General features: G+C 40.0%; 3 protein-coding genes across 3 annotated transcripts; 1 reads left to right on the top strand and 2 right to left on the bottom strand.

Moving 5' to 3' along the window:
- Nucleotides 1–30,770: 30,770 nt before the first annotated feature.
- On the top strand, nt 30,771–34,387 carry LOC135595893 (probable mediator of RNA polymerase II transcription subunit 26b). Its single transcript, XM_065087369.1, has 9 exons — nt 30,771–31,926; nt 32,071–32,139; nt 32,271–32,353; nt 32,723–32,775; nt 32,857–32,975; nt 33,104–33,131; nt 33,236–33,690; nt 33,760–33,850; nt 33,952–34,387. The coding sequence occupies exons 1-9, from the start codon at nt 31,513–31,515 to the stop codon at nt 34,071–34,073; spliced, it is 1,434 nt and encodes a 477-aa protein (XP_064943441.1). The 5' UTR covers nt 30,771–31,512; the 3' UTR covers nt 34,074–34,387.
- A 2,618-nt stretch (nt 34,388–37,005) lies between these two features.
- On the bottom strand, nt 37,006–45,804 carry LOC135595886 (gamma carbonic anhydrase 1, mitochondrial-like). Its single transcript, XM_065087360.1, has 5 exons — nt 45,580–45,804; nt 45,188–45,331; nt 38,571–38,696; nt 38,086–38,237; nt 37,006–37,447 (listed from the first exon to the last, which is right to left on the bottom strand). The coding sequence occupies exons 1-5, from the start codon at nt 45,692–45,694 to the stop codon at nt 37,166–37,168; spliced, it is 819 nt and encodes a 272-aa protein (XP_064943432.1). The 5' UTR covers nt 45,695–45,804; the 3' UTR covers nt 37,006–37,165.
- A 1,467-nt stretch (nt 45,805–47,271) lies between these two features.
- LOC135595884 (cysteine proteinase inhibitor 6-like) lies at nt 47,272–50,640 on the bottom strand. The gene is made up of 3 exons (XM_065087348.1): nt 50,442–50,640; nt 49,889–50,097; nt 47,272–47,470 (listed from the first exon to the last, which is right to left on the bottom strand). The coding sequence occupies exons 1-2, from the start codon at nt 50,541–50,543 to the stop codon at nt 49,909–49,911; spliced, it is 291 nt and encodes a 96-aa protein (XP_064943420.1). The 5' UTR covers nt 50,544–50,640; the 3' UTR covers nt 47,272–47,470; nt 49,889–49,908.
- Nucleotides 50,641–72,089: the final 21,449 nt, after the last annotated feature.

Raw genomic sequence — 72,089 nt, 5'->3', positions numbered from 1 at the left:
ACCCTTTGTTGTGCAACTGTTCAGAGCTTGTAAAGTCTATTTGTAATTTACATTGTCTATGAAGTGTTTCCTGGAATGTTTGCTTGTGGATCCTGAGTGAGGCGTTTTCTCTATCCCGTTCTCTCTTTTGTGGGTTCTAAGGGACCATGGGAGGCTTCGGGGAGGCTGACCTTTGCGGACGGAAACGCAAGGGTGCCGCACGACTTAGGCAAAACCAACTAAGTTTGTGACAGATGGTATCAGAGCGGGACAAGCACTCATAGAAACACTTAGCATGCAAACGTGGGGGACCTAGCGGGGCTGCGTTGAGGGCAGTCAGCACACGCGCGACCGTTTGGGGGAAAACAAGCATGAAGATGTAGGGAAAAGGAGTCGCTCGGAGGAGCGAGCATCTGAGATTGGCATTCAGAGGAATAGCCAACCCTTCACGCAAGAGGCACCACGAGAACAGGCAAGCTTGGAGGAATACGGAGCACACAAAGGTTGGGAAGGCTGAGTTTGAGCTACGGCTCAACGTTGACAATTATACTTGATGGTGCTCAAGGCAAACGAGGCGCTTGGTAAGGATGAGACCATACAAGGTGGAATAAGTTGCTCAGCGATCGAAAGAGTTGTGTAAAGCTCACAGAGGTGAGGGGAATTGCTAACTCAAAGAATTTGGTACTCACACATGGGCGTGTATGCGGACGATGGAATATTCGCAATCATCCCAAGGCGATCGAAACTCGGCGCCATGGAGCATTGAAACTTTCTCTTCGGCATGTGAAGGATACGTCCGTAGGAGGTTGAAGTATACAACAAGTTCAGCATGTTGCTAGGCCTTGAGTGTTGCAGCGGGGGCTGTATTGACATGGAGTCGCAATCTAGCAAGTGCGTTTGCAGGAGGCAGAACAATGCACAGTTTGTTCAGCAAATTGGAGTAGTCCAAGGGGATGGTGGTCTCCGAAACTAAGAGAGATGTTGCTCCAACGGGACAGTTATCCAGGAGGGATAAGTCCCGGCTCTCTAGAGGGAGAATCATGTGGGATGGACCTCACATGTTGAGGAGTACCTCAACAAACAACAACTCCACGAAGCTCAATGGACTGAGCAAGCGACGAGGAGTCATCGCATGATCTCGCTCGAGAGAATGCATTGATGGATGCATTGCGAGATCAAGTGGGGGAGCGACCCAAAGCAACACAAATGAAGGCACACTTGGAGTCGATATGGAGATCGGACTCAAGGGAGGGCTGACCCGTGGAATGGTGGGCGCGAGGGCCACCATCAACTCAATGCAAAACGAGGAGCGAAGCAACTTGGGTGTAACTTGGTGAAGTACCCAAGCCGCATGAAGGGAGCCAGCATAGAAGATGGAACATAAAGTGGAGGCACAGTGCTTTCCTTGGACAGAGGTCAAGGACATGAACTCTTGCAGAGGCAAGAGCAGGATCATGTTGTTCCATGGGTCCTTCATTCTGATGGAGCGGACTCATCTTGTATGGTGCCAAAGACGAAGGGAGCTTCTAGGCATATGCACCTTATCTCGGAGAAGCATTTGATGGAGGAACTAAGGCGACTCAACTTGCGGAGGCAAAGTTGGGTTCAGAAGGCTTTGGCACGGGGCAAAAGGATGCGGAGGCGGGTACTCTTGAAGAATATGCCATAGTATTACCATTCAAGTTGCCATGAAGGAAGCGGTGCACAGCGGAAATTGTGCTAGTAGGGGTAGAGACCTAGGATCCAGACAATGGTGCACTAATTGCAGCGAAGTCGGGGGACTTCGGGAGCTACTAGGCGACAGATTGTCCTAGAGCGGTGCTTCATCTAGGTGTAACCCAAGAGTGGGTGGATGAAGGCCGATTGCCAAAGGAGTGAACAAAATCGAAGGTGGAAGAGACCCTGCGATGTATTGGCAAAGGCCACACATGGAGGGATCACAATTCGAGTTCATCCCACAAGGATCAGAATGCAATAGAGATGTCACCAGGAGGTGACATGGTGCGGCGGACCGTGGTGGAACAGTTCATGGCAATACGATACACATGACATAGTCCAGTGAGGGACTAGATCATACGGAGGTATGATCGGGAGCTATTGGAAGCTCCACTTCGGTGAACAACACGACGGCAAGAAGGGCTATGGATTCAAGGAGTGAAGGCCATGGTATAGAGGCGGGTCTTCCGTGCATGCATCGAATTTTGCATCGGATGAAAGCCTTGGTCATCAGCATATGGGGGCTGTGTTCTATTGAATCTCGTATTTTGATGATGAAACTACTTGATATATGTTTATGATTTAATCTGCGTTTTGAGTGACGCAGGATGCTTCGATCAGGATGAGACAATTAAAGCAGGAAAATCATGTTGTGCCGGAGGAACATGTCAGAAGATTGGACGTCGGGTCGGTGGATCGGTCGACGTATCGACAGAAAGCTTCGGGCCGTGGACTCGGGCATCGGGCCAAGAAGAGCGGGTATTGTGCCAAGGATATCAGAGTTGTAGAGTCAACTGGCCGATTGGGCAATAGGCTACATGAGAGGACGATGCGCCGAAGAATCGGACGAAGCATCGAGGGACCAATGACATGCCGGACAACTTGGTTAGTTGCTTAGGATTAATTGTCTCGATCGAAGTTTTGTTTTAAGTGTGCAGGATTAACTACGATGGAAGAAAGACATGTAGTATGAGTTGCGCCGGAGTCAAGACAATGATCACGTTGGGAGTTCGAGAGTTCGACGGAAGTTCGGATAGTCGTCGGAGGTTCTTCGGGAACAAATCCGAGAAGTCCATGAGCTTGCCAAAGAAGCTCGTCGGAACTCGCCAAGTGGATCATCGCAAGTCTAGGAGTTTGTCGGAAGTCCGCAGGAGCATCACCGAGGGTTCATCGGATGATCGATGGATGTTCGCCGGAAGCTTGCCGGAAGAAGCGATTGACGCACCGGAGCAAGTTGCAGTAAATGTCTTAGGAAAAATCGTAGTTAGCACAATGATTAAGTTGGAAATGGGAGGTGATCCCATTAACTTAATCTTGGGGCAATTGGGCCCCTGAAAAACCCAAATTGGGCTGAATGGATCAACCCATTCGGACCCTAATTTCTGGCGAGAGGTGCAACCACCCAAGCTAGGAGGTAGCACCGCCTAGGCTAAGTCTCTGAGCGAGACTGCGCGGTGCAACCCAGCCAGGAGGTAGCACCGCCTGGGCTCAATCTCCGAGCGAGACTGGGCGGTGCAACCTCCCTTGACAAGAGGTGGCACTGCCTAAGCTCGGTCTTCGAGCTCTGCCAGGAGGTGCAACCGCCTCAGTCAAGCGGTGGCACCACCTGAGCTCGGTCTTCGAGCTCTGGCAAGAGGTGCAACCGCCCCTGACAGAGGTGGCACCGCCCAGAGGCTCAGTCTTCGAGCTTTGCCAGGCGGTGCAACCGCTCCAGTCAGGAGGTGCAACTGCCTGATCCCGGAATTTCGAGAATTGACAGTTTTGAGCTCCAAATTTGAACTGGGTTGGGGCCTATAAATACCCCACCCATTCAGCACTGAAAGAGCATAGAACTCATACCGAAATCTTGATCTTTTTCTGTGATTCTTAGAGCTCAAAATTGTTGTAAAGGCCAAAAGTTCTTCTCCCTCTTTTCTTCTAAGTTCTGAGTTGTAAAGAGAGGAGAGAAAATTCTGTAAGGGTTGTCTCCTAAGCCCGTCAAAAGGAGTGAAACTATAAAAGGTTGGTTGGCCTTCGCCTATTGAAGGAAGGCCTCTAGTTGACGTCGGTGGAGGAAGCCAAAAGTGGAGTAGGTCAAGATTGACCGAACCACTCTAAATCTCGGTTTGCATTTACTTTGAGCATATTATCTTTACTGCAAACCTCCTCTGAAGCTTATTGCTTTCCGCGCATATACGATCGGGTTTCAAGCCTTTCACTTTCCGAATCAACGTTTAGACGTAAATCTATTTTTTTGTACGATTATCATATTTCAGATTACGTTTACGTTTTGAGCTCTACCATAACTGCAAACTGCCTTTATACTCTTGCTTAAACTGCATCTTGCCTAATCAAGTGATTTACGAATCAGCATTTAGACGTAAATCAGTTTCTTCGTCGTATTTCAGTTTGCGCCTATATTCTGGTTTTCATCATAGCTGCAAACCGCCTTCATATATTGACTTTAACATCATCTTGCTTAGAATCAGCTTTCACACATAAATCATTTTTATCGTTCGAACGCAGTTTCGTTTTAATCGCAGAAAGTTTTCCGCTACACTAATTCACCCCCTCCCTCTTAGTGCTCTTCATCCTAACAATTGGTATCAGAGCCCGGTATTTCTCATTTCGGATTTACACCCGAGAGAAATGGCTCTTCATGGCTTTCAAGATGGCTTATCGGTCTTTCGTCCACCGTTGTTTAACGGATTGGACTACACTTATTGGAAAACTCGAATGAGAGTTTTCCTGATTTCTATGAATTTGGATTTATGGAATATCATTGAAAACGGTTTTCAACTTCCCTCTAACCCGATGAATGAATGGTCGGATTTGGAGAAGAAGTATTTTTCTTTAAACGCAAAGGCTATGAATGCCTTATTTTGCGCTTTGGACAAAAATGAGTTCAATCGGATTTCTACGTGCGAAACGGCTTTTGACATTTGGCGAACACTGGAAATCACGCATGAGGGAACTAGTAGAGTCAAAGACTCGAAAGTTAACATTTTATTGCATGATTTTGAGCTTTTTCGAATGCAACCAAGCGAAACTATAGGCGACATGTACACCCGTTTCACGGATGTCGTCAATAGTTTAAGAGCTCTTGGAAAATGTTTTTCGGATTTTGAACTCGTAAACAAGATTTTGCATTCTCTTTCTAAGAAGTGGGATTCAAAAGTAACTGCAATACAAGAAGCTAAAAACCTAAACAACTTACCACTTGAAGAACTAATTGGTTCGTTGATAACATATGAAATGGTGCACAATGCACATGATGAACATGATGAACAAAATCACCTTCCAAAGAACAGGAAGGATTTGGAACTCCGGACAAATGAATACCACTTGAGCGATGACTCAAGTGATGGGAACAATGATGAACTTGAACTTCGAACACTAAATCTTAATAAGTTTATTAAACAAAAATCTAAAATAAACAATAAACTTGAACGAAGGAAGAGGCCAAAGAAGAAGAACACAAAGTGGGATGAATCGAGCTCCTTTGAAGACGAGGAGAAAATCAAGAAAGGCGAGGTGGCAAACTACGCCTTAACCACTTTCAATGATAAGGTAATCGAAATCCCCCTAATTTATTTTGAAATTACTTGATGCCTTCATGATGTATTTTCTTTTTTAGTTTAGAATTAATGTTTAAAAAAAAAATATTATGATCATGCTAGTAATTTCGAAAATGATAATATTGCATATTTTATGATAAACAAACAAAATGATTTTGATTGAAAATATGAAATCATGGTTAAGAAGTAATAATGTGTATCATGTTGATGTCCATTGCTATTTCTCGATTTTGAGTATATTAAATCATGTTTAATTTGAAGTTATGATTAATGAGTATATATTTTTGAAATTATGTGTGATGATATGAATACATGAAATATTCATTAATTTATTTTGATGTATACAAATGAAAGGTTATGATAATGCATGGTAGGATATAATCTAACAAAATTGATACCATCATGATATGAAACATTTATGATTTGCAATAATGCACGCAATACTTGAGCTTTTTAATTATGATGTGATGTATTGCATATGATGTGAATCATGATTTAAAATGCTATGAGTTGTTGCTAAAATGAAATATTCATGATAAATGATGATAATGTCATGAATGCTCTAAATGATGAATGTTTGTATCATGATCAAAATGAAGTGATAAATACTTTAAAAATAAATGTTTGTATCATGTTAGATGGTTTGACATATTGTGCATGATAAGCTATAAAGATGATTGAAACAATGATTGAAATAATAGGAATGATGATTTGGAATCATATAATAATGAGTTTATATGTTTTAAAAATATATATGATGATAATGATGCATGCAAAGATGAAATATTCATGATAAAATAATTGTTTTGACATTCAAGACTTGAATTTTCATCAATGCGATTTACCTTTGTCATAATTTAGAAATTAACGTAAAAGGTCTTCCCTTCTTTTTGACAATGACAAAGGGGGAGCAAAACATGCTTGAAAGCTAATTTGCTAGCTCATATAATTCAAAAAAAAGGGAGAAAGAAAATAATTACACTTCTCAAAAGAAAAGGAATTGCTATCTTGAACATCACCAAGAAGTGCTATCTTACAAATCTCAAGATGCACAAATGCAAACATGCAAAATTTGTAATTTTGCACATCATTAAAATTTATGATGCTTTGGTGATTATGCATGTTCTAAAATGTTATAAGATTCACTAGCTTGCATGATGTAGAACTTGCTATATTGAACATCACCAAGGAATGATATATTGCAGAAGCAAAAAGTTAACTTGCACATGTAGCAAAACTTATATTTCAAGAAGCAAGAGTTGCTTTCTTGAACATCTCAAAATTACTAGCTTGCTTGTCTTAAAATTGTAAACTTGCCATCGTACTACCATGTTGATGAGCATGCCTTATCTTCATGATTGTATTTGAAAAACTATGGCAAAAATACGTCCTAATGATTGAACGTGTTAAAATTATTTTTTGATTGAATGATCAAATCACTTGATTGGCATATTGATTTTACACAATTACATGTTGGAAATTATGTGCTTGAATACAAAACTTCCATGATAACAAGCATGCTTTACCTTCATGATTGTAATTGAATATCTATAGCAAAACCTTGTCCGAATGCAAGAAAGAGTCAAATTTCATTTTCGGATTCTCGTGATCCTAACATATCAAGTTTACTCTCTTCCGAACTTAACAAGCATATATCATATCAAGTTTAATTCATATCATTGATTTTTGACATATGTAATCAACTAGCAAATACATCTCTCGTACACATATCATGTGAAAAATATTTTTTTTGAGAAATGGATTTGATGAATATGGATGAAAGTGTTTTTACTTGCAAGGATTTGTTTCACATACATATCTTGATCCTTGTAAAAAGGAAGCATGATTTAATCTCTCATCGATTCTAACTTCACTCGAAGTAAACTCACAAATAGCATGTATCACAAATAGTCTTCCTCCTTCATGCAAAAAGATAATAACAGATAGAAAAAAAAAAGGAAGAAGTTTTTCAAAGCTATCTCCATGTCATGTTTTCCTTGAGATATTTGTATAATTGATATCCTATCACTCACTGTTGGAAAATGACATGAACCTAGTTATGACATGAATAATTGCAAGCACTTATGCTTAAAATTTGCTTATATCGTTCTCCGTTTTGTTGATAACAAAGGGGGAGAAATATATGAATTGATACTATGAACACTGATGCTATGCTTGGATCATTAAGAGATATATGAATTGATATGATTATCATATTTGCAATGCTTGCATCATCAAGAGATATATGAATTGATGCTATGATTGCCAAACTTGCATTATGCCATGTTTGCATCATGCGTTAAGATATCAAGAACTTGTATCGTAATTTTACGCATTGATATCTTACCATGTGATGAAATGCTACAATTGATAAACACTTGAAATGTTTGCGTTACGATATCAAAAGCTTACATTGCAATCTTACATGTTGATATCATATCATTTGATAATATCAAACTTGCTTGATGGTAAAAATGGATATTATGTTTTTCATGCAATGAGTTGAACTTATATCACAAACACTTGATTGTGGTACTTCATTTTGTTGATGACAAAGGGGGAGAAGTATGTTGATGACATGACATGTTATGCATAAGTTAATGCATAAGTTCATGATGACGTGTTGCAAGTATTCATAATGAATATTGCAATGACTTGAATTCAGTTTGAATTCAAGATTCTATCAATATGACATATTGATAGGGGGAGTTTGTTTAAACTCCGGGAGTTAAGTTTAACTCCGTCATCAAGTGGTTGTCATCATAAAAAAGGGGGAGATTGTTGAATCTCGTATTATGATGATGAAACTACTTGATATATGTTTATGATTTAATCTGCGTTTTGAGTGACGCAGGATGCTTCGATCAGGATGAGACAATTAAAGCAGGAAAATCATGTTGTGCCGGAGGAACATGTCAGAAGATTGGACGTCGGGCCGGTGGATCGGTCAACGTATCGACAGAAAGCTTCGGGCCGTGGACTCGGGCATCGGGCCAAGAAGAGCGGGTATTGTGCCAAGGATATCGGAGTTGTAGAGTCAACTGGCCGATTGGGCAATAGGCTGCAGGAGAGGACGATGCGCCGAAGAATCGGACGAAGCGTCGAGCGACCAATGACATGCCGGACAACTTGGTTAATTGCTTAGGATTAATTGTCTCGATCAAAGTTTTGTTTTAAGTGTGCAGGATTAACTACGATGGAAGAAAGACATGCAGTAGGAGTTACGCCGGAGTCAAGACAATGATCACGTTGGGAGTTCGAGAGTTCGACGGAAGTTCGGACAGTCGTCGGAGGTTCTGCGGGAACAAATCCGAGAAGTCCATGAGCTTGCCAAAGAAGCTCATCGGAACTCACCAAGTGGATCGTCGCAAGTCTAGGAGTTTGCCGGAAGTCCGTAGGAGCATCACCGAGGGTTCATCGGATGATCGACGGAAGTTCGCCGGAAGCTCGCCGAAAGAAGCGATTAACGCACCGGAGCAAGTTGCAGTAAATGTCTTAGGAAAAATCGTAGTTAGCACAATGATTAAGTTGAAAATGGGAGGTGATCCCATTAACTTAATCTTGGGGCAATTGGGCCCCTGAAAAACCCAAATTGGGCCGAATGGATCAACCCATTCGGACCTTGATTTCTGGCGGGAGGTGCAACCGCCCAAGCCAGGAGGTAGCACCACCTAGGCTAAGTCTCCGAGCGAGACTGGGCGGTGCAACCGCCCCAGCCAGGAGGTAGCACCGCCTGGGCTCATTCTCCGAGCTAGACTGGGCGGTACAACCTCCCCTGACAAGAGCTGGCACCGCCTGAGCTCGGTCTTCGAGCTCTGCTAGGAGGTGCAACCGCCTCAGTCAGGCGGTTGCACCGCCTGAGCTCGGTCTTCGAGCTCTGGCAAGAGGTGCAACCACCCCTGACAGAGGTGGCACCGCCCAGAGGCTCAGTCTTCGAGCTCTGCCAAGCGATGCAACCGCTCCACTCGGGAGGTGCAACCGCCTGATCCCGGAATTCCGGGAATTGACAGTTTTGAGCTCCAAATTTGAACTGGGTTGGGGCCTATAAATACCCCACCCATTCAGCACTGAAAGAGCACAGAACTCATACCGAAATCTTGATCTTTTTCTGTGATTCTTAGAGCTCAAAATTGTTGTAAAGGCCAAAAGTTCTTCTCCCTCTTTTCTTCCAAGTTCTGAGTTGTAAAGAGAGGAGAGAAAATTCTATAAGGGTTGTCTCCTAAGCCCGTCAAAAGGAGTGAAACTGTAAAAGGATGGTTGGCCTTCGCCTATTGAAGGAAGGTCTCTAGTTGACGTCGGTGACCTCGTCGGTGGAGGAAGCCAAAAGTGGAGTAGGTCAAGATTGACCGAACCACTCTAAATCTCGGTTTGCATTTACTTTGAGCATATTATCTTTACTGCAAACCTCCTCTGAAGCTTACTGCTTTCTGCGCATATACGATCGGGTTTCAAGCCTTTCACTTTCCGAATCAGCGTTTAGACGTAAATCTGTTTTTTTGTACGATCATCATATTTCAGATTGCGTTTACGTTTTGAGCTCTACCATAACTGCAAACTGCCTTTATACTCTTGCTTAAACTGCATCTTACCTAATCAAGTGATTTACGGATTAGCATTTAGACGTAAATCAGTTTCTTCGTCGTATTTCAGTTTGCGCCTATATTCTGGTTTTCATCATAGCTGCAAACCGCCTTCATAGATTGACTTTAACATCATCTTGCTTAGAATCGGCTTTCACACCGAAATCGTTTTTATCGTTCGAATGCAGTTTCGTTTTAATCGTAGAAAGTTTTCCGCTGCACTAATTCACCCCCTCCCCCCCCCTCCTCTCTTAGTGCTCTTGATCCTAATATGTTCCACCAAAGGAAAAGTTCGAATGCAAGTACTAGTGAGTCCCAGGGGAGGGACTTGATCATGCAGAGGTATGATCAAAGCAGTTTGAGAGTTGGACTGCTCTAGAGCCCATATTCGCTTAAGGGAGCCCGGCAGGTCAGAGGACAATGTCGAGTAAGCGAACGTTGCTACCAAGGAAGCTAAGGAGAACAGAATCGATGCAAATCCTACATCGTGATGGTAGAGGCCATGCATGAGAGTTACAGTTTGTCTTTCCATCGATCAAAGGGAGCTGCTTGGAGAACATAGAGGTGTTGAAGCAAGGGGTCGAAAGGGGCGAGGAAGCGACAACGATGAGTCCAGAGGGACTTAGCTACCCAAAATCAAGCATCAGTTAGAATGGAGGTGGACTCGAAGGAGTACCACAGAGACATATCTACTGATCGTGAAGAAAAGGGATGCAGATGCGAGGCGACGAATAGTAGGGCCATAGGCATGGCAGTGCCATGGTACCATAGAGGCGGGACACTTCCGTGAAAGTCATTGATCCCTTGCTCTCATGGAGGGAGAGCGCTCGGTCATGAAAGGGGGCCGAGGAGGTGGAGCATGCAGAGACAAACTCCAAGTACCGAGACAAGGCTAAAGGGCAGAGGCCAAGGAACTTCGTTAGACCGGTGTCAGCAAGCTTCTCATCAAGATAGCCGAAAGTGAAGGACTTCGGGTCATGCAAGAGTGCACGACCAAGGAACGAAGTAGGCAGTATGCGGTACTGTACCTTTGCTACTCAATGGAGTAGGCGGCAGGGTTGATGGAGAAGACAGTACAATCCTAGAGGCGACCAAATCTATTAGAGAATTACTCCAAGTTGGGGTGAAAACTTCTTGCATTCTAGAAGTTCGATGGCATTAAGAAGGTGAATCATAGAACTAACTCAACGCAAGGAGTGCAAACACTTAAAGTGCTTCAGAAGTGTGAGCAAATAGCAGGCGAATTCTAGTAACTAGCTCGATGTATGAAGTACAACCTCGAGGAGGCGGGCGAAGTCAAGTAACCTTTGTCTTCTCAACTCTTAAGAGAATAGGCGAAACCGAGTACCCAAATTCTCTTATCTATCCAGTAGAGGAGCTCTGTACATGTTCAAAGACCCTTCGAAGATAATGGAAGACAATAGTTATCAAATCCTCACCAACGGTGATCAGTGCTATTGAGAGTAGATTGTCCGCTTCATTTCCCAACGAAATGCCAATGGAAAGAAGAAGTGATGCAAACCTACTTGGAAGTGACAACTAAGTGAAAGAAGAGTCAATGGGTAGATTTTGTGGAGGAAGGATCCAAAACTTCAGAAGTTTGCGAGACGATTCTCGTTAAAGCTCCAACAAGTATCCACCCAATTCAAGCAGCATGAGCATTTGAGAGATTGGCGCATAGTAAGGATGGTTTTTTCCTTCATCTGGAGGATCCGCAGGAACCAACAGGGATCAAAACAACTTAGCCAACCCTACACTAGAGTCAGAGTTATTGGCGAGTTGAAGCAGCATGGCGGATCAAAGGCTCGACTACTCAAAAACAGCAGCGGAGAGCAGTTGGGAGCCAAGAGGCGTATTACAGCTGGAGCAGAAGATTGAAGACTCAACAAAGGCGATGAGTTGTAGTGTCGACAAAGGCTTCGATGAGGACGTCAAAGGAATAAGTGAGGGAGAATGTCACAGACAAACTTCTAAACAGGATGTTTGATGTAATGCTTATATATGTCCGTGTCTTTTGGTATGTTCATACTTTGCCTAGCATGTAGAGGGACAGCTGAAGGCTTAATAGTCCCATTTTAGTTGGGTTTGGTGGCCGCTTTAGGCTTGTAAATAAAGGTTGTGTCATGTGGACACTTGTGAGAGATTTTCGATCTGTAGTGGACCATTTTGACCCTTTGTTGTGTAACTGTTTAGAGCTTGTAAAGTCTATTTGTAATTTGTATTGTCTATGAAGTGTTTCTTGGAATGTTTGCTTGTGGATCTCGAGTGAGGCATTTTCTCTATCCCGTTCTCTCTTTTGTGGGTTCTAAGGGACCATAGGAGGTTTCGGGGAGGCTGACCTTTGCGGATGGACACGCAAGAGTGCTGCACGACTTAGGCAAAACCAGCTAAGTCCGTGATAGATGACACAACCTTTATTTATAAGCCTAAAGCGGCCACCAAACCCAACTAAAATGAGACTATTAAGCCTTCGGTTGTCCCTCTACATGCTATGCAAAGTATGAACATACCAAAAAACACGGACATACATAAGTATTACATCAAACATCATGTTTAGAAGTTTGTCTGTGACATTTGGTATGTTCATACTTTGCCTAGCATGTAGAGGGATAGCCGAAGGCTTAATAGTCCCATTTTAGTTGGGTTTGGTGGCCGCTTTAGGCTTGTAAATAAAGGTTGTGTCATGTGGACACTTGTGAGAGATTTTCGATATGTAGTGGACCATTTGGACCCTTTGTTGTGCAACTATTCAGAGCTTGTAAAGTCTGTTTGTAATTTGCATTGTCTATGAAGTGTTTCTTGGAATGTTTACTTGTGGATCCCATGTGAGGCATTCTCTCTAACCCGTTTTCTCTTTCGTAGGTCTTAAGGGACCATGGGAGGCTTTGGGGAGACTAACCTTTGCGGACGGACACGCAAGGGTACCGCACGACTTAGGCAAAACCAGATAAGTCCGTGACAGGGCGGTACCATCGCCTACAGCCTAACACTGAATGGTACCACCACCCAGTCTAGCGGTACCAACGCTTGACACACTATCACTAGGCGGTACCACCGCCTGACAACCTCGAAGATCGAGTTTTTTGAGTTTTCCAACTCACAAGCGGTTCCATCGCTTATTCTGATGGTGCCATTGCCTGACCCAACTTTTGGGTCACTGAAAGGGCCTCCCAATGAGCCCAAATCAATCCTAATTAAGGCCTAATTGACCCATAATTGAGTTAGCATGATTACATCAAAAGCTAACTCAATTAGCCCCCTAAACTACTTTGATCTTAGACAAATGATTATAAAGCATAAATCCTTTGTCCGACATGTCATTGGTTCATCTGGCATTTCGTCCGATCCTTCGGTACATCGTCCTCTCCTTCGACGTAATGCCCAATCAACATGTTGACTCCCACAACTTTCGATCTCCTTGGTGCAATGTCCGATTCTTTGACCCAATGCTTGAATTCACGGCACGAAGCTTTCTATCGACACGTCGACCGATCCTCCAGTCCGACATCTAATCTTCTGACATGTTCACTTCAGCCCAACATTGATTTTTCCTAATTTAATTGTCTCTTTATAATCGAAGCTAATCCTACATCACTCAAAACGCAGATTAGATCATAAACTCTATCAATTGGTTTCATCATTAACATTCGAGATTCAACACTACAAACCTGGTGTACTCAGTTTGCATTTCTGTTCTACTTTTTATTCTCATATTGCAAACTGATTTACTTGCTTACTACTCTTATTACGCTTACGAATGCGCTTTTATGTTAAACTCTTTCTGATATCTATTTTCATCGAATGAGAATTTTCAAACCGTCATTTTTATCATAAATACTAATTCACCCCCCCTCTTAGTGTCGATTCACAATCCTAACAATTAGTATCAGAGCCAAGTTACTCTTTGTTTGGTTTAAAACCAAAGAGAGATGACTTTTTTTGGCTTTCAATTCTATCACTCATCCTCTTATGTTCAATAGGACGGACTACACGCATTGGAAAACATGAATGAGAGTTTCCTTGCTTTCTTTAAACTTTGATTTTTGGAATATTATCGAATATAGTTTTCAACAACCCTCTAAACCTATGAATGAATGAAATGATTTTGAGAAAAAATCGTTTTCATTAAATGCAAAAGCTATGAATGATTTATTTTGTGCTTTGAATAAAAATGAGTTTAATCGTATTTTGACTTGTGAAACGACATTTGGCACACTCTTGAAATTACACTCAAAGGCACAAGTAGGGTTAAAAAATCAAAAAATTAATCTTTTGATGTATAGTTTTGAATTGTTTCGAATGAAACCAAATGAAACCATTGGAGACATGTACACCCGTTTTACGGATGTTGACAATGGTTTGAAAGAACTTGGTAAAAGTTTTTCTAATTTTGAACTTGTTAACAAAATACTAAGACCCCTTCCAAAAAGTTGGGATGCGAAAGTGACGTCGATACAAGATACAAAGGACTTAAATAATTTCATTCTTAAAGAATTTATCGGGTCTTTAATGTCCTATGAAATGACTTGTATCAAACACGATGAACTTGAGAACAACCTTCCAAAGAACTGGAAGGATTTGACACTTAAAACAAATAAAGACCACTCGAGCGAAAGCTCAAGTAATGATAACTTTGAACTCCTAATAATAAAGTTTTAAAAGTTCATAAAACAAGAATCTAAGAATAAAAATGAACTTAAAAAGGATAAAACAACTTGCTATAAATGCAATCGGTTAGGGCACTTCAAAAGTGAATGTCCACAAGTAAAGAGGAAGCTACAAAAGAAGAAAAAAACACTCAAGGTGACTTGGGACGATTCAAGTGCATCCGAAAACAAGGAGCAAACCAACAAAGAAGAAGTGGTGAACTATGCCTTGATGGGTTTTGACAATGAGGTAAGTGACTCAATCAAAATTTCTTTATCTTACTATGAAATTACTTATTGTATTTCATAAGTTATTTTTAAATTAGTATATAAAATACAAAAAATAAAGGGAGGATCATGCTTTTCTTTCTACTATTTTGAAAAATTAAAAAATTGAGCATGACAATTGCATAAAGAGTTAGATCCATTGAAGAAAAGAAAAATATATTACTATAACAAACAATAATAAAGGAAAGATCATGATTGAAACTTAAATGATTTTGGTTATAATAAATCTTTTGATTGAAAATGGTTTATGGTTACACAAATACTAATCTATTGATCTTGATGATTTTTTATTGCTTTTTAGTTTTAAATGATGATGCAATGCTTTTGTATGGAAGACTAGGGCATGCTAGTATAAAGTTAATCACACAAATTGTAACTAAAGAATTTTATCTATTTTTAATCTCATAGGAATCATTGTGCATTGTTTTCAATGAATTTTTAAAATGTAAGAAAAGTGATTTTGATGATGAGTTTGGAGTTGACAAATTGAATTTGAATGAAAAATTTTCAACCGAATTATGAACCTTCTTTTATGATAATCAAAATTTTTTATATCTTTGATGATTTCTTCTTATCATTTACCAAAGAAGAGACTTATGCAAATAAACTATGTCCTTGATAATGGTTTTTAATATTTTGAAATTGTGCATATTATACCTTGAAGACTTGAAACCATGTTTTGGTATCATGCATACCAAGTAATAATGATTTAAAAATTTATTGTTTTGGTATCATGCCCAAAGTGATGATTAATTTTTGATTATTTAAATCTACTTGTGCCTTAATGTGTGATTTCAAGAGTGTGTCAAATGTCATATGTAGTTTCACAAGTCGAATTATAATTAAACTCAATTTTATCCAAAACACAAAATAAAACATTCATAGCTTTTGCATTTAACGAAAATGATTCGACAATATTCCATAAATCAAAGTTCAAAGAAAGTAAGAAAACTCGTATTCGTGTTTTCCAATGCCTGTTGTTCATCCCATTGAACATAGGAGGACGAATGATAGAGTGACCCTCTTGAAAGCCAAAAAAAGTCATCTTAATTGGGCCTAAGTTTGGACTGTGTTGGGCCAAGTGAAAGGCCCAAACAATGACCCAAACTGGTGGAACCGTCAGTGGCATAGTCTCTGAGATTGTGTCAAGCAGTGGTACTACCAGACTGGACGGTGGTACCGCTCAATGGCAGGGTGTCAGGCGGTGGTACCGCCCAGCGTCACTGTTGTAGGTAGTGGTACTGCCAGTACCCCAAAAATCGGGGATGAGACATTTTTAAGCTCCAAGTCTGAATCCATTTGAGGCCTATAAATATCCCTCTCATCCCTGGTTAACATACACAAGCATAAAGAGCTTAAAAGTGGGAAAACGCTGTAGCAATCACTTGAGAGATCCCCTCCTCTAGTTTTAAGTTTAGAATTCTGTTTAGGGAGGAGTGAGTGTTTGTAAAAGGTTGTCTCCTAAACTTGTGAAAAGGAAAAGGGGGGTGTAAAAGGGTAGTTGATCTTCGCCCATTGAAAGAAGATCAGTAGTGGAAGCCGGTGGCCTCGATGGAAGAGGAATCAATAGTGGATCTAGGTCACGATGACCAAACCACTATAAAAATCTGGTTTGCATTTACTTCTTGCTATTTAACTTTATTGCAAACTGAATTCTTACTTTTACTATGCTTTCATACGCTTTCAAAGTTAAACTCTTTCCGATACGTTTTTTGTCGTACGAAGATTTTTGACTCAATGTAATTTTACCGCTGCATTAATTCAACCCCCCTCTTAGTGCTGACTCAATCCTAACAATTGATATCAGAGCCACGTTTTTCTCATTTGGTTTAACACATAAGATAAATTGTTCTTTTCAGCTTTCAAGAGGGTCACTCTATCAATCGTCCTCCTATATTCAATGGGATAGACTACACATGTTAGAAAACTTGAATGAGAGTTTTCTTGATTTCTTTATATTTCAATATATGGAATATCATTAAAAATAGTTTTCAAAAGTCTTCTAATCCAATGAATGAATGGAATGATTTAGAGAAGAAAACTTTTTCCTTGAATGCTAGAGCTGTGAATGCTTTATTTTGTGCCTTAGACAAAAATAAATTTAATCGTGCTTCTATTTGCGAAACTGCTTTCGATATTTGGCACGCTCTTGAAACCATACATGAAGGTACTAGTAGAGTAAAAGATTCTAAGATAAATCTTTTGATGCATGATTTTGAATTGTTTCGTATAAAATCGAGTGAAACCATTGGAGACATGTACACCCATATTAGGGATGTCATTGACGGTTTAAAAGCACTTGGTAAAAAAAATTTAAATCTTAAACTTGTTAATAAAGTTTTACGATCTCTTTCTAAAAATTAGGATTTGAAAGTAACAACAATATAAGAATCTGTTGGGAAAAACTGTTAAAGCGGAATAATTCTTTTCCCTCTTTGTGTATCAAAATGGGTTCCTCATCAAAATACCAACTTGATATCAAAATATAAATATCAATCAGAACAACATAAACAATAGAGCAATAAATTAATCATATAATGAGACCAAATTTTTAACGTAGAAAACCCAATGCGGGAAAATCCACGGGACCGTAGTCCACCTCAAACTTCTACTATCAATAGTAATGATAACAGGTTTACAGTAAATCTTCTCTAGAATAACCCGAGGATCACAATAACATCAAGAACATAGATCTTGGCTCAAGAATAGCATATCATCATCACATAGGATGGATCTCATCAAAAGAGAATTCTAGGTCTCACAAAGTGGGTATAGTAGGAAAGTATCTTAGAGAGGGTAAACTGCAGATCAACACAGTTAGGATTGTAGAGCTTGCTGCAAGGATTCTCTACATAAAATTTAGGCCAAAACTGATAACGTTTGGCCATTGATCATCAAGCAGAAAACTCAAGATCCAAATCTTTCTCTCCCCTTCTCTCTCTGCTTTTTCTCTCTCTCTCTCCTCTCGTTATGCACTACCGCCGTTCTCTGCATGCACGCACGTTGCCCTCTCTCCTTTTTCTCTCTTTGTTCATCTCTCTCTGTGCCGCCACCACTCGCTACGCGATCTCGTTGCACTGATTGCCCTCACATCTACTCTTTTTCCTTTTAATTGTTGATTTGGGCTTATGACCCAAATTGAACTATTTTCTGATTAAAAAACTTATCGGGTCTTTGATGACCTATAAAATGAGTTGTATGACATAAAATGAACATGAGAACTACCTGTTGAATCTTGGATTTTGATGATGAAACCAATTGATAAGTGTTAATGATTTGATCTGCGATTTGAGTGACGTAGGATGCTTCGATCAGAATGAGACAAGCAGGAAGAATCATGTTAGGCCAGAGGAAACCATGTCAGAAGATTAGACATCGGGCCGGAAGATCGGTCGACGTATCGACAGAAGGCTTCGGGCCATGGATTCGGGCATCGGGCCAAGAAGAGCAGATATTGCACCAAGGATATCAGAGATGTGAGTCAATTGGCTGATTGGGCAATAGGCCGCAAGAGAGGATGATGCGCTGAAGAATTAGACGAAGTGTCGAGGGAACAATGACATGCCAGACAACATGATTAATGCTTAGTATTAATTGTCTAGATTGAAGTATGTTTTTACATGTGTAGGATTAACTATGATACCAAGGCATAAAGCAAAATGAAGTCCTGGAGTCAAGGATGTGATTTCGTTAGAAGTTCGAGAGTTCGTCGGAAGTCCAAACGTTCGTCGGAGATCTGCAGGAACTAGCCGAGAAGTCCAGGAGCTTGCCAAAGAAGCTTGTCGGAACTCGCTAAGAAGATCATCGTGAAGTCTAGGAGCTTGCCGGGAGTCCGCTGGAATATTGCCGAGAGATCGTTAGAAGTTCGCTAGAAGATCGTCGGAAGCTCGCCGGAAGAAATTAGACTTACGGACTTGTTTAGCTTAGAATATGTCTTAAGAATCGTAGTTAGCATATAATTGGGTTTGGATTTGGGCCAACCCAATTAGAGGCCAGTTGGGCTCATGTAAGGACTATGTTGGGCCCAATGAAAGGCTCAAATAGTGTCCCAAAAAGTGGCACGGTCGTGGCACAGTCTCCGAGTCTCCGAGACTATGTTAGGCGGTGGTACCGCCTCGACACAACCTCCGAGAAGCTGCAGGTGGTGGTACCGCCAGTCTGGGCGATGGTATTGCCTAGTGTCAGGTGGTGGTACCGCCAGACTGGGCGGTGGTACCACCCATCGCAGTGTTAGTGTCAGACTGACATTGGCATTGGTACCGCCCAACACAAGCGATGGTACCGCCTTGACACGAACTTAGCTGGTTTTGCCTAAGTCGTGCGGCACCCTTGCGCGTCCGTCCGCAAAGGTCAGCCTCCCCGAAGCCTCCCATTGTCCCTTAGGACCAACAAAAGAGAGAACGGGTTAAAGAGAACGCCTCAATCGGGATCCACAAGCAAACATGTCCGAAAAACACTTCATAGACAATGCAAATTACAAACAGACTTTACAAGCTCTGAACAGTGGCACAACAATGGGTAAAATGGTCCATTATAGACCGAAAAGCTCTCGCGCGTGTCCACATTACACAACCTTTATTTACAAGCCTAAAGAGGCCACCAACCCAACTAAAATGGGACTATTAAGCCTTCGGCCGCCCCTCTACATGCTGTACAAGGCATGAACATGCCAAAAGACACGGACATATATAAGCATTACATCAAACACCCTGTTTCAAAGTTTGTCCGTGACATTCTCCCCCACTTATCCCTTCGACGTCCTCGTCGAAGCCTTTGTGAACACTGCAACTCTTCGCCTTTGCTGAGTCTTCAATCTTCCGCTCCAGCTGCAATGCGCCTCCTGGCTCCCAGCTGCTCTCCGCTGCTGTTTCTGAGTAGTCGAACCTTTGATCCGCCTTGCTGCTTCAACTTGCCAATGACTCTGACTCTGGTGTGGGGTTGGCTGAGTTGTGTTGATCCTTGTTGATTTCTGCGGATCTTCCAAATGAAGGAAAAGACCATCCTTACTGCGCCAGTCTCTCAAAATTTCCACATGCTGCTTGAACTGGGTGGGTGCTTGTTGGAGCTTTAACGAGCATCGCCTCGCAAACTTCTGAAGTTTTGGGTCCTTCCTCCACAAAATCTGCTCATTGACTCTTCTTTCAGTTAGTTGTCACATCCAAGTAGGTTCGCATCACTTCCGCTTTCGATTGGCATTTCGTTGGGAAATGAGGCGGACAATCTACTCTCAGTAGCACTGATCACCGTTGGTGAGGATTTGACAACTATTGTCTTCCATTATCTTCGAAGGGTCTTTGAACTTGTGCAGAGCTCCTCTGCTGGATAGATAAGAGAATTGGGGTACTCGGTTTCGCCCATTCTCTTAAGAGTTGAGAAGGCAAAGGTTACTTGACTTCGCCCGCCTCCTCGAGGTTGTACTTCATGCATCGAGCTGGTTACTAGCCTTCGCCTGCTCTTTGCTCACACTTCTGAAGCACTTGAAGTGTTTGCACTCCTTGCGTTGAGTTAGCTACTGTGATTCACCTTCTCAATGCCATCGAACTTCTGGAATGCGGGAAGTTTTCACCCCAACTTGGAGTAATTCTCTGATAGATGAGGTCGCCTCTGGGATTGTACCGTCTTCTCCATCAACCATGCCGCCTACTCCACTGAGTAGCAAAGGTACAGCACCGCGTACTGCCTGCTTCGTTCCTTGGTCGTGCACTCTTGCATGACCCGAAGTCCTTCACTTACGACTATCTTGATGAGAAACTTGTAGACACCGGTCTTACGAAGTTTCTTGGCCTCTGCCCTTCAGCCTTGTCTCGGTACTTGGAGATTGCCTCTGCATGCTCCACCTCCTCGGCCCCTTTCACGACCAAGCGCTCTCCCTCCATGAGAGCAAGGGATCAATGACTTGCACGGAAGTCCCGCCTCTGCGGTACCATGGCGCTGCAATGCCCATGGCCCTACTATCCGTCGCCTCGCATCTGCATCCCTTTTCTTCACGATCAGTAGACATGTCTCCGTGACACTCCTCTGAGTCCACCTCCATTCTAACTGATGCTTGATTTTGGGTAGCTAAGTCCCTCTGGACTCGTCGTCGCTTCCTCGCCCCTTTCGACCCCCTGCTTCAACACCTCTGTGTTCTCCAAGCAGCTCCTTCTGGTCGATGGAAAGACAGACTGCACTCCCATGCATGGCCTCTGTCATCGCATTGTAGGGTTTGCACCAATTCTGTTCTCCATAGCTTCCTTGGTAGCAACGTTCGCTTACTCGGCCATGTCCTCTGACTTGCCGGGCTCCCTTAAGCGAATATGAGCTCTGGAGCAGTCCAACTCTCCAGCTGCTTCGATCATACCTCTGCATGATCAAGTCCCTCCCATGGAACTCACTGGTACTTGCATTCGAACTTTTCCCTTGGTGGAACCCAGCCCCCATATGTTGATGACCAAGGTTTTTATCCGATGCAAAATTCGGTGCACGCCCGGAAGACCCGCCTCTGCGGTACCATGGCCTTCACTCCTTGAATCCATAGCCCTTCTTGCCGTCGTGTTGTTCACCGAAGCGGAGCTCCCAGTAGCTCCCGATCATACCTCCATATGATCTCATCCCTCACGGGACAAGATTGTGTGTATCGCATTGCCACGAACTGTTCCACCACGATCCGCTGCACCATGTCGCCTCCTGGTGACATCTCCATTGCATTCTGATCCTTGTGGAATAAACTCGAATTGTGAACCCTCCATGTGTGGCCTCTGCCAATACATCGCAGGGTCTCCTCCACCTTCGATTTTGTTCATTCCTTTGGCAATCGACCTTCATCCACCCACTCTTGGGTCACACCTAGATGAAGCACCGCTCTAGGACAGTCCGTCGCCTAGTAGCTCCCGAAGTCCACCGACTTCGCTGTAATTTGTGCACCATTGCCTGGATCCTGGGCCTCTGCCCCTACCAGCACAATCTCCGCTACGCACTGCTTCCTTCATAGCAACTCGAATGGCAACACTATGGCATATTCTTCAAGAGCACCCGCCTCTGCGTCCTCTTGCCCCGTGCTAAGGCCTTCTGAACCCAACTTCGCCTCCGCAAATTGAGTCGCCTTAGTTCCTCCCCCAAATGCTTCTCCGAGATAAGGTGCATGTGCCTCGAAGCTCCCTTCGTCTTTGGCACCATGCAAGATGAGTCCGCTCCGTCAGAATGAAGGACCCATGGAACAACATGATCCTGCTCTTGCCTCTGCAAGAGTTCATGTCCATGACCTCTGTCTAAGGAAAGCACTATGCCTCTGCTCTATGTTCCAATTTCTATGCTGGCTCCCTTAATGCGGCTTGGGTACTTCGCCAAGTTACACCCAAGTTGCTTCGCTCCTCGTTTTCGCATTGAGTCGATGGTGGCCCTCGTGCCCACCATTCCACGGGTCAGCCCTCCCTTGAGTCCGATCTCATATCGACTCCAAGTGTGCCTACATCTGTGTTGCTCCCCCACTTGATCTCGCAATGCATCCACCAATGCATTCTCTCAAGCGAGATCATGCGACGACTCCTCGCCGTTTGCTCAGTCCATCGAGCTTCGTGGAGTTGTTGTTTATTGAGGTACTCCTCCTCAACATGTGAAGTCCGTCTCACATGATTCTCCCTCTGGAGAGCCGGGACTTATCCCTCCTGGATAACTATCCCATTGGAGCAACATCTCTCTTCGTTTCGGAGACCACCATCCCCTTGGACTACTCCGATCTGCTGAACAAACTATGCATTGTTCTGCCTCCTGCAAACGCACTTGCTAGATTGCGACTCCCCGTCAATACAGCCCCTATTGCACCCCTCAAGGCCTAGCAACATGCTGAACTCGTTGCACATTTCAGCCTCCCACGGACATATCCTTCACATGCCGAAGAGAAAGTTTCAATGCTCCATGGCGCCGAGTCTCGGTCGCCTTGGGATGGCCACGAACATTCCATCGTCCGCATACAAGCCCATGCATGAGTACCAAATTCTTCGAGTTAGCAATTCCCCTCACCTCTGTGAGCTTTGCATAACTCTTTTGGTCGTTGAGCAACTCATTCCACCTTGCATGGTCTCATTCTTGCCAAGCGCCTCGCTTGCCTAGAGCACCATCAAGTATAGTTGTCAACGTTGAGCCGTAGCTCAAACTCAGCCATCCCAACCTTTGTGCGCTCCACATTCTTCCAAGCTTACCTGTTCTCGTGGTGCCTCTTGCGCGAAGGGTTGGCCATTCCTCTGAATGCCAATCTCAGATGCCCGCTCCTCGGAGCGACTCTTTTCCCTACATCTCCATGCCCGTTTTCCCCCAAACGGTCGCACGTGTGCTGACTGCCCTCAACGCAGCCCCGCTAGGTCCCCCACGTTTGCATGCTAAGTGTTTCTATGAGTGCTTGTCCCGCTCTGATACCATATGACACGAACTTAGCTGGTTTTGCCTAAGTCGTGCGGCACCCTTGCGCGTCCGTCCGCAAAGGTCAGCCTCCCCGAAGCCTCCCATTGTCCCTTAGGACCAACAAAAGAGAGAACGGGTTAAAGAGAACGCCTCAATCGGGATCCACAAGCAAACATGTCCGAAAAACACTTCATAGACAATGCAAATTACAAACAGACTTTACAAGCTCTGAACAGTGGCACAACAAAGGGTAAAATGGTCCATTATAGATCGAAAAGCTCTCGCGCGTGTCCACATGACACAATCTTTATTTACAAGCCTAAAGAGGCCACCAACCCAACTAAAATGGGACTATTAAGCCTTCGGCCGCCCCTCTACATGCTGTACAAGGCATGAACATGCCAAAAGACACGGTCATATATAAGCATTACATCAAACACCCTGTTTCAAAGTTTGTCCGTGACAGCCTGGACCTAGGAAACCTGGGATGAGATGTTTTTAGGCTCCAAGTTTGAATCAACTTGAAGCCTATAAATACCCCTCTCATCCTTGGTTAAACAACACAAGCACGGAGAATTTAAAAAGGGAAAAACACTATAGAAATCTCTTGTGAGAATCCTCCTCTAGTCTAAGTGTTAGAATAGTTTGAGAGAGGAGTGAGTGCTTGTAAGGGTTGTCTCCTAAACCCGGTAAAAGGAGAAGAGGGGTGTAAGAAGGAGGTTGATCTTCGCATATTAAAGGAAGATCGATAGTGGATGCTGGTGGCCTTGACAGAAGAGGAATCGACGGAGTGGATGTAGGTCACGATGACTGAACCACTATAAAATTGGCATGTTCTCTAGTTTGCATTTACTTCCCGCAATTTACATTAACTGCAAACTGCCTTCAATACGCTCTTACTTCGCTTTTAAAGTTAAGCATTTCCAAGTTTGGTTTTATCATACGAAAAGTTTCAGAAACCGACGTTTTTATCCGCTGCACTAATTCATCCCCCCTCTTATTGCCGACCCCTATACCTAATAATTGGTATCAGAGCCTCGTTGTCTCATTTGGTTTAACACCCAACGAGAAATGGCTCTTTTCGACTTTCAAGAGGGTCACTTTCTCATTCGTCCTCCCTTTTTTTAATGGGACGGACTACACTGATTGGAAAACTTGAATGAGAGTTTTCTTGCTTTCATTGAATCTCGATTTATGGTATATAGTCGAATTTGATTTTCAAATATCTTCTCTTCTAATGAACCATTAGAATGATTTGGAGAAGAAGAATTTTTCTCTAAATGCAAAGGTTATGAATGCCTTATTTTACGCTTTAGACAAAAATGAGTTGAATCGAATTTCTATGTGCGAAACGACTTTCGAAATTTGACATACTATCGAAATCACACACGAAGGCACTAGCAAAGTTAAAGATTCGAAAATCAACTTTTTGATGCATGATTTTGAACTATTTCAAATGAAACCAAGCGAGACTATTTGAGACATGTACACCCATTTTACTGATGTCGTCAATAGTTTAAAAGCTCTTGGTAAAACTTTTTCGAATTTTGAACTTATTAATAAAGTTTTACGATCACTTTCTAAAAATTGAAATTCGAAAGTAATGGCTATTCAAGAATCAAAAATTTTGAATACTTTTTTGATCGAAGAACTCATCGGGTCTTTAATGACCTACGAAATAACTAATGTTGCACTTAACGAACATGAGAACCACTTTCCAAAGAATAGGAAGGATTTTGAACTTAGAACAATTGAAGACCAATTGAGCATAAGCTCAAGTGATGGTGAACTTGAACTACTCATGAAATTTAAAAAGTTCATGAAATAAAAATTAAAGAATAAAAAGAACGTCATTACTTGCTATGAACACAAGAAGAAGAACACAAATTGGGATGAATCGAGCTCATCCAAAGACGAGGAGAAAATCAACAAAGGTGAGGTGGCAAACTACGCCTTAATGACTTTCAACGACGAGGTTATCAAAATGCCTTTAATTTATTTCAAAATTTCATGACGTCTATTCATGAGTTACTTTTAATTTAGTTTAGAATAATTATTTTTGTTGAAAATTACATGTTTTATAACAAAATGATTATGAATGTCTTATGAAATCATGTTTGATTTGATGTAATAATGTAAGGACCATGATTGACGATTTTATGCGTGAGATTTTAAAGTTATACATGATGATTTTTGTGATTTATTGATCTTAATGATTTTTATGATGATAAATCTTGCACTTTCATTTTAAACGATGATATATATTTTGATTTCACATCAAAAAGACAACGGTATGCTTGTATGAAACAAACTAAAAAGAGAAAACCTTTCTTCTTAAAAGATTTCTCTATTTTATCGATTTTTTCCAAAAAGGAGATTAATGAATCTATTTGTATCACTTTTGTGAATCTATTGAATATGATTTTCATTTGACGATTTGAATTTGAATGTGTTTTATTCAAATCATAATCTTGAATTCTTCGAATTACTTGAGATTTTTTTCTTAATCAAGATCTTTTTTTTTTTACCTTTACAATTTTTCTTGGTATTTTATTTAAGAGGAGATCTACTATATGAATCATGTCTTTTGATATTTATATGATCTTATCTCTCATGATATGATTTATTTTTGTATAACCCCTTGTATCAATCACCCAATTAATTCTTCTTGATGAGATGAAATAAATGCAATGAAATGAAATTATGTATGAAATACTCATGATATTGTTTTGTTGCTCTAAAATGATATAAAATTTGCTAGCTTATGAGTATCATGTATGATATGATCATAATGATGATTGATTTATTTTTTTTGATATCATGCATGAAAAATGAAATGTAATGTTTTGAAATTGTGCATGTTTTAATTTGAAACTATTATGATGCACAAACATATTAAAAATAAAAGATTGATATTTTAACTTTATCATAATTTAAAAATTGTTGTAAAGGGAAAAGAATTACAACATTGTATTATTCCCTTCTTTTTGACATTGACAAAGGGGGAGAAATATCGCTAGCTTATCTTGCAAAATTTAGAAACTTACACCTTGCAAAGGTAACAAAATTGCTAGCTCAAACATTGAAAAGAAAGCAAAAATTTGCTAGCTTGCAAATTGCATGGAGAAAGAAGTGCTATCTTGTTTATCTCAAGAAGCAAAACTTGCTAACTTGCACATCTTTAATTATTGCTAGCTTGCATAACGTTAAAATTGGAAATTATGTTTATTATGCAATGATTTAAATTTGAATATGTCCGAACACATGAAAGGTACACTTCTCTTTTTTGTTGACGACAAAGAGGGAGAAGTATGATCATGTTATGCATGATGAAGTGTTACAAATATTCATGATTAAATTTGCAATGGCTTGAATTCAGTTTGAATTCAAGGTTCCATCAATATGACATATTGATAGGGAGAGTTTGTTTAAACTCCGGGAGTTAAGGTTAACTCCGTTATTAATTGGTTGTCATAATAAAAAAGAGGGAGATTGTTGAATCTCGGATTTTGATGATGAAACCAATTGATAAGTGTTTATGATTTGATCTGCGTTTTGAGTGATGCAGGATGCTTCGATCAGGATGAGACAATTAAAATAGGAAGAATCATATTGGGTCGGAGGAAAACATGTCAGAAGATTGGATGTCGGGCCGAAGAATCGGTCGATGTATCGACAAAAGGCTTCGGGCCATGGATTCGGGCATCGGGCCAAGAAGAGCGGATATTGCGCCGAGGATATTGGAGTTGCAGAGTTAACTGGCCGATTGGGCAATAGGCCGCAAGAGAGGACGATGCGTCGAAGAATTGGATAAAGCGTCGAGGGACCAATGACATACCAGACAACATGATTAATGCTTAGTATTAATTTTCTATATCGAAGTGTGTTTTTACATGTGCAGGATTAACTACGATAGCAAGGTATAAAGCAAAATGAAGTCCCGGAGTTAAGGGCGCGATTTCGTTGGGAGTTCGAGAGTTCTTCGGAAGTCCAGATGTTCGTCGGAAGTTCTGCAGGAACCAGCTGAGAAGTCCAGGAGCTTGCCAAAGAAACTCATTGGAACTCGCTAAGAAGATTATCGTGAAGTCCAGGAGCTTGCCGGATGTCCGCTGGAACATTGCCGAGAGATCATTGGAAGTTCGCCGGTAGATCGCCGGAAGCTCGCTGGAAGAAACTAGACTTACAGACTTTTTTAGCTTAGAATATGTCTTAGGAATCGTAGTTAGCACCTAATTGGGTTTAGATTTGGGCCAACCCAATTAGGGGCCAGTTGGGCCCATGTAAGGACTGTGTTGGGCCCAATGAGAGGCCCAAATAGTGTTCCAAGATGTGGCACCGTTGTGGCACAGTCTCCGAGATTGTGTCAGGCAGTGGTACCGCCTAGACACAGACTCCGAGAGGCTGCAGGCGGTGGTACCACCCAGCGCAGTGAAAGTGTCAGACTGACCCTAGCGGTGGTACCGCCCAGCACGGGCGGTGGTACCGCCCAGTCCTAGGAAACCCAGGATGAGATATTTTTAGGCTCCATGTTTGAATCAACTTGAAGCCTATAAATACCCCTCTCATCCCTGGTTAAACAACACAAGCACATAGAATTTAAAAAGGGAAAAACGTTCTAGAAATCTCTTGTTAGAATCCTCCTCTAGTCTAAGTGTTAGAATAGTTTGAGAGGGGAGTGAGTGCTTATAAGGATTGTCTCCTAAACCCGGTAAAAGGGGAAGAGGGGTGTAAGAAGGAGGTTGATCTATGCCTATTAAAGGAATATCGATAGTGGATGCTGGTGGCCTCGATGGAAGAGGAATCGGTGAAGTGGATGTAGGTCACGACGACCGAACCACTATAAAATTGGCGTGTTCTCTGGTTTGCATTTACTTCTTGCAATTTACATTAACTGCAAACTGCCTTCAATACGCTCTTACTTCGCTTTTAAAGTTAAGCATTTCCAAGTTTGGTTTTATCGTATGAAAAGTTTCTGAAATTGATGTTTTTATCCGCTGCACTAATTCACCCCCTCTCTTAGTGCCGACCCCTATTCCTAACAATTGGTATCAGAGCCTCGTTTTCTCATTTGGTTTAACACCCAACGAGAAATGACTTTTTTCGATTTTCAAGAGGGTCACTCTCTCATTCGTCCTCCCTTTTTCAATGGGATGGGCTACACTTATTGGAAAACTCAACTGAGAGATTTCTTGCTATCATTGAATCTCGATTTATGGCACATAATCGAATTTGGTTTTCAAAGGTCTTCTCTTCCAATGAACCATTGGAATGATTTGGAGAAGAAGATTTTTTCACTAAATGCAAAAGCTATGAATGCCTTATTTTGCGCCTTAGACAAAAACGAGTTTAATTGAATTTCTATGTGCGAAACGACTTTCGAAATTTGGCATACTATCGAAATCACACATGAAGACACTAGCAAAGTTAAAGATTCGAAAATCAACTTTTTGATGCATGATTTTGAACTATTTCAAATGAAACCAAGCGAGACTATTGGAGATATGTACACCCGTTTTACGGATGTCGTCAATAGTTTAAAAGCTCATGGTAAAACTTTTTTGAATTTTGAACTTGTTAATAAAGTTTTACGATCACTTTCTAAAAATTAGAATTCGAAACTAACGGCTATTTAAGAATCAAAAAATTTGAATATTTTTTTGATCGAAGAACTCATCGGGTCTTCAATGACCTACGAAATTACTAATGTTGCACTTGACGAACATGAGAACCACCTTCCAATGAATAGGAAGGATTTTGAACTTAGACCAATTGAAGACCACTCGAGCATAAGCTCAAGTGATGGTGAACTTGAATTACTTATGAAATTTAAAAAGTTCATGAAATAAAAATTAAAGAAAAAAAAGAACGCAACTAGCTATGAACGTAGGAAGAAGAACACAAATTGGGATGAATCAAGCTCATCCGAAGACGAGGAGAAAATCAATAAAGGCGAGGTGGCAAACTACGCCTTAATGACTTTCAACGATGAGGTAATCAAAATACCTTTAATTTATTTCGAAATTACATGATGTCTTTTCATGAGTTACTTTTAATTTAGTTTAGAATAATTATTTTTCTTGAAAATTAGATGTTTTATAACAAAATGATTTTGAATGCCTTATGAAATCATGATTGATTTGATGTAATAATGTAAGTACCATGATTTACGATTTTATGCATGAGATTTTAAAGTTATACATGATGATTTTTGTGATTTATTGATCTTGATGATTTTTATGAGGATAAATCTTGCACTTTCATTTTAAAGGATGATATTTATTTTGATTTGACATAAAAAAAGACAAAGACATGCTTGTTTGAAACAAACTAAAAAGAGGAAACCTTTCTCCTTAAAAAATTTCTCTATTTTATCGATTTTTTTCAAAAAGGAGATTAATGAATCTATTTGTATCACTTTGTGAATCTCTTAAAAATGATTTTGATTTGACGATTTGAATTTGAATGAGTTTTATTCAAATCATAATCTTGAATTCTTCAAATTACTTGAGATTTTTTTCTTAATCAAGATCTCTATTTTTTTACCCCTACAATTTTTCTTGGTATTTTATTTAAGAGGAGATCTACTATATGAATCATGTCTTTTGATATTTACATGATCTTACCTCTCATGATATGATTTATTTTTGTATAACCCCTTGTATTAATCACCCAATTCATTCTTCTTGATGAGATGAAATGAATGTGATGAAATGAAATTATGCATTAAATACTTATGATATTGTTTTGATATTCTAAAATGATATAAAATTTGCGCGCTTATGAGTATCATATATGATATGATCATAATGTTGATTGATTTATTTTTTTTGATATCATTCATGGAAAATGAAATGTAAGGTTTTGAAATTGTGCATGTTTTAATTTGAAACTATTATGATGCACAAATATATTGAAAAGAAAAGATTGATACTTCAACTTTATCATGATTTAAAAATTATTGTAAAGGGGAAAGAATTACAACATTGTAATTATCATCGCCCTTTTTATGTCATGAAATACTTGACTCATTAAATCAATTCACGATTTGATTAAATCTGAATTTGAATAAAATAAAATTTATGAATATCCTATCAATTGTTGTGTTGATTGAATCTCTACTCATTTAAATCAAAATTTAAAAATACCCCTCTAGTCAGGTTCAAATTAATTTCATATTTAATAAATAATTAATTATTCGAATCGTTTTTATGTACCGAGGTAGTTAAAAGGGAGGGTTTAATAGCATAAAATTTAAAGAACCCACTCTTATCTCCATCCTCACAGTAAGACCCGACAAGTGGGGAAAATTGGGTTAAACGAGCATATCACAGCCGTCCACCATTCCGACTCTTGATGAGATCGGACGTATCACATCTGCGTCGGACTTCGGAGGAGAGCCCATCACAGCCGTCCGTTGCGGTGAGTCAACGATGGCGACCGGTTCGCGCTTCGAGCACCGCCCTCGCTCCTTCCCTCCACTATCGTGATCATTCATCTTTACCGAACCGTAAATTAATTCCATGATCGGATTTTTAATCTCGTTTTCTTTTATTTATATATATATATAATATTATTTTTATTTTATTTATTTATTTTTTTTGGGGAGCGGGGGGGGGAGGGTGGCGGAAGAGACCAAGGCCGAAGGGGAAGTAATTGGGCTGTTGGATTCTTTCGCCCGTATTTGTCTCTGTCCTTGCGTCGCTTCGGTGGTGGTGCTACTATTCTTCGCCTCCCTTCCTCCTTCCCTCCCTCCCTCCCTCCTTCTTCTTCTGGGAATTTGCAGAGCGAGGAAGGAAAATACTGATTACGATAATCGAGAGTGAGAAGGAAGATTGAGAACAAACAGTTTTTTTTTTTTGGGTAATTTCTTCGAGTTTTTCTTGCTTTTTGGTGCTCAGCCTTCCCCTAATTTGAGGGGTTTTTGTTTCGTGGCGGAGGGGAAACTTACAATAGAGGAAAATAGGGTTCTTTTTGGGGGAACTGTCGAAATTGGTTTCCTTTAAGGAATCGAAGCAAAACGAAAGAAGGTTGCCAAAAGGGGGATTTGATGGGTTTTTTCTCGCTTTTTCTTGAGAAAATTTGGAGTTCTGTGGGCTGTTGATTGCAACCGAGGCGAATCGGTGGAGAATTCGGTTCTTTTCGTGATTTTCTTGGAACATTTCCTCTTTTTTGCTGGATTTCGGTGGTGTTTTGGATAATCTAGGAAGATAGGAACTGATCCATTCAGCGGGGACATTGATACCCATTTGAGTTTACCGATCACAGATCGGTGCTCGCGTCGAAGATTCGACCTCGAGAACCGATCAAGCAGAGTCGAGTTTCATTTCCGATCACTTCGCCCTTTGATCGTTGGAGCCGCCTCTCGCCGCCATGGCGAGCTCGTCCGGGCCGCTCGATTACTGGAGAAAGTTCTTCCGCAGTGCCAATTCGGATATATTCGAGGTGATGGAGCACGCAATCCTCGTCGCGGCCTCTGATTACCCCCAGGAGTTCAGGAGCAGGAGGGATCAGATAGTAGAGAAGCTGTTCGCCGTGCTGCTGCCGCGATGCTTCGGGTGCGATCGCGTTGCCGAGGGGGAGGAGGGTGATCGCAGCGTTAAGAGGGACGGGGAAAAGGAGAGCAAGGTGGACAGTAGCAATGACGGGCCTGAGGACTTGAACCGGATCGTGAGCAATTACAGCTTTGACGAGGCGGAGGCACTCACCGAGGAGATTGAAGAAGAGAGCCAAATCGTTGGGGAGGTTCTCAGGATTAAGGAGATCTTTGCCAACCACCATGATGAGGTCTGTGCCATCCTTTCCTTAGTAAAATCTGGCTTCGATGCAGTTTATGTTGCATTGAATAGCGCGAATGTGCTGTTTCAAGTTTGATTTGGAATTTGGACTAACATCGCTGATTGTACTGAAACTTGCTTCGCTGGTTTGCAGTCTGATAGTGTATTGTTCGAGTCATTGAGGAGGCTGCAGTTGATGGAGCTTTCTGTCGAAATACTGAAGGTGAAGATAGAGTATAGGATTCGAGTGTAGTTGATGGAGCTTTTTTAGCCTAAGGATGCATAGAGTTTGTCGGACATAAGCAATGCCTTGCTTCATGTTATGTTAAATTCATGTATCTTTTTTTGTCTTAGGCAACTGAAATTGGAAAGGCAGTTAACGGTCTGCGAAGACACAACTCAAAGCCAATTCGCCACCTTGTCCGCACTCTTATTGAGTAAGCTTGCATTGCTTTATCAAAGTTGTTTAGAGAACTAAAAAAAAGGGAATTGTTCATGTATCTTTCCTATGAATGAATAACTAGTGCTCTATGCTTGCTTTCTTTCTTGTTTCATATTTGTTTCTTTATTCTTTTATTGCATTATTTCGAAAAGGTAATTTGTTTGGTGGAGGCAAATATTGACTACTGATGAATAACTATTGCTCCTTTGCTACACGGACTAGTTGAAAGGGTTACGCAAATGACTTCTGAATTGTTAATTACATTTTAGTGTCTTCCAATGGACTCTGCTCATTGAATGTGGATACATATTAGTTGTCTAGTTGCTCATCTTGCATTGCTTCCATTCATCTTTTTGCGCGGCAGGGGTTGGAAGCTTTTGGTAGATGAATGGGTGAGGGCTACAGCGGCCATTGCAGGTATAGCATATCTTCTCTTATATGTTTTCATGGCTTGTTATTTATGAAATCTCATAGGTGATTTCAAACTCATTATCACAGATGATAAATCTCCGGAGTCTGTAAATCCTCCCATGGAAGATGAGGAAGGGCTTCCTTCTCCGCCCTTGGATGAGGGAGCTTTGTTTACCACACAAACTGCTTCCATCCAGCTCTCTGAGGTATAAGATAGAAATATTGGGATGGTACATTAAATATTAGATATCTTCTGAATTGCACCGCTGCTTTTTGAAGTCAATTGACTAGGTTTCATTTTCTGTGTCCTCCTTTTTACATTTTGGACATGAAGTTCTTCGACGAAATGGATGATGATGGAAGTGAGTAACTGTGCTTTTGCTTTGCTTTTTTGCTCATGGTTTGCTGGTATGTTTCCTTAATCAATATTACTGATGTCATCTTTTTTTCTGAAAATATTATCCAGATTTTAGAAATAATATGGACGTCGAGAAGCAGCGAGGAAATGGGTTGCCTACGGTACATGATGTACCACAGAGGAAAATACAGCCTCTAGATCAATCTTTAATGCCAAAAGAGAAGCCGGAGACAAGGAGGCAAGAGCTGCGAGAGTTGGCTGTTCCAGAAGGGATGGAAGTGATAAGGAGGAAAGAACCACCGCATTCAGCTATTCCAGAAGAGTTAAAACAGATGAGGCTGCAGGCTCCAGTAATGAGACGAATGAAGCAACAGGATCCCTTGATATGCCAATCCAAGAATGAGGGTATCTTGAACAAGCAAAGCAAGCCAGTGATTCCCGATTCTGGGCCTGGCAGACCACCAAAGCTAGTACGCACTCTAAAAGCTGGCGGTGAGATGAAGCCTAAGCAGCATCAAGATGATGCCGGACCTCGGAGAAAGCAGTTGGCAACCACACAAGATGTAAGTTCCACAAGAAGTTAGAAACTTTTAGACATTGTAGTTTATATAACTATTTTGTTTTCTATGCAGAAAACAAAATTCTCAGAGGAAGTCTCCATAAGAACTAAGCTAGAACTGGCGAAAAGGAAGCTTCATGAAGGCTACCAGCAGGCAGAAAATGGTTTGTTCCAGTTCCGTGTTCTTCTGTTCTGGTCTTATCGAGTATCCAGTAGCTAAACATATAGCTTTTCTGATGGGTGCATGCCATTTTACTTGCTGCAGCGAAGAAGCAGCGAACTATACAAGTAATGGAGCTGCATGATCTGCCGGCACAACGGCACAATAAACATCCTGTTCCAAAATCCAGAAACAACATCAGGAATTGGGCAAATGGTCGGCGATAGTTGTGTTTATTCTGCAAGTGGATTGACTACTTACCTCTGTGGAATTTCCTGTTTCTTTACATCGAAAGCACACAAGCCATCCGAGCTTAGTACCGAGGATTTGACAGAAGTTTTTATTCTTCTGCTTGTTCTTAATGGAGATTTAGACAGTTTGACTTCATACTGCTACCATACCTGGTGAGAGCGGTGACAAGTTCTTCAAATGTAATTATGAAGCCTGAAGACTTCAACGAGTTCCAGCATGGCTGAACATTTAAATCATTGGTTCTTTTAAGATGAATAAGTAGACATCCAGCATCAATTATTCTTCTCCATTTGTGATTTGTTTGCCTTGGTCCTGTGATCTGATAACAGCATGATTTGGTTTATATATGTATGTATATATATATATATATATATATATATATATATATATATATGTATATATATGTATATATATGTATATATATGTATATACATGTATATGTATGTATGTATGTATATGTATGTATATACATGTACATGTATATACATACATATTTTTATGCATATTTTTCCTGGATAGTTGGATGGTTTAGATTAAAAGTGAGAGTAAGATGGACTATGATTTGATTCTGACTAGGATTTGACTAGGAGGATGATGTGAGTGACAATACAATTTAATAATAAATTAGAAATAGTGAAAATTTGAATTACAAATATAAATTTTGCATATTTTTAATATAATAATAAAATTTAATAGCAAATTAGAAATTTAGCTTAAAATGTATATCGTATTATTAAATTAGGTTTCTAGTGAATGGATCAATTCCATCAAGCATAATTGTGCCAGTTGAGTTTTTTTATTAAAAATTAATTAATTATTTTTTCATAAGACGAGTGACGATTTCCCCCATTTTGAGATTTTGTTAAAAGATGATACCCCGCAAAGAGTCTCATAAATCATAATTATTAACTCTACTATAAGTTTTAAGATTTCATAAAGTAATTTATATGAGACTGTTAGTTGTTTCGATAAAAATTAAAAATATTTCATATATTTCAAAAATAAAGAATAATAATATTTTTCTTTTTTTCTCAATTAGCCTTAAGCTTATGTTTATATAAACTGAAAAAACTTATAATATATATTTTCGTTCTCTTGTGAAAGAATAATATAAAAATAAATAAATTATAATATTTTTACTTCCGATGAAAAATAATATAACTCTATTTTATAAGTATTATAATTGATTTGATGAACTAAAATACTATATTCGATCTAATTTTATTTGGTTGACTAGGTATTGATGAAAAATATAAATATTTTTAAAATTTAAATATTTTTTTAAAAAATATTATATAAAAATTTTAAAAATATAAGGCATCATCAAGAAAAATTGAGCTACCTACATGTTGGTCTTATACTTGAACCGTTTAGTATCGTAGTTCTTATACTTTAAAAAATTATATTGAGATTCTCATAATTAGTAAATTATTATGTTTAACTTTATTTTTAATATCATCATCTATTTATTTAATGGAATTCACTATACCTGAATTCCATTATCGAATTAATGCTAAACTAAAGAGTAAAATGATTATTTCATTTTACTAGCTTTCACTATACCCCTACATGACACCCCCATGTCGTGCTAGCTTCGTCTACCCACCTTTCCTCCGTGCCTTAGCCTTCCCTCCCTACCACCCCTCCCAACCCCTCCTCTCCCCTCCTCCACACCTACCACTCTCACAACGGAGAGAATGTCCTATCCTCATTCCACTTCGTCTCCACCCTATTATTGGCTTTCGCCTTCGTAATCAAGGGATTTGATCACAAACCGATGGAGAAATTTGGTATATTTTACATTTGATTTTGAGAATTTTCAAGGGGTTTGAGTTGGATGTCACATTTGAATCGTTTGATTCATTTGAAAGATTTTATTTTCGAGGTCTTTGGTTTAAATTTCTTTTTATTTACTGAGAGAAAGGTAATGCTTTTGTGTGTGTTCATGTTAGGTTTCTTCGATGCCTTCTTACATGGTGACGATATCATCATACTAGTGCTACTGATGTTCCTCCGACCGAGTGTGGCCTTAAAATGTCATTGTTTATCCCAATTGCGACGGTAGCCTTTTTAATGAGATCATCAGTCCTCCTTTCCATCTACATTCAACCATTGAGTCCTATCGTCGTCGTCGGGTGCCCTCCACCAACGCTCACGCGCTCTGATAGCGATTGGTCCACCATGACCACTTACACTTGTCAATCATCGGAACTCGAGTTTCATCATAATCATCGATCCCTCTATGGTGAACCAATGTTTTAATGTATGAAATAATTATTTTATCATTTGGTTTGGTGTCTTGATGATGATGTGACGAACAACGGATTCTGTTTGAAAACCTCAATATAACGTTTAAAAGTATATGACTACGATGTTAAAAGAAGAAAATATCGTACACGATGTGACTTGAGCCAAAGTGCCGTTGATTTCATCAATGACACGTGCCTCTCTTTGATCCGATAAACTTGGAAAGCACACGTAGTTGCTGCACTGATAAATATTAAAGTTCTGTTGACTGCAGAGCTGACAAATCACTTTCCAATAGCTCCATAAGAGCGTCCACTCTCCGAAAGCGTCTCCCATCTCCCACCTTTGGAGGCTGATAAGATTGACCAAAATATGTCACCCTAATCGCCATAAACACGTTTTCGATCTCCTATGAGCCCAAAACACACATTACTTTGAGGTAGTTGGAAGAAAAATCTCTTGTGGAATCTTCGGATAACAATACACCATCTCCATGACCCCTCCCTCTTAACAAATAAATCCATAGACATCAACATTTACCTTCACTGGTTTCTATAACATAGATTGACTAATGGTGACCAGCATTTCACTTTAATCTCTTTATTGAGTTGAACATTCTGTTATAGAATCAGCAAAAGCATGTTTCTCATTCACATCCTCTGGAAGCAATTTAGGATTATAATTAAAAAAGGGACAAAAGATGAACAGAGTACCGAGAGTGAGGTGGTCGACCCTACAGAAGAGCCCAACCTGAAATTATTGGATGGCATAAGAAAACATAAACCACCAAACTTGACTGTCTCAGCCTAATAATCCTATCCTAGTGTGAAGGCTTGGGAGATTTGTCTGGCAAGACGTTGTCAGGAAGAATCAGCTCAGGAGGAACTTCGCGGACCACTCCAAGCATCGAATCATACTCCTCATCCCTGCGAGCAAACTTCTTGCGCAGTACTTTCTCGAACTCGATCTCATCGAAAGACTTGGCATTCTCCACAGCGTGCACCTGAGCCAAGTTGGTATAGTTGGTAGCAGACTGAGAAATAAAAGCCACCTCTTCTTCAGTTAGTTTCCTCAGGAACCTTGCAGGATTTCCTCCCCATACCTGTCACAAAACAGAAGTTTATAAATGAGGTGCAATCAACTAATAAGTAAATAATCACTCATCTTTGCTTCATCATGGCCCAACCAAAGGCTGTAAATTCATATGTTCCATATCCAGTTGGGAATCAGAAGTGATCAAGTCTGCAATTAGATGACCCCACAGATATTAATGGCCCGATCTGATTCCTTGCTGGAATGGAAATGGATCTGGGACAATCTAATCCAACAATGACCTGATTCTCAACTCATATGTTGTATGATGAAATATTATATGAGCTTCTACCACCACGATCATGCCTCCTCTAATTGCAGCATCTCCCCTCCCTTCCCTTCGGGTGGAAGCACAACCGCTCTCCAACCTCCGACAGTGGAGCGCAATGCTCTCCATCCACTGCAGCCCCAAGTTCAGAAATGGCTGATATTAACTAAAGTAACCATAATGCTCTCCTTTTCTTGTTAGTCTCTCTCCCAGTCTCCTTGTTCGCTAGATTGTCTGGTTGACATTGGTGAGACCATATAAAATTAAAAGAGCTAGTGGCATGGTAATGATTTCAGGTTACTACTATGAGCTTAACTTATTTGAAGTAAGAAAGAAAGAAAAGAAAATAACTAAATAGATAAATAGACGATTTCGATAACCTCTCCACACGGGATCCTTGTATTCTGCCTTACAAGCGCTCCAGCAGCAACCATTCCATGTTTTTCCACGACAACTCCATCAAGCAGGACAGCACCCATTCCAACAAATGCTTCATCCTCAACAGTGCATCCATGCAAGACAACACTATGACCTGTAAAGTTCAAACTTTAATGCAATGATGACATTTATAAGAAAATCATATCAAGTATCTTGCAGCTTGCAGCTTGAATAAAAAAACTTAACCCAGCAGCAATGTAACAAGTAAAGAATTAAAAAACAATACTTATATCGGAACCAGAACATGCAGGATTCTAGGTGTCTAGATTTTATGGAAAGGATGCAAGGTACTCACATAACATAGCAATTAGTACATGATAAACCAAGAATGAAGTACCTTGACAACAGCCTAATTTTCAGATATATTGTGGAATTCATGCTTAGAAATTAATGTAAAACTGTCAACAACTGTGATTACATCACTTGCCTATTGTGACGTTATCTCCAATTATAGTTGGTAGGACCTTCCCACTTAGATTAGATTTTGCCACATGCACCAGGGAATTATCTTGTATGTTTGTGCTAGATCCGACATGGATGCTGTTAACATCACCTGGAAAAATATTAGGGAAAAATGTTAATAACTACAAACACTATCAGTCAAATAATGTATATACCGGAACCAATGCCCTTTATTACTGTCTTAATGGACCGATATCTGGAGAGCAAATAATCATGAAAGAAGAGTGATAAATGTCTTCCTAACTGCTATTCAGCAGTAACATAACAACAATAACCAATATAAAATCAATGAATGTAAGTGTCAATCTAAGACCTGAATGACTTTCCACATAACAAGGAGAAAGGAAAATTTTTGTTGGGTTATAAAGAGAGAAGTACACCATAAATTCTCATTTGGAAATTTTGCTACAGTTGCCAAAATATAATCAAGGGGAAATAGAACATTACACACAAAAGGTAGGGATAAAAATGATGGTCTCAACGAAGAACATATCAGTGTACAACATTGAGTTTGTCATGATCTTGATACGTCATTACCAAATTGAACTAAAAGGAAAATCTCATGCATCACAACTAGAATTACAGATCAATATATAACAAGCCCAGGATTCAATGCATATTATACAGAAACTTATTCACAATTTAGCAGATACCTAAAGAGAATTACGGCAAGCATTGACCTCCATAAGTGTCCAGAAGATAATGCAAGGATAGGGAAAATTGCAAGATCAGTTTTACCTTCTAATCTCAACCAAAGATCGATCCTACTGGATTATCATAGGCTCAGAACAATATTCCATTGAACACACGGAGTCGATGAGAGAAAGGAACAATTTCTCCATATAACGGCATGAAAGTATAAGTAGGTGAATTAAACTAAAAAATATCATAAAGAAGAGCAATTATGTGCGAGATAACAGACACTATAGCTGATGCTACCCAACAAATGGAATCAAATCTATACGTATAATGAGACAATTTTCAAAATTAGCTGATCCTTCATTATTTAAATATATACAGTTGAAGTCTCATATTATTGCATGAATCGTAAATTGATTTTGGAGGTGTTCATATTAGATAGGATTTGAATGATAGAATTCAAGTTACGTGAGATGATTTTGTTTGGACTTATGGCTTTAAATTTGTTTAGACTCAATATAGTTGGTGGGAGTTCTACTCGAGTTAACAGGAATTGTTAATAGATTAACCTTAAGAAGATAAAATTATTAATTTAATTAAGGAACACTTATGAAAAAATTCCCATTCTATTTCCACTCTTTAATATCTTTTACTTGCAATCATTTCCTACATGAATTCGTTTTTCGCTTTCTCAATATACTGGCCACTGTGTGCCATAGATTGCTGCATGTATATAAAGAAGGTTCATTTAAGTGCTGGTGAATGTCTGTCAAGGCATGGCCTGCGTGACCCATTTAGACTTATCTACATGGAGTATAACTGTTTCAGGATTTTCAGTGATTCAAGAACATCTTAAGTACTGTCTAAATTCAAAATAATTGTTTAAAATGTGTTAGTATCTAATAACATTTAACAAAAATATACTAGTTAAGAACCTCTGCAGCTTCTAGTATCAAGAGTTTCTCTGTCTCTCATCTTTAAGAACCCCAATCACATTCTAAAGAATATGATTTTGAATCCAATTCGTGATTAGGTATGTCAAATTTATGATGTATAATTCCTTTGCCCTTTTCCTACAAAGATCACATATCTTGATGGGCATGAAAATAAAAAGTTAAGCACTTGGACTAATCTTTACTTCTATAGAGATGGATTTACACTGACATTATGAGAAATTACATTTCGAGAAATGATGTTGTATAACCAATGATGGATACCTAGAGGTGGATAATGCCAAAATGCTAAACTAAAATGATCTGAGTAAAGATGATTTTACACCAAACCAGCAAGACAGGTGGCATATACCCAAGTCCCTATCCCTTAGGTCGAGGGTTTGAACCCTTGCTAGGCACCTTATGCACTCCTTATTCTTTGGGATTTTTGGGATTTCAATGTCATTTTAGGTATGGATTGGCATTCGACATACCAAACCAGCATCGACAGCTTCCGAAAAATTGCAACATTTTCTCCTCCCTATCAATCATCCTTTCAGCTCATTGGAACTAAAGAATTATTCCCTCCTATCATTTTGGCACTATAATGCTAGGAAGCTATTCCTTCAAGGATGTTAGGGATCTTTGGAGTTTGTTCCGAGAGAATATTCTAATTGGTGAATGATTAAGGACATACACATTATTAAGGATTTCCTTGATGTATTTCCTGATGAATTGACAGAGTTGCCACATGATCAAATCAAATTCACTGTCAAACTTCTCCCTGACACAACACCAATTTCGAACCTCCTTATAGACTGGCACCAATTGAGCCGAAGGAACTAAAGAAGCAATTGCAAGAGTTGTTGAACAAGGGTTTCATTCGACCCATCGTATCCCCATGGGGAACACATGCTCACTTTGTGAAGACGAATGATAGGTCAATGTGAATATGCATTGACTATAGGCATCTTTATCAAGTAACAGTATAACACAAATACACTCTTCTCCACATAAACGATTTATTTGCTCAATTACAAGGCACACGGATTTACTCCAAAATAGATCTCACATTCAGCTATCATCAACTAAAAATCAGAGAAGAGGACACGCAGAAAACTGCCTTTGGAACAAGATATGGCCTAAGAATTTCTCTAATAGAACTCTATCATAAGTTCTACAGTTCCTACCTTTGGAACAATTCACCAAACTTTCTCGAACATAGTAAAGTAACATTTAGGCTATCAGCAAAGCTGTATCTATGGGGTAATAAAGTAAGAGAAAAAGGCTCTTATCGATAAGACTTGTCACAAATAAGGACTAGAGCTTTCCAATTAACAAATCATAGCAGGGATTCAATCGTCAACTAATCTTAATTTGAATTAACCATAAAACTTTTGGATTATCCTGAAATTGCTGATGTGAATCAACCAAAAGTACTTAATTTTTTAAACATCAAAACTAATACTAACCGATACTACATTGAATTTTTTCATTTATTTTCATATGAAGCATCTGCACCAATTCAGCTTCGCAGGACCCACTAAAACTTGGCCTAAACAACTGAAACCATGGTTTAAAATACCACGTATACCAGTCAAATTTATCAATTTGACAACCAACTAGGACAAGAACCAATCAATTTCATGCGGTTTGTTCATTATAAGTTATACCACCCAATAAGCTTACCATACTAGGTTTACTGGATGGTAAGTGTTTGCTTTCTTTTTGACAGTACTCACAACTAAGATATTCAATTTCGAATAATACCACCCGTACCTAGAGGTATATATATATATCTGCGACTTCGCCTCTCTTCTCCCCATGCAAGGTGATGTCGCCGTTTTTTTTTACTTTTATATATAAATATATATATATATATATATATATATATATATATATATATATATATATATATATATATATATATATATATATATATATATATATATATATACACCGAGTGGTATATCGAACGGTATACCGCTCGGTATACAGTACCGTATCATACCGAGTGAATATCGAAACTCCGATACGATATGATATTTCAATCCTTGCTCACAACTATTTTATTTTTCTTTTTTCTTCTTTTGTCTTTCTCTCAGTGTCTCCTTGGCCTCCTCTTCTTCCTCGTCCATCCTCCTCCTTGGGCTCCTCCACCCTTCTCTTTCTCACTTTCTCTCTGATGTGGGTGGTACCAAATGGTACCAAGTATACCATGTGTTGGTACATCGTCATGTAGCACTCTTGTACGATTACCAATGGTTTGAATGCTGATTGGCATCTGTATCAAACCGAGATTTAAATTTTTTATCTCAAACAATGTTTAAAATATTAATCCAATGCCAATACCGATCAGCGATCAAACGTGAAAGGCTTCAATGGGTGTCAATGCATATTCTAGTCCATTTTCACTCTCCCAATCAACTCCATGGTGAATACCTTCAATCTTTATTGTATTAACCAACACCATAAATGTCATGTAGCTACATGGTTAATTGACCATAAATCAATGTTTTTAAAAGCGCTAGGCACCAAAAGGTGCCAAGGTCCCAAATCCTTCGAACGGTAGCAACGACAGTGGAGTTATTGACGATGGAAGGTGGGGAAGGAGAGGGTGGTGGTGACGAAGAAACCTTCGGACGGTGACAACGGCAATGGAGAAAGTTGTGGACAACGATAGTGGCAATGGAAAAAACTGTGGACGATGACAGCAACAATGGAGAAAGCTACGGACGACGACATCGGGGGTGGAGGAAGCTTCAAATGTGTCCATCGATGGTGAAGGAAGCTGTGGACTCGTCCCTCGGTAGCGGAGTGAGCTACATACGAAAGCCACAACGGGGAAGGGAACTATGCACGAGAGCTACAACGATAGGATCTTCGGACTTGTCTATCGATGATAGAGGAAGCATTAGACTTGTCCGTTGGCGGCGGAGAGAGCTACGCACAGAGGCAGCAACGACAGAGCAGAGGTGCATCGAGGGCAGACTGTGGCGTGGGTTTTACTATGCGTGCATGGGTCATGCAGGGACAGGGGGTTTGTTTATTGTGCTTAGTTGGTTCAATTGAACTAACTAATGCCTAGTTTAATTGAACTAGTTGACAATCTGGTCAAAATTCAACTGGGCGCTCGCCTGACGCCTAGGCTAAGGCGAGTGCCCAGTTGGTGCTTCATTGAAGCGTGTCGCTCGACCATTGTGCAAGGCACTCAGGCCTCGCCACACCTCACCTGAGTGCCTAGGCGAGCACCCAAACGCCTTTTAATAACACTACCATAAATTAACTTCCTCCAATCTTTCAAAGGAATTTCATTCCTTCACTTCCAATCTTTCAAGGGAATATCAGGAACTAAAATTACTTTTAAGTTAGGTTATTCACAATAAATAACAAACATAATTTTGTATTTGTATTAGTAGTTTCCTAGGAGGAATTTAAGATCAATCTAATGGAGTGGACAAAGTTTTGCTAATTGCAATTATGAAAGGATGCCTCTCATAAAAACCAAAGCATGCTTTTATAGTTCTACCTGAATATGTTTTCCAAAGTATGGATTAAGCAATTGGGTAAATCATCTAGATATTACAAGATGAATAATTTCTTTAAAAAACTGTGAATGAGATCAGAATCAAGTATACTGAGCAATCTAGATCAAAGTAACATGGCTTCAAAGAAAAGCATAAACTAAAAAATTATAAAATTCAAGAAAAAACAAAAAGTCAATATATACTAAAGATAAATAATATAAACATTAAAAAATTACTAAAAATAACTTAGACTAAAAAGAAATATGAAGATGACAAAACATGTTAGGAATAGAAGAATACAACAAAGATAAAACTACATGTCAAGTTAGGAACCAAATATGAAAAAGAGAAAAACAAATAAAAGTACAAAAGTATATATATTTCAATATAAAAATACAATAAATAAAAAAATTAAATACGAAACTTTTTGAAATATCATAATGGAACCACTTCATTTGTAACTAAACCAGAGTAATTTTTGCTTCTTACATAGACAATTTAACCGAAAAACACATTTTAATTTATATTCAGCTTCTTATTGTATCAGCAACCATTTTATTTACTTGAACCCTTCAAAACCTATTCGTCTCCTTTTATTTCTCTTGGGACTTCCAATGACAGATTAATGGAACAGTAAATACCAATTTCATCACTAGAGTAGCTGCCAATCTGTAAGCTAGATTTGCCACATTGCGATATTATTTCTGCTTCTCATCCCCACTGGTGCCCAACCTCAAGTCTGAATTGATCAAGATTAATCAGGTTCAAGTGATACAAGTTAATCACTAATTTTATACAGAATTGATCATGTCCAATTGTTTACAGCCTGTCCTGGGAAATTGAAACAGCCAAATCCTATTTCTTGAGGATTTCAAATCAACAGTCTAAATCAGTATCTGCAAATCTTTAAAACGATGCCTTGGTCTCCAGCTACACAATAACCACTGAATTAAAGATCTCCATTTTCCAATTTTATATCCAACCTGCTTAAAGGAATCAAACAGCATCTTTGCTGACAAACGGCTCCTCACTTTTTATCAAACCATCACAAGTTAAATATTGACATATACTGCCACGATATCCATTCTAGGCAGTTCTAGAAAAATCAGAAACAGGAAGGCACAAATATTAATATCATGTGAAAGTAGTAATAGAGTGCTTTACACTAAAGTAAAACTCAAAAGAAAAATATATCATCTAAATTCTTTACAGACATGTACATCACAAGGACAACTAATGCGAAGTACCTCAATGCATCACATTACCTGGCGATGTAAATTACCTACTTGATGCATCAAGCACTAAAACAAGATATGAGTGATACTTTCTACCATATGCCAATATTGATACATCATTCTCAGTTGAATACCAGCATATCAAGAAAGTCAAATTTGTGAAGAAAAAAATAAAGAAGGGCTTTCGGATAATCATGCTCTGCTAGATGCGTACACGATACCTCACCAATTTGTTTAACATAAACATACCTCGGAGAACACATCCATACCAAATTGATGATCCTTGGCCTACTTGGACATCACCAATAACAGATGCGCCTGGAGCCACAAAGGCACCTTTATGTACATTCGGTACTTTGTCAAATATGTTCATGAGTGTGCGATGCCTCGACACTGAAAAAGGGTATGAAGAAAGCAGAAATCACAGGTTAAAAAGCCAAAAAATTAACCGAATTGCTTTCTCACACTGATTTTCCTTCAAATTCTGAAAGTTAGTGACGTATGCCGCATCAGTACTCAAGATTCTAGAGAGAGAGGGAGCGCATGGAAACCCAGATAATCTATTTCGGATCTAAGCGCACGTTCAGCAGCTAGAATCATCAGATCAAAAGAAGGGGACGGAGGGAAGGGAGGGATCTTACACTGCTCCTGAAAGAGGTAGTTGCCCTGGAGGCGGCAGCCGAGGCGGTCGATGGCCTGGCCGGTCTCCCGGATCCAGAATCCGACGGTGTAGATCGCCCTCCCCAGCGTCCCCATCGATCACACGCCGCGAAGAAGAAAGGCCGGCGAGAGAGCGGAGGAGAGCAGCAACAGCAGCAGTGAGAGGAAAAGAGGGAAACGGAGATGGCGGAGAACGGCTCGTGTATACAGCGGAGTGGAAGTTGGGGTTTCGGTGGATGACGAAATTACTAAATTACCCCGGATCACGGTAAGCCGGTTCGCTAATTACGGATCAGAGTGGACCCGAACCGGCTTATTTAAATGCTCCAAAAAATCTATTTTAATCTACAATATGTGTATATAAATAGTTAATATATCTTCCTAAAATATTGTTTAATACGATCATAGAATTTATCATATGCATAACGTTTTGAAACATTTAGAAATATAACAGATTCGATGCCACACTGAATCGGTTGGATTTTGATGAGAATTTAAAATTTTAAGAATTTGTCAATGAGGAAAATTCTGCTCTAATCAAAAGTTGAGATTCTCTTATTGTTTGATATGTAACAATAATTACCGTAGATTTAATTGATATTTAATATTTATTGGTTTACTTAATAATTTTATCATTTTATTATAGTAACCTTAAATATTTATACTTTTAAAATTTTAGACTATATGGTTATCATTATGATTAATTTAAATGTATTTTAACATATTTTAAATTTTATTAACTAATAGAAAAAAAAATATATTATCTAAATGAATGGGTTGATGGATTAAAAAAAACGAGGCAAAAAGAGGAAAAAGTGTTGGTTGGTGCTTTTATCATACTGCAAAAAGAACAGAAATGTGGAGTAGTTATTCTAAAAAATTTGCCGAATTAATATATTTTTTAAAAATCGTTAAAACAAAAGGTTTAACTGAAAAATATTTTATAACATTAAATATGTAAGATGGTTATGGGCAAAAAAAGCCATATTACACAAGTCTAGTTGACTTTAAATTACTTGATATACAAAATAATAATTAAATTAGTTAAGATCTAAACACTCACACAAATTATCAAATATCTATCAACTCAAAAATTAGATCCACTATATCATCAATGTCACCATGTAATTCTCCAATTTCATCAGAATTTAAATATCGATTGATCAATGTTTACTAGCAAAGAACATTAAATCATATATAATGCTGATAAACCAGTATTATACCAGCCAATATATTACAAAATCTATATCAGAGTGATATTTATAATATTATAATCATGTAAACTAGAATTTAAATATTGATTGATTAATGTTTAGTTTACTAGCAAAGAACATTAGATCATATATAATGCTGAAAAACCAGTATTATACCAGCCTGATATGTTACAAAATCTATATCAGAGTGGTGTTTATAATATTTTGCAATAACCAACATTAAAAAAAACCCATTATTGCTCACACTGAGGAAAGAACAATGAAGAGACAATCCATTTGATGGTGATTGGCATCATACCTTTGGTAATCACCAATATGAACTGATTTATAGATTCCTATGGCTCATGATTAACACATAAATCTTGCAGAAATCTCCAATGCGCCAAATTGATGCTACTTCAAAAGATGGGGCATTCTTTGTTGGACATCCACTTTTAACACATGGAACAAGGATCAAGATTATTTAAGCACCAAATTTGATATAAATATATATCAAACATACATGAGTTCCAAGAAGGAATTATATAGGTGTATCACAACACCTTAATAAAGCCATTAATCAGGAGTTCCTGTAGTAAAGCTAAAGCTACTGTAGTTACTCCTGAAATTATTGATACACAGGATCTTCAATTCAAACTTGGCAAAAGTCTTCAATCACCTGAAAATAGGAAAAATTATTGTATGCTCAAAAGAGATTTTAACACCATAAAAAGAACCTATTTAAAGCAATAATTATGCAGTTACTGTGAAGTAAAAGAAGTGCAAAGGCCAAAAAGTCAAGATGCAAATCTTCCTTCTTTGCAAACAGAATTTCAACTGGGAGGGCTGAGGATCTATGAGCTGGTGCTCACTGCATGGTTTGCTGCACTTTTAACCAAAGGATCATGAGTTGGCACTGAAGCCATACAGGTTTATGTCAATGAAGCACATAATGAGGCTTGCCATGACAACATAGACCATTCTACAAGGTATGGCAGAGAAGCAATAAGGCTGGACATGTAATGATTGTATACTTGACTCCATGTGCACATGGGCATTGGTCCAAGCTTCAAATTTACTCTATTGTTACCAACCAGTTGTTCCATGGGTGCAATACACACAGCATGTAACATATCCATTTTTCTTCGAAGAGGTCATCTGATGTTGGAGATGTAATAATACTACAATCTCGCAAATAAGCTACTAGTAACAGGTACAAATGCTCCTATGACATCACATCAAAACATGTGAAGAAAAAGCTGTAACATGAAACAACGACGACGATAAAGCCATGAGTTCCAACAATTTAGGGTCAGCTAAATGGATCTTTTGCTACCTCTGAGATTTATAAAAAGTCTTGTCTAGTTAAGTTTAGAGTATTTAAATTTTATTTATAGTTTCTATTAAAGATTTTTTAGATGTTCCTTTACCTCGCCTCGTACAAATATTAATCAAGTCACTTCTTCTGAATACCGCATTCGGAGGTCTCCTAAGTACATGTACATACTATCTAAAATGATTTTCTCTTACTTTATCCTCTATCAAAACAATACCTAGTTGCTCACGAATAAAAATATTTCTTTTTTCATTTTTCTTAGGAACATTAACATCCATCTCAATATTCTCATCTCGATAATATAATTTTTTTGTATATCTGATTTCTTAACCGCCCAACACTCAGATCCATAAAATAATGTTAATCTCACAATTGTCTTACAAAAATATTTTTTTAATCTCAAAAATATCTGATGATCATATAAGAAAAATTTTATAAGACAATTGTAAAACCAACATTATTTTATAGATCTAAGTATTGTACAGTTAAGAAATAAAATATACAAAAAAAATTATGTTCTCCTAGCGCCCCTCTCTATTTAACCATCCTATTTTTACTCTATGAATAATATCTTTATCGATCTCTTCATCTTGCAACTATAACATGCAAGAACTATTTAAAAAAAAAAAGAGATTGACAACTACTACTATTTTTTTCATACAGCAATTGCAACAGGTAAGGGAACTAGAAAGCTCAATGGGCTTCAATGAAAGATTGTAACACGACATTTATGTCAAGGTAAATAGGATAGTTTAATTGGCTAACCATCAGATTCCTCACATGAATTCTTTGTTATTTTGTTCAAGCATTTAATTGGATTAAAGTTGGGCTGCACAAAGTAAACTGATCATGAAAGAGGCCCACAGTTAAATAAATGAAGATCAAATGAATATTTTCAATAATAAGTTCAAGAACACATCATATACAATCACGTTCTGTTTGTTCTTCTCATTATAAATATCATAATTTTATTTTAAAGAACAAGAGAAAAAAATTTAACAAGTATAACTTGCAGATACAAAACTCAGTGGTAATTTACATTAAGCAGAAAATAGATGACTTTGTGTGGCTATCTGCTGGTAGAGCCAGTATGGCAATACATGGAGTGACAAGCCAATGCACCTATGTGCATTGAGCATGTAATCTATTTACCGGGAAATAAGCTTCTGTCTTTTACTGAACTTAGGAACTGATCTTGGTGTCTGTGTATTGCCAGCATAAGGCATAACATCGTCTGTGAGACTGACATCTATTTTGCATGTACAGTTAGATGAACTATGTTATCACTTCTAATCACTGAATTAACCCAAGCCGATACAATTTCTTTGTTCATGTTTTCCTTATTTGTTCTAGATCTACAATGTCATTCACATTTTCAAGAACAACAAAATCATGCTAACCAGCACTCCTAATGTCGACACAGATTTCAGTGACAAACTGTGGCTAGACAATTAAAATCCTAAATTAGGAGTACAAACTTCACATATATGCCTGTTGCAAGTACTCGGTGGTCTCGCAACATAGTATTGTCTTCTCTACTAATAAATGCCTACTTGCAAAACACACTGTGGTCTCACAACATCAAAGAACCTAATTCACAGAATAAATGTCTTATTGCAAACAACCAGTGGTGTTGCAACAACAAAAATTATCTCCTAGATATAAAAATGCCTGCTTGTGGTCTTGCAAACATCATAATACCTCTTAGACATGATAAATACCAACTTGTAAGCAACATGTGGTCTCACAACATCGTATTACCATGCCCAAGACCATGATCCTTAGGCCGAGTCCGCTGCGTGCCTGAACTCCTGCAGCTCCTTGAAGTTGAGCCATGGCTTGACCCACACCTTGGCCTCGTAGACCTTCTTCTTCCCTGCATCGACGGCCTCGACAGTCAAGTGGTGCAGGGTCCCTGCAACCACCTGCTCCTTCGCCTTGACCACACGCACGAACTCCAAGAGAGCATTCTTCATCAACACACAAAGATATTTAAGTACTTTGAATCAACCAACACAATATACATCACACGAAAACATGTACAAAGAAAGACCGATTACAAAGAAACATAATCTCAAATTTAGGGTTTTTCGATCACGTGAACAGATTGAAGAGGAGTACGAGAATGAAAAAAAAAGGGTATTTTTTTTAAGAAAAGCTATCAAAAAAATCCAGAAACCGGATCACGATAGGAAAAAAACAATTTTGGGAATCATACAACACTTACAGAAAAGAAAATTATGATAAAATTACTATTTTCCAGAAAAAAATGAAACCACACCAAAAGGGAAAAGGAAAGAAATTTAGAAAATACCTCTTTCTTGTTATGTTCGTCGACGGCGAAGCGGGCGAGCTGCTCGGTCTCGGCGCTGTTAGCAATCCCTTCCACTTCCTTGATCCCTCCGACGGTCGCCATCGCGATCTGAGATGATGGAGACGCAGAAAAAGCGGCAGTGACAGAGTATGCGAACGAGGGGAGGAGTCGCCACCTTTATAAAAGCGGTCTTTATGGGATTCAGTTTTCTAAGCCTTCTTTATCGTGTCGCTTGTTGACAAGTCGGGTCATGATCCGATCACAGAAGCTTTGCGAGTCGTGAACGTCATTAGACCCGGATCCATGCCAATGATCCGATCACGGAAGCTTGGCGATTCGTGAATGTTAGCTCCGGATCTGATTGATTATATAACTTGGATTGAAGTGGATGTCTAATGATCCGTTTGCAATTTCGGATCAAATTCATATTGCCACACTGTGAGTTATTGTTTATTATGAACATAATGGGTTAAAAATTTCTTTAAATTAAAATACCATTTGATTGTTGGATTTTTCTTTAATAAATATCACCTAATATCTTAAGTAATATTAGGTGATATTTACAAGTTATACACATTTATTTTTTTTTTTTCACAAAATGGATCATAAGTGTTCTAGAAATTTTTACAAAAATTCTAAAATACTGGGGAAAAGAATCTTCTAGAACTATAATTTTTAGATAATAATATAAATATTTTGGATCTAAGTAGAAAACTATGATCCAATTTGAATCATACCAAAAACTATAGATACATATATTTGTTAGGATCAAGAGCACTAAGAGAGGGGGTGAATTAGTGTAGCGAAAAACTTTTCGTCAGTTAAAAAGACTTTCGTACGAAAACCGTTTCAGAAATAACTTTAACTTGAGAGCAAACAGAAGTATAGATAATGTAAAGCAATGGAAGCAGTTTGCAATTAAGATAAATAGCAGAATGTAAATGTAAATTGAGATTTAGAGTTGTTCGATCAATCTTGACTTGCATCCACTTTTGGCTTCCTCCTCCGATGAGGTCACCGACATCCATTAGAGGCCTTCCTTAAATAAGCGAAGGCCAACCATCCTTTTACAGCTTTTCTCCTTTTGACGGGCTTAGGAGACAACCCTTATAGATTTTCACTCCTCTCTTGAATGATCAACACTTAGAAAGAAAGAGGGAGAAGAACTTCTAGCCTTTTACAACACTTTTAAGCTCTTAAATACTTAAAATAAAAGTAAGCTTTCGGTGCCCCTAAAGGGTAGGGTTTATATAGGCCCCAACCAGTTTGAAATTGGAGCTCAAAAGTGTCATCTCTTAGATTTCCAGGGTCCTGACGGTATCACCGCCATAACTGGGCGGCACTACTGCTTGGCATCTGACATTGGGTGGTATTACCGCTCAATTTGGGTGGTACCACCGCATGACAGAGCTCGGAGACTGAGCTCTAGTGGTACCATCGCTTGACTAGTGTAGTACCATCGCTTGGCAAAGCTCGGAGACCGAGCTCTGGCGGTACCATCGCTTGATTGGGGCGGTACCACCACCCAGAACTCTTGGGAGATCGAGTCTCCTGGGCGGTGCCACCGTCGACCAGGAATTCTGGGTCCGAATGGGCTAATCCATTCGACCCAATTTGGGTCTGTCAAGGGCCCAATTGGCTCCAAATTAAGTTAATGGGATCACCTCCCAATGCTAACTTAATCTTCATGCTAACTATGACAAGTAAGATATTAATACTACAAAACATATTCCGGTGCGTCAATCGCTTCTTCTAGCGAGCTTCCGGCGAACTTCCGGTGAACATCTGACGAACCCTCGGCGATGCTCCGGCGGACTCCTATTAAACTCCTAGACTTGTGACTGTTAGGATCGAGAGCACTAAGAGGGGGGGGGTGAATTAGTGCAGCGGAAATCTTACAGCGATTTAAAACCAAAAGCTGCGTTCGTTCAATAAAAACTATTATGATGCAAAAACTAATTCTCAGTTTGTATCTAAGTACAGTTTGCGTCTAAGCGCAGATTGCGTCTAAGCGCAGTTTGCGTCTAAACACAGTTTGCGTCTAAGCGCAGTTTGCGTCTAAACGCAGATTGACGTCTAAACACAGTTTTACGTCTAAACGCAGATTTACGTCTAAACGCAGTTTTACGTTTAAACGCAGTTTTACGTCTAAACTCAGTTTACGTCTAAAACGTCTAAACACAGTTTGGACAGTTTTACGTCTAAACACAATTTTACGTCTAAACGTAGATTTACGTCTAAACGCAGTTTTACGTCTAAACGCAGATTTACGTCCAAACTCAGTTTACGTCTAAAACGTCTAAACACAGTTTGAGCAGTTTTACGTCTAAATGCAATTTTATGTCTAGATGCAGTTTCAAAGGGAGCTGAACTTTAGAAACTGGTTCGTAAGAGCACAGAAGACAGTTTTGCAGAATCAAGGCGTAAACGTAAACTGCAATGTAAATATCGTACGAAAACACTGGTTTACGTCTGAAAATAGATTCGGACAGATCAGCACTTAAAGACTTGTTCGTGAAGGCGTAGAAGACAGTTTTGCAGAATTAAAACGTAAGCGTAAACTGTAATGTACGAAAACACCGATTTACGTCTGAATGCAGATTCGGAAAGAACAACACTTAGAACTTGTTCGTAAAAGCGCAGAGAGCAGTAGTAATGAAGGAGGTTTGCAGTAAGGATAAAGTGCTCAAAAATAAACGCAAACCAGAGATTTAGAGTGGTTCGGTCAGTCTTGACCTACTCCACTTTTGGCTTCCTCCACCGACGAGGTCACCGACGTCAACTAGGGGCCTTCCTTCAATAGGCGAATGCCAAACTGCCCTTTTATAGTTTCTCTCCTTTTGACAGGCTCAGGAGACAACCTTTACAGACCTTTCTCTCCTCACTTTACAACTGAAAACTTGAAGAACAGAAGGAGGAGACTTAAAGGCTTTACAACACTTTTGAGCTCTTAGAATCACAGAAAAGATCAAGATTTCGGTGTAGGTCTGTATCTTTTCAGTGCTGAATGGGTGGGGAATTTATAGGCCCCAACCCAATTCAAATTTGGAGCTCAAAACAATCAAATCCCGGAATTCTAGGATCAGGCGGTTGCACCTCTTGACTGGAGAGGTTGCACCGCCTGGCAGAGCTCGAAGACCGAGCTCAGGCGGTGCCACCTCTCTGCCAGGGAGGTTGCACCGCCCAGTCTTGCTCGAAGACTGAGCTCAGGCGGTGCCACCTCTCTGTCAGGGAGGTTGCACCGCCTAGTCTAGCTCGAAGACTGAGCTCAGGCGGTGCCACCTCCTGGCTGGGGAGGTTGCACCGCCCAGTCTCGTTGGAAGGCCTAGCCCAGGCGGTGCCACCTCCTGGCCTGGGCGGTTGCACCTCCTGGTGCAATCAGGGTCCGAATGGTTCATTCCATTCGGCCCAATTTCAGTCTTTCAGGGGCCCAATTGCCCCAAGATTAAGCCAATGGGATCACCTCCCATTTTCCAACTTAATCAACGTGCTAACTACGATTAAATCTAAGACAATTTCTGCAGCTTTGCTTCGGTGCGTCAATCGCTCCTTCCGGCGAGTTTCCGGTGAACTTCCGTCGATCATCCGATGAACCCTCGGTGATGCTCCTGCGGACTTCCGGCAAACTCCTGGACTTTGCGACGATCCACTTGGCAAGTTCCGACGAGCTTCGCTTGGCAAGCTTCTGGACTTCTCGGATCTGTTCTCGCAGAACCTCCGACGACCGTCCGAACTTCCGTCGAACTCTCGAACTCCCAACGTGATCATGAACTTGACTCCGGCGCAACTCCTGCTGCTTGTCTATCTTTCATCGTAGTTAATCCTGCACAGTTATCTCAACACATAGATTAGACAACAAATGACAATTGACTTCATCATCAAAATCCGAGATTCAACAATCTCCCCCTTTTTGATGATGACAATCAATTGATAATGGAGTTATCCTTAACTCCCCCTGTCTATATGCCATCGTTGAGATAAGTCAACCTTGAATTCAAGACTTAAGAATTCAAGTGACGTATTGATAAGTTAGATCAGTTAAACTTATCAATACTCCCATCATGATACTCATCATGATATATCTCTTCAAAGATGATGTCAGGGCTTGACATACATCATCAAGTTTGTATGATTGTGTTTGTAACTATTCATCATGTAGTTTGAACATTATCATATAAAGCTGTGAAACACTATTACATGATGCACACATTTGAAATATTCTAGCAAGTTTTGCATTTTCTTCATATGATAAGATATCAACTCAGGGCATAATGCAAACTTTAGCACATGTTCATATATCTCTTCGTGATGCAAGGATGGCATAATCATAGCAGTGTTTATAGCATCATTCATAGTATTTCTAATCATGGCAGTGTTTATCAATTCATATATATCTCCCCCTTTGTCATCAACAAAAAGCATAGTAATCATGATACCAGAAAATAATAATAGCAAGCTTATAGAGGAATTTTACATAGATTGCTTTAAATACTTCTTCCCCTTTGTGTTATAATCCATTGTCTATGTAAAGATTTTGCAGGATGGAACACATACACATGAATCACTTCATCAAATCTATTTCAGAAACTCATTTTTTATGAAAGTGTACGAGAAAATCTGTTTCATAAATAAGATGCATTCGGACAAGATTTTGTTGTAGATTTTCACATATAATCATGGAAATCAAGTGATTTGATCATACAATATAGTCCGAAAAAAATGATTTTAACAAATTTATCTGTTCGAACACATCATCATTCTTCGAATGAAATCAAAGCACAAGGTTTTCAAAACTTTTAGTTTCAAAGCACAACATTCTTAATTTGGACACATCACATACCAAACAATAATGATACCATAAAAATCTGAGATAACTTTTACCACAAGGCGCAAGATATATGTTTACCACGATAGATGTTTACAGCTAGTACATCAGAAGTGAGTAACATAAGAAGTTTACAACAACAACAGGTGTTCAACAAGTTCATTGATGAGGTGAAAAATTAAAGTGCCTAAACAAGGAGTCAAATTGACTATGAATTTGCTGCAGCTCAGATAGGATTTGATCTTGTCTTTGTTCAATCCGTTCTTGTCTCTGTTCGAATCGATCCATACGAATCCCAATTTCTTCGATGGATGTATGAGTTTGCTCAACTGGATGTGTTTCCTCAAAGGGAAGGGTCGGAGGAGATTGAGTACCCCTAAATACTGGTGTTTCCGGTTTTGGTTCAGGTTGAGGGTGATCAGTCCTTCTAGGGATTCTAACCCAGTTACCGTTTCTATAGTAACATCTTAGTCGGTGAAGTAGATTTTTGTTTATTATGCTGAATCGATCTACTTTCATTACTTCTTCTTCTGGTGATATTAGAATGTCGTAAGCTTTTATTATTCTAGTGATTATACCACCATATGGGAGCATCATATCTTTCTTAGATAATTCTAACATGTTTTGTTGAATAAGATAACCAAGACAGATGTCATGTCCCTTCATGATTGAGTACATAGTTCCTAATTCATGAATATCTAGATCCATTCGACTATGTGTCATATGCAACTTACGAGCCTTGCCTTCGTGGAAAACTGACCAACTCTCAATTTAGTGGAACTGGAGAGAGAGCCACTGAATTGTTGGAACTCATACATAGTGATGTATGTGGACCCATGTCAACTCATGCCATTGGAGGTTACTCCTACTTCATTACATTTACTGATGATTTCTCAAGGTATGGATATGTGTACTTAATGAAGTACAAGTTCAAGGCCTTTGAGAAATTCAGAGAGTATAAGAATGAGGTGGAGAACCAGACTGGAAAGAGTATCAAAACTCTTCAATCAGATCGAGGAGGTGAGTACTTAAGTACAGAGTTTACTCAGTTCCTCACGGACCATGGGATATTATCCCAATGGACACCTCCTTATACACCTCAGCTCAATGGTGTCTTTGGAAGGATGAATCGTACGCAATTAGATATGGTACGGTCCATGATGAGTTTCGTTGACCTACCCATCTCATTCTGGGGATATACCCTAGAAACCACAGCTTACCTTCTGAACAGAGTTTCAACTAAGTCGGTAGTGTCTATACCATATGAGATATGGAAAGGGAAGAAGCCTGATCTTAAGGTTGTTAAGATTTGGGGCTGCCCTGCCCACATTAAAAGACACAACCCCGATAAGTTAGAATCAAGGACAGAGTGATGCAAATTTGTGGGATACCCCAAGGAAACTTGTGGGTATTATTTCTATCATCTCGAGGACCAAAAGGTCTTTATAGCTAAGAGAGTAGTGTTCCTTTAGAAGGAACACATTCTTGGCGGAGACAGTGGGAGAATGATAGAGTTGAGTAAGGCTGGAGAACCAAGCTCAAGCACCACTCTACAGCCCAAGTCTGTTCAGGTACCTAATACACAAGTTTCAACTTTACGTAGGTCTGATAGAGTATTCCATCCTCCTGAGAGATATGTGGGACATATTAAAGGAGAGGATGTTGAGGATATTGATCCTCAGACCTACGAGGAGGCTATTATGAGTATAGACTCCGGGAAGTGGCAAGAAGCCATGAATTCTAAGATGGATTCTATGTACTCTAATAAGGTTTGGAACCTAGTTGATGCGCCCGAAGATATTGTACCCATCGGTTGCAAGTGGATCTTTCATAAAAAGATCGGAGTAGATGGAAAGGTAGAGACCTATAAAGCAAGGCTAGTGGCTAAGGGGTATCGTCAAAGGCAAGGTGTTGACTATGACGAAACTTTCTCACCCGTAGCAATGCTAAAATCCATCAGAATTCTATTGGCTATTGCAGCACACTATGATTATGAGATCTGGCAGATGGATGTGAAAACCGCATTCCTCAATGGGAACCTCGTGGAGGAGGTGTATATGATGCAACCTGAGGGATTCGTGTCCAAGAACTGCCCAGATAAGGTGTGTAGGTTGCTTAGATCTATTTATGGACTAAAGCAAGCTTCCCGAAGTTGGAACATAAGATTTGATGAGGCAATCAGATCTTATGACTTCGTTAAGAACGAAGATGAGCCTTGTGTGTACAGGAAGGTAAGTGGGAGCGCTATCACCTTTTTGGTGTTATATGTGGATGACATCCTGATCATTGGGAATGACGTAGGAATGCTATCCACGGTAAAGGCTTGGTTATCTAGACAGTTCTCCATGAAGGACTTAGGAGAAGCATCCTATATCTTGGGGATTAGAATCTATAGAGATAGATCCAAGAGGATGCTTGGCTTGTCCCAGTCCAAGTACATAGAAACCATTGTCAAAATGTTTGGCATTGAAAATTCTAAGAAAGGGCGAACATGGATATGATACCTTATGCCTCAGCAATATGGTCTATCATGTATGCCATGCTATGTACTAGGCTTGATATAGCGCATGCTCTGAGTGTCACGAGCAGGTATCAGGCGGATCCAAGCTTGGAGCACCGGAAAGCAGTAAAGTGTATCTTTATGTACTTGAGAATGACTAAGGATCTTTTGCTAGTATATGGAGGTAATAGCCTTAAGGTTGAAGGCTACATTGACTCAAGTTTTCAGTCTGATGTCGATGATAGCAAGTCGAATTCAGGGTATGTGTACACCTTGAATGGAGGAGCAGTGTGCTGGAAGAGTTCCAAACAAGATACCACTGCTGACTCGACCATAGAGGCGGAGTACATTGCTGCATTAGATGTAGCAAAGGAGGGAGTCTGGGTGAAGAAGTTCATCACAGATTTGGGAGTCGTGCCGGGTAGCGAGGAGCCGATCTCCTTATATTGCGATAATAACGGGGCGATTACTCAAATAAGGGAACCCGGGTCTCATCAGAAGTGTTCTGAGGAGGTTCCAACTTATCAGAGAGATCGTAACCCGAGAATATGAAGCAGTGGAAAGAGTTCCATCCGAAGATAACATTGCAGATCCACTGACAAAGCCGTTGTCTCAGATTGTCTTTGAGCGTCACAGGGGTCTGATGGGGATCAGACACATAGGTGATTGGCTTTAGGTCAAGTGGGAGATTGCTAGTCATAGGTGCCCAGTAAGCCAATCACGTGAGTGATGGCACGTGTGACTTTATACAGAATCTTTTTGCTTATTATATTTTGGCGTATATCACTTTATAACTATTGCATAAATGCATACATATATTGTGATGTCCTTGGATTTGTGCAATGGGAATCGGATCGTGATGAGATCACGATAATGAGATCGATTCACCTTTAAACACATATCCTAAATGATCCCGGTCATAGGTTACTCGAGAGGGACATCGTTATAACCGGATAGACTAGTGTGCTGTATACCCGTCCATATGATGGATGCAGCTAGTCTCATAGCTGCTCGTGTAGGGACACTAGGGATACATTACAGGTGCTCATTGGAGAATGAGTTCACTGATTGATCCGCTTACAGAATGCTGGATGGTTGATGATGCCTTATTGTCAGACAGCGATTCCGTAGTCCTAGTGGTGTATCTGGTCCTTAGACTTGAGACACCAAGGATGTCCTGTATGAGTGCTCCACTCTTTGATACCAGACTTATAGGTTTGGCTGTCCCAAATCTAGTACAACTGGTCATTGGGAGTGGTAGTCGACCTTACGAGGGCTATTGAGTGTCGATAGAGGATCATCCACTCTCGGCATCATGAGAGAAATATCCCATGTGTTCTTGTTCGGACAAATCCCTGGCCAGGGTCATTCGGGTTGAGAGAGAAAGAGTTCTCCGGGAGAATCCGATTAGAGCGAGACTCGAGTAGAAACCGTATGGGTCTGACAACACCATGCTCGATATACGGTCTCTGGGATATTAGATGGATGAGGGACTATAGGTACTCGGTAACTGAGGACAGACAGGTCCAATGGATTGGATTCCCCTGTATCGTCTGGGGACTACGGCGTAGTGGCCTAGTACATCCGTAGTCGATGAGTCAAGTGAATTATTACAGAGATAATAATTCACTGAGTTAGAAGGAGTTCTGACGGGTATGACTCACGACCAGCTCGATATTGGGCCTAGAGGGTCACATATGGTAGGTATTGCGATGAGTAGAGGTTCGAATATGAGATATCCGACGGAGCCCTTGTCTTATTGGATGCAGATCCAATACCCACTAAGGGAGGACCCATTAGGGTTTGACAAGGGACCTCTATAAATAGGAGGGATTCAGAGCCTCATAGGCTAGAGCCTTTGCTTGCCTTTCCTATTCTCCTCTTCCTCTCCACCTCAGATCAGGCCTGGAGTTTTGAGGAGCGTCGTCGCAACCCTGCTGTGTAGATCACCGCTAGAGAGGAGGACGCTTGACCTCCTTTACCCTCTCCTAAAGATCTGCAAGGAAACAGGGATATACGATCTTCTTAGGTAACACAATCTACTCTATACGCAGTTTCATTTTCGCGGATTTTTGCGCACCAATCTTCGCACAACGACGAACATCTTTTTGGGAATCGGGGATTTTGTTTTTTTGTTCTTCCGCTGCGCATGTGATGTCACCCCCATGATTTCCCAATAAGGACTTCCATCCGATAATTTGAGAGAACCACTAGTAGAGATAGGGGTTGTAACTGCATTTGCATCCTGCATGTTTGTCTTTAATAAAAAATCTTGAATGTACTTGCGTTGTGATAAAAGGAGATCGGAAGAAGTGAAGGTAGCTTCGACGCCCAGAAAGTAGCTCAAGGGTCCGAGATCCTTAAGCGAGAATCGAGCTGCCAACTGTTTGATGAATGCTTGGATGCTGATGGGATTGTGGCCTGTGACAATAATATCATCCACATATACCAGAATATACATTGTGTTTCCATGATGATGTCCCAGAAACAACGAAGTGTCAGATTTGGAGTTAAGAAAGCCGACAGAAGGAAAAAATGAGCTACGTTCAGTGTACCAAGCTCTCGGAGCCTGACGAAGTCCATAAATGGCTTTCCGAAGTTTGCAAACATGCTGTGGATACTGAGGATGAGTAAAACCGGGTGGTTGTTGTTTAAAAACATCTTCGGATAGAGATCCCTGTAGAAAGGCATTATTAACATCCAATTGTCGTAATTGCCAACCTTTAGTGGTAGCCAGACTCAAGATAAGTCGGATTGTAGTGGGTTTAACAATAGGACTAAATGTCTCAGTAAAATCAACTCCAAGTCGTTGATGAAACCCTTTGGCGACCAGGCGTGCCTTATATCGGGCAACAGAGCCATCAGGGTTCCACTTAATTCTAAAGACCGACTTACTCCCGATGATGTTTTGTGAAGGATGGAAAGGAATGAGATCCCACGTTGAATTATGGAGGAGGGCATTATATTCCTCACTCATGGCAGTACGCCAATGCGGAGATTTTTGGGCTTGAGTGAAGGTGGTGGGTTCAACGATGGGGGATGAGGAATTCTTGATAGCTTGTAGGTTAAGTACCTGATCAGGTTTAAAAATACCATGCTTAGAGCGAGTGGTCATAGGATGATTGGAGACGACAGGATTGGGAGTTGATGTTGGGTGAGGATCTGTGGCACAAGTCGGGTCAAGGGGAGACACGTCAGGGACACTTGGGCGAGAAGGAGGTAAAGAGGATGGTTGTGTTTCGGAACATATTGCCCCATCAATTGAGGAAGAGTGGAGTGGAGTAGGAACAGAGGAAACGGACAAGTGTTGAACTGGAGTGATATAGTGCGGATCAGGAGGGGAGGAAGTAGACGAAGTCATGGGAGGCTCGTCCGATTAGTCCGAAGTTATACTCCAGTGAGATAGTGAAGTGGTCCGTATGGCAGGATATGGAAGGGTTTGGAAAGGAAAGTTAGACTCAACAAAGACAACGTGACATGATATGAAGATTTTGTGAGTGTGGAGATTATAGCAGTAGAAAGTATTATGTTCAAGTGAGTAACCAATAAAGACGCAAGGAGTAGAGCGGGATGTTAACTTATGAGAGGCATAGGGACGTAACTAAAGATAACATAAACAACCAAACACTCAGAGTTTACGAAGGTTAGGAGGTTTGTGAAATAGTGTGTCAAAGGGGGACTGGTATTGTAGAACTGGTGTAGGCATTCGATTAATTAGGTAGACAGCAGTTTGAAAGGCTGCTGTCCAAAATGTTGAAGGCATGGAAGCCTGATGTAGAAGTGTGAGTCCAGTTTCTACTATATGCCGATGTTTGCGTTCGGCAGAACCAACTAGTTGAGGAGTATGTGGGGGAGACTTGAGGTGTTGAATGCCACAAGCTAAGAGATGGGATGCCAGAGCTTGATATTCACCACCACCATCAGAGTAGACTGTTTTAATGGTAGATTGAAAATAGTTTTCGACCAACTTCTGGAAAGTGGAAAAAATGCGAGAAACGTCAGATTTATGGGAAAGAGGATATATCCATGTGTACTTAGAGAAGTAATCTACAAAAATAACATAAAATCAGAACTTATCAAAAGATAAGATTGGAGCAGGACCCCAAACATCAGTATATATAATTTCAAAAGGTTTAGAGGAGGAAATGGAAGATGAGCCAAAAGGCTGCCGATGACTCTTATTACTAAGACAAGCATCACAATGCATCATAGAATTAGTGGACTTAAAAAGAGGAAGAGAGTGACGAGATAATAACTTCTGCTAAATAAAGGACGAGGGATGACCAAGCCGACGATGCCACACGTCAACTGGAGCCGCAACAGAAGAATGAACAGTGGGCTGGGTTATTCGAGAGGCTGACGGTCATTCGTAAATGTTGTCTTTATTCGGGCCTTGGACCAATGATGCCCCCGTGCTCAAGTCCTTAACAAGAAATGAATCAGAAAAAAATTCAATGGAAGTATTGTTATGTTTGCAAAATTGAAAAACAGAAATGAGGTTGCGTTTAATATGAGGGGCGCATAAAACATCATCGAGGGTAAATGTATTAGAGTCAGAATTAAGCGTTGTGGAACCAGTATGAGTTATACGAAGTCCTTTACCATCACCGATGATGATATCTTCATCGCCGCCATAGGGATTGTGAAGAGACAAATTCTGAAGATCAGTGGTGATGTGACGAGAGACACCAGAGTCGACAATCCAATTGGACTGGCTAGGTGTCGGAGAAGTTAGGAGATTTGCTTGAGGCCAGTGTGACGGAGCAGGGAGGCGGGGACGAGACCGGCAAACTTTAGCGGAGTGGCCGACTTTGTCACATAGTTGGCAAACGACCCATCTTTGATAGCTCGGTAGGGTAGGACGCCAAGACGGATGATGGCTGGAGTTGCCACTTTGCAAGAAGTGATGACTAGGAGGATAGAAGGGGTGTTGCATGGAACTCACAGAATCAAGAGGCGCATTAGCCAAACCTTGGGTGATGTTCGGCGAGTACCGAGTGTTGTTCCGTTTAGACTTGTGACTGACTTGAGCTGTGACAGTTGATCCAGGCAGATTGTCCGCATGCTTCAAGTACATCTCGTAGTCAGTCAGCTTATCATAGAGATCTTCAAAAGAGACTGGCGAGTTGCGTGCCCGAATTATAGCAGCCAATTCTTTGTAGTCGGTGTCGAGACCATTGAGGGTATAAATGACAACATCTTCGTCACATAGGGAATGACCTATCAAGGCCAAGTCATCGATGATAACTTTGATATGTTGTAGATAATTAGAGATAGTACTTCCCTCTTGTTTTGTCACCATAAGCTTGGATAGAAGACTGAGCTTGCGAAGCATTGATGGAGATAAGCCCTGTAGAAGAACAAGAAGTGGGAGTCCCTACAGGAACTGAAACATTAGAAGAAGTGAACGAAGATATTTTTTTTTTTCTGATTTTTTTTTTTTTTAGAAGAAGTGCAGCGAACCTTGTGTGATACGCAGGTCACACAAGGTGGAGAATGAGGGAAGGGGCTGCTGCTATCGATTGCTGTAGCAGATTTGGGCAATCTACAACAGTGCCCAAAGCTGCCGACAACTGCTGTGGATTGCTGCTTGCTTCAGCAGATTGTAGAGGCTGCAGTTCGCCGGAAGATGGCCGCGAAAACTGCAGCGGTACTCAAGACCGCGGTTCGCTGCTGTGGATTGCTGCTTGCTGCAGCAGATTGTAGAGGCTGCAGTTTGCCGGAAGATGGCCGCGAAAATTGCAGCGGTACTCAAGGCTGCGGTTCGTCGGGAAATGGCCACGAAAATCTGCAGCGGTACTCAAGAAAACTGCAGTGAGAGAAATCTGCAGCAATTAGATGTATAGAGGAAAGCGGCAGCGAAAGCTGCTGCGGTAGAGGAAGGAAGATGCAGCGGTTGCGGCTGCTGTTGGTCGGGAAGCAGCTGCGACAGCGAAGGAGGAAGACGCGGCAGCCGTCGTTAAGAAGACACCGTTGTTCGCCGTTCACCGCTATTGAGGAGGCAATGAGAGAATATTTTCCTCCTTGCGTGACGGCGACGGAGAGTGTCTGTTGTAGGCAGCAAATAGGAGAGGGAGCAAGGCCAGCGATGAAGGAAGAGAAGGAGTGGATGAGCAGAGCCAAGAGCACCCTGAACTGCTCTTGTAGAAGAAGTTGATTGTTATTAACATATCCACTTCCTTTTATACAGGTTAGAAGGTTAGAGGATTTCCCTCAACAAAGTAGAGAGATTTCCTCAAACAATTAGGAAAATCTCATCTAATCTCATCTACTTATCATCTCTACATGCACCTTTGTCCTTGGTCACCTTGTCCGTCCTTCGGCCATTTCTCCACTGATTCAGGATGAGGCACCATTGGTTGCCTATGCCTCCATTGTTGGTCGCTTGTGTCACAAGCGAAGATGGTGAGGTTGAGGCACAAGATCATCGACCAATAATGAAATTAGGCTTCATCTTCAGCACTCACGTGCATGCGTAGATGAGAGCATGATGTTCACGCGGATAATAGTATTGGAGGACAATAATGAAAGGCCAGGAGAGACACCAAATGTAGTATAGTGGGTGAGAGTTTGATGGTCGCATATCTGATAATTGCACCCACCCCCCCCCCCCCCCCCCTCCCTTTTTTTTTGTGTTGGGTAATTTAAGGATTAGGTTTACCAAATAATAATGGAGTGGCATGTGCTACACGTTTTCTTCATTGGGATTAGTAGCGAGCAAGGATTGGACAGTAAAGATCGAGGACGACAGTTCCTGCCATAGATCAGTTGATGCCATGTACTTGGCTCTACATCTGAAATATTATGTTTCGATTGATGTCCAAAATATCAAGATTTGAATTAATTTTTAAGAGATTGATGAATATATTATTCTTAATTTATATATAAAATTAATATTTATAATTATGACATTTAGGGTCATAGTTGATTTAGTTGGATTGTTTGAGAATAAAAAACTATCTTTAGATGAGGATTCTAGTATTAGATCTTGATGTCACATGGATAATGCTCTGAGTCTTACTATGTTAATATATCGATAATTCAATCGAATTAACTTAGTTGATGGAAGGTTCCAGATCTTTGTTCAAGATTTATCTTTAATAATTTTTTTTTTTGTAATGAGAACAAAAGTCTAATATCTTAGGATAAGCCATCCAAAGTATAAATGTTTGAGATATTTGTTAAACTATACTTTAACCAAGTATAATTATGAAGATCTTTTGATGAAGATTTTTTTAAATATATATAGCTCATTTAATTAAACAAATCAAAAGTTATGAGGTTGGAAAATTGATATGGGATTTTACTATCGACAATTAAAGTCTTTACTAATTAAACTTATTTATATCTTCGAAAATTTGTTTGGATAAGATCATATCTCTCAAACTTTTATAAATGAATCTAAAACACACCATTCGATATTATATGAACCAAGTTTATCTTTAAAGCACCTTTGGAACATCCGATTTAATTTCATTGGCTTAATCATCCTAAGCGACAAGGGTTTCTGTTCTTCAGAAACTTTTTATTATTTTGCAATACGAAGAATATAAATGGGAAGAAATTGCCAAAAAAAAAAAAGAATAGGGTACCACTAGAGAGGAAAACAACTCAGGAAAGAGGTCACCAAAAAATGAATAGAATTGAGTGACAATGTATTCGATGCAGATGGGGGGTGAGCCAAGGCATTTGATTTGAATGCATCGACCAACCATGGAATAAGTACAATGGCAAGGAAGAATGTTAGAAAATAAATAGATAAACAAGTTGTAGAAGTAGTTGATTGTTATTAACATATCCTCCTTCCTTTTATACAGGTTAGAAGGGAGAATTTTCCTCAACATATTAGAGGATTTCCCTCAACAGAGTAGAGAGATTTCCTCAAACAGTTAGGAAATCTCATCTACTTATCATGCCCCCGCAAGATGGTGCTCCGATCAAGGAGGCCAATCTTGGACTGATGTAATGCAAAAAGTTTACGAGCTAGAGGCTTCGTAAATGAGTCGACCAATTGATCAGCCGTATGAACATGAGAAACACGAAGTTGACGGCGGAAAACTTGATCGCGTACAAAGTGGAAATCGATAGCAATATGTTTCATGTGGGAGTGGAATACCGGATTAGCGCACAGATAGGTAGCTCCAATGTTATCACAATATATTGAGGAAGAGAGTGACGAGATAATAATTTCTGCTGAATAAAGGACGAGGGATGACCAAGCCGACGATGCCACACATCAATTGGAGCCGCAACAGAAGAATGAACAGTGGGCTGGGTTATTCGAGAGGTTGACGGCCATTCGTAAATGTTGTCTTTATTCGGGCCTTGGACCAATGATGCCCCCGTGCTCAAGTCCTTAACAAGAAATGAATCAGGAAAGAATTCAATGGAAGTATTGTTATGTTTGCAAAATTGAGAAACAGAAATGAGGTTGCGTTTAATATGAGGAGCACATAAAACATCATCGAGCGTAAATGTATTAGAGTCAGAATTAAGCGTTGTAGAACCAGTATGAGTTATAGGAAGTCCTTTACCATCACCGATGATGATATCTTCATCGCCGCCATAAGGATTGTGAAGAGACAAATTCTGAAGATCAGCGGTGATGTGATGAGAGGCACCAGAGTCGACAATCCAGTTGGACTGGCTAGGTGTCGGAGAAGTTAGGAGATTTGCCTGAGGCCAGTGTGACGGAGCAGGGAGGCGGGGACGAGACCGGCAAACTTTAGCAGAGTGGCCGACTTTGTCACACAGTTGGCAAACGACCCGTCTTTGATGGCTCGGTAGGGCAGGACGCCAAGACGGATGATGGCTGGAGTTGCCACTTTGCGAGAAGTGATGACTAGGAGGATAGGAGGGGTGTTGCATGGAACTCACAGAATCAAGAGGCGCATTAGCCAAACCTTGGGTGATGTTCGGCGAGTACCGAGTGCTCTTCCGTTTAGACTTATGACTGACTTGAGCAGTGACAGTTGATCCAGGTAGTTTGTCCGCATGCTTCAAGTACATCTCGTAGTCAGTCAGCTTATCATAGAGATCTTCAAAAGAGACTGGCGAGTCGCGTGCCCGAATTGCAACAGCCAATTCCTTGTAGTCGGTGTCGAGACCATTGAGGGTATGAATGACAACCTCTTCGTCACATAGGGAATGACCTATTAAGGCCAAGTCATCAATGATAACCTTGATGTGTTGTAGATAATCAGAGATACTACTTCCCTCTTGTTTTGTCACCATAAGCTTGGATAGAAGACTGAGCTTGCGAGTACGCGAATGATTTGCCAGGGTGGTTTGCAGTGTAGACCATGCATCAGCAGCTATCACACATGAAGATATCAAGGGAGCAACAGATCCAGCAACTGAAGCTTGAATGGCTGGAGGATGAGACGATCTTGACGTAGCCACAGTTTGTGAGCTGGATTGGGTACTGGACTGGGATCGCCAGGGATGTTGAGCATGGCCGGAGGACATCTAAAAGAGCCATCAATGTAACCTAGCAAGTCGTATCCAAATAAAAGATTAGAAAATTGAGCTCGCCAGGATGCATAGTTGCCACCCTTTGATAACTTAAAGGGTATCAGCGTGGCAGCATTGATGGAGACAAGCCCTGTAGAAGAACAAGAAGTGGGAGTCCCTACAGGAACTGAAACATCAGAAGAAGTGAACGAAGACATTTTTTTTTTCCTTCGTTTTTTTTTTTTTTTTTTTTTTTTTAGAAGAAGTGGAGAATGAGGGAGGGGGCTGCTGCTATAGATTGCTGCAGCAGATTGGGCAATCTACAACAGTGCCCAAAGTTGTCGGCAGCTGCTGTGGACTGCTGCTTGCTGCAGCAGAGTGTAGAGGCTGTAGTTTGCCGAAAGGCCGCGAAAACTGCAGTGATTCTCAAGACTGTGATTCGCTGCTGTTGATTGCTGCTTGCTGCAGCAGATTGTAGAGGCTGCAGTTCGCCGGAAGATGGCTGCGAAAACTGCAGCGGTACTCAAGACTGCGGTTCGCCGGGAAATGGCCGCGAAAATCTGCAGTGTTACTCAAGGAAACTGCAGTGAGAGAAATCTACAGCAATTAGATGTAGACTATGGTTCGCTGTTCGTAGCTATTGAGGAGGAGGACATCGTCGTTAAGGAGGCGCCATTGTGTAGAGGGAAGCGGCAGCGAAGGCTGCTGCGGTAGAGGAAGATGCAGTAGTTGCGACTGCTGCTGGCCGGGAAGCGAGGAAGGCACCGCTGTTCGCCGTTCACCGCTATTGAGGAGACAGTGAGAGAATGTTTTCCTCCTTGCGTGACGACGACGGAGAGTGTCTGTTGTAGGCAGCAAATAGGAGAGGGAGCAAGGCCGGCGAAGAAAAGCAAGACCGGCGATGAAGAAAGAGAAGAAGTGGATGAGCAGAGCCAAGACGATGCTCGTTACTGGCTCTGAATCCCTGTCTTGTGCTTCTTCAATGACTCCGCTTGAGGCAGCATGTTACTGTGGCCGCTTGGCTAACACACGGCGATACTGTTGTCGCCAAGGAGGAACTGGCTCTGATACCATGTTAGAAAATAAATAGATAAACAAGTTGTAGAAGTAGTTGATTGTTATTAACATATCCTCCTTCCTTTTATACAGGTTAGAAGGGAGAATTTTCCTCAACAGATTAGAGGATTTCCCTCAACAGAGTAGAGAGAGTGTTGGTGGGCACATAGAGCCAACAGAGGAACGTGACATCGTCCATGTCTTATATACAGTAGCTGTTGAAACGTCAATTTTTCCCTCCCTTCTTTGGTGACACATTCAGTTCCACGTTAAATATCAGTCTCTTCATTTAACTTACTCCTCTAACATCACCAAGTGCTTAGAAAGGAGAGTTGGTTGGTTCAATATTGATCTCCACCCTCATGTGATGGTTTTGATCGACTACTTCGACAGTAGGATGATCATAACTCTCATAGAGATATTACTTTTCTTACATAAAGTAAACAGCGAAGACGAAATTTGATTTCAAAATCTTGTTTCTCTTTAACTAGTTGATATATTCGGTAATCCGAAACTTTATCTCTCTATATCGAATGATGCACCTAATCCTAATAGAATCCAAGAAAGGAAAAACGTGTAGGAATAGATAACCCATGACACTCTCTATCAGTATTTGGTAGGCCTAATTCCTTTACAAGCAATGAAAAAAAATGTGCATGAATCGCCTACACGTGCATGAATGTGCATGAATCACCTAATTTCTTTACGAGCAATGAAAAAAAATGTGCATGAATTACCTGCATTATCTCATTTGCCTAACCCTACTTGTAGGTTTTTTTGTCCTTAGTGGCATGATTGATTTAGAGATGTGAGATGACAAAAAATATCTTGAGCCATAATATATTATGAATATTATTGAATTTTAATTATAATTATTAATAAATAAAAAATTTAATTATGATAAGATTTTTTAGGAGATATCTTGATAGGAGGGACTTTTCTAATTACTTATCCTAGACACTTTCCTCTCATCTATAAATAGATGAGACCTCCTAAGGATTAAAGACAATATATTATGCGAATATACGAATATGCGGATACACAAATAAAAGAAGATGAGGATACGTGACACTATTGAGAGATTATAGATCTTCTCTCATCTCTCTTTAGTCACATGAACTAGTCAATAAGAAATTACAGATTTTCTCTCATCTCCTCTTTGTCCCTAATCTATCGATCAGAGCAATCCAGTGAAGGATAGGAAGGGAAGAGAAAGTAAGTCTAGTTCTCCTTATATATCAACATCACTACAACTTTCAAATTCAATGATGGTGTATCTGTAGATCAGATAAAAGCTCTCTTAGTAGCATCGAAAGGCATGTATCATAAATTTAAATATATTATTATTTAATTTTAAAATTTGACATTAAAGTTTTTGTATAAAAATAATATAAGTATGATTTTTATGCTTACAATTAGTATTAGAGCCATGATTGTGAAATTAAATACTTTCACCACCTTGTCCCACGTCAGATGCTCATTCGTCTTTTAGTTGTGCTCGGAGATAGCAAACACAACAATATCATGGATGTGGAGTTCCTCGACGTCCCAAATGGGCTTCTACCCTCCCAACTTCTGAGCATGATATTAGAGCAATAACAATTAACAAGATCGATAATAAAAAGTTTAACGAGTAAACCCGTAAGCGTCTTGTAGCCATTGTGCTGGTTGTAATAAGAGATCCACCTCACTGACGTGCATGAACATACAGATGATTCGACTACCAACCATTATAAAATTTTAATAGTAAAGGAAAAAAATACAAATGTCAAATTCTGTTCGACTTTGTAAAAACTTCTGTATGATTTTAGTATATGCATGAAAGGCTAGAGGGAGAAAGTTGTCCTTTAGCTATGCGGGACTAAGAGTCCTTTCATCTTCATGTTATTAGTTCAGATTTTGATTGTTCGAGTTAGATATTGAGTAAGAGCTAATTAAAGTTTTTTTCCAAGTTAGTCTCATTCAATTTGAGTGAAGACATGGTTTGTCCGACTCTTGAGGTGCCAAATCTATAAAACTATGTCGAGGGCATTCTCGTCGAGTTCCCCTTTGATGCTTAAGTTAGTTTGAGATTGGATGAAATTCTTAGAGTATGTATTAATGTTTGTGGGGAATGCACCTAAGGATCCACTTTTTTTTATAGTGGATTCTAAGGGTCGTTACTCTCGTGAATGATGATGGTTATGGGGTAAATTATATGTTTCTCTTGAGCTTAATTATGATCGTAGTGATGTGGCATGTCGAATCTAAAATATGATAATGATTGGTCTGACTTGGTCACACGATATCGAGATGTCATCCACATGAAATGTCGACCTCTTGTTGACTACAAGGCATTGAGGAGTGTGGCTCATAGCGCTTACATGTCAATCTCATGTTGTTCATGTGTTATTGAGGTGTCAATCAGGTCATCACTTCCACATCACATGTTAATAGTCGTGCATCAATATGTTAATTACTAATGGGAGATTTTAAGGATTGACCTGATTCTTCTTACTAGAAGAACCTAAATGGTTAAAGACCACCAATATAGGCATTGATGAGAATAGATGGGCTCAGGTCTACCACCATCTTTCATCATTAAATCTCTTTATATGGCTTGCCATTAACTCATTATCCTATTGGCTTATTGCTAGAAGAGAAATCATAAGCTTCTTTGGTAGTTTGTAACTGATGAAGTTTAGCTCAAATTTCTTAACTAGCTGCCCAAGTGTGAAAATTGAGTTAGGACACAACTTAGAGAACCAGTCCCTCATCAACCCTCATAGAGTGATCGAGAAAGACTAACACATGTGGGAATCGATTGTCTCATATATTGTCATATGTTAGGTGAATGCCACTAGATGCTATGAAGGATCGAAGTTTTTGTCATAGAGATCCAACGTAGTAGTTGGAAACCTTATGGTGTGGTCCTTCTATGATGCTTTTGATGAAAGTGGATTGTAGATAGATGTTGGTCTCTCTTTGCTTCCCTTGTTTAATTTCTTTCTTGATGTCCTCCCATTGTTGGTCCATCTCAAAAAGCTAGACTCGGAATTATAGGAGTTCAGATTAATTACCCTTTATGCCTTAGGCTCTTGTGGTAGATTTTGATGTGGTTCATAAGGGACTCTAGTGACAATTAACTTCTCATGATGTGTCTATCGGGCGAGGTCAAGACTCTACCACTAGGCTTGGAGCTAGAGCAGGTGGAGGGACAAGAGTAGAGAATAATGGAGTGAATGAAGCAAGTGGCCCTTGTTGTGTCATTTGGAAAAGCAAGATATAATAACGATTGGTCCAACTCAATCACATGATACCGAGATACCATCCACGTAACGTGTTAGCCATGTTGGGCTGATAGCCCATATTCAACCCATGTGGGCTAGGGCAGCTCACACCCACTCTTAACCTAACCCTAATTAAGATTAGGGGGGTGTGGTGGCTGCGTTTTAGAAGCAGAAAAAGGCTATAAAAAGGCAGCAACGAGGCAGATCTTGAGAGCCACGGGATTCCAAAGAGAAGAAGGAGAACAAAGCAGAAAAGGAAGAGAAAGAAAGGGAAGAAGACAAGGACAACGCAGAGAGACTGTTCTCAATCATCTAGCAGTGTTCTCATCTCAGGTTAGATCAAATCTACAGTAGACTCTTTCTGTGATTACTTAGGGAGGTTTTAGATATTGTGGGTAGTGACGTGATCCTTGTATCCCAGTTATTCTCTTGTGGTTGTTGCTAGGGTTTAGGGCAAGAGATTGATATTTGTATATTCATTATTCTCATAGAGGATTATCTCTACTTTGCCCCGTGGTTTTTACCCTTCACATTGAAGGGGTTTT

Source organism: Musa acuminata, chromosome BXJ1-2 (genome assembly GCF_036884655.1).
Source record: "Musa acuminata AAA Group cultivar baxijiao chromosome BXJ1-2, Cavendish_Baxijiao_AAA, whole genome shotgun sequence".
Classification (NCBI taxonomy): Eukaryota; Viridiplantae; Streptophyta; class Magnoliopsida; order Zingiberales; family Musaceae; genus Musa; species Musa acuminata.
Note: the sequence above shows the minus strand (reverse complement) of the source record. Positions and strands in the feature narration are given on the sequence as shown.

Excerpts from the sequence above, each read along its gene's own strand:
- LOC135595886 (XM_065087360.1), bottom strand. The coding sequence starts at position 45,694 with ATGGGGACGCTGGGGAGGGCGATCTACACCGTCGGATTCTGGATCCGG. Across the intron at positions 45,332-45,579 it reads CTACCTCTTTCAGGAGCAGT|TGTCGAGGCATCGCACACTC; the intron begins GTAAGATCCCTC and ends ACCCTTTTTCAG. Across the intron at positions 37,448-38,085 it reads CAAGGATCCCGTGTGGAGAG|GTATGGGGAGGAAATCCTGC; the intron begins GTTATCGAAATC and ends GTTTTGTGACAG.
- LOC135595893 (XM_065087369.1), top strand. The coding sequence starts at position 31,513 with ATGGCGAGCTCGTCCGGGCCGCTCGATTACTGGAGAAAGTTCTTCCGC. Across the intron at positions 32,354-32,722 it reads CTTGTCCGCACTCTTATTGA|GGGTTGGAAGCTTTTGGTAG; the intron begins GTAAGCTTGCAT and ends TTTGCGCGGCAG. Across the intron at positions 33,691-33,759 it reads AGTTGGCAACCACACAAGAT|AAAACAAAATTCTCAGAGGA; the intron begins GTAAGTTCCACA and ends TTTTCTATGCAG.
- LOC135595884 (XM_065087348.1), bottom strand. The coding sequence starts at position 50,543 with ATGGCGACCGTCGGAGGGATCAAGGAAGTGGAAGGGATTGCTAACAGC. Across the intron at positions 50,098-50,441 it reads ACGAACATAACAAGAAAGAG|AATGCTCTCTTGGAGTTCGT; the intron begins GTATTTTCTAAA and ends GTGTTGATGAAG.